This window comes from Rosa rugosa, chromosome 1 (assembly GCF_958449725.1).
Source record: "Rosa rugosa chromosome 1, drRosRugo1.1, whole genome shotgun sequence".
Lineage (NCBI taxonomy): Eukaryota > Viridiplantae > Streptophyta > Magnoliopsida > Rosales > Rosaceae > Rosa > Rosa rugosa.
Window position 1 is genome coordinate 2,212,592 of NC_084820.1, and position 59,573 is coordinate 2,272,164.

Consider the following 59,573-nt stretch of genomic DNA (forward strand, 5'->3'; position numbering starts at 1 on the left):
AGCAAATGTAGAGGGTATTGTGTACTGAACCATATGAAGATGACAAAGACCTAAAGGTGAATATATAATCCATTAATCCATATAAAGTCTAGTGGCCAAGTTTTTCTTATTATTTATTTATTTATTTATTTTTCTAATGGCCAAAATAGGGTTGAGTTAATTGTTTTGCTATAGCCTAGCTATAGTTAAAACTCATAATCCATGAAAATCACATTCTATATATATCAGATCGATCTGGTTGTTCCTCTCACTTGGGAGTTATGCATATCCTTTACCAAGCACAAGAGAGAGGGCTAGGCAACCTTAACTTCTAGAGGTTAATTTACCCTATAGTTCAACCCTAATGAACCGTGAGTTAGACTATTATAAAGCACTCATTCATTGACTTCTAAATTAAAATATAAGCTTGGATAAATATGCTTAAGAATTAGCTACCCCAACCCTAGCTACTAATTAAGGTTGAACTCTTGGCAGTTGATTGGAGGTAAGAAATAGAGACCAAATCTACATTATATGTATGTAGATTTTTCTCGTCCTTTTTGTCATTTTGACCTAGAACTTTAGGTTCATATCTTTTTGCACAACCCTTATATGTTTGTGATAAAGCTCTTAATTTTATTTGGACACATCCTCAAAATATAATCTTTAAATAAAATAAGGCCGTGGCAATTCCCATAATATGTAGTCTGGTTTTCACATATTCTATAAATCTACCTAAATTTACTAGCTACTAATCAATTTTACTGGACAGTCTAGTTTTACTACCAACAAAGAGCAAATGAACAAAACATTGTTCAATGAATACTACATTGGGCTGGTCAAGGTAGACCGTGTTTCAACTAAGAGAGGATAATTGGGCCTATAACTGCAATATTTGCATTCTTAGAAATTGGATATTTTGAACCGGGATATGAAACACATAATTTTTGTCAATAGGATTGTTACTGCAAGATCCTTGTCTACATATATACTACAAAACGTTAAGAATCTAGCATCTTGGAAGTGAGATTTTCTTGTAGGAGTCCACTCTAAACTGAAGAGTACAAGGAAGACGATGAAGATCATTCTTGATGAGTTTTGGTGTGGAGAGGTAATGACTAACCCTTTCCATTTGTCTTCTGTCAGTTACCAGCTTGATATCCAATAATGTCGGCCAAAAAGGGTAAGGATTTGCTAAGAACTGTGTAAAAAAAATATAAGTTCATCTTCATTAAGAAGCGGATTTTGGCAAGTACCCATGTTGGATGCAAGAGACTTGTACAAGATGAAAATCTTCCTATGAGAAGCAAAGTTTTGAATAGGTAGTAGAATGTGGGTGCTCTCTTTGGCTGCTGACCCGTAATACATAAGTACAAGGATGAACCATTATCACAAGTGACTAGGTGAGATAAGTTGTGTAAGTGTACATGTATCCATGTTTTTTCATTTTGCATTAAGGTGTAGTTGAGTTGAGTGAAGTTATGACATCTGTTTGTGCTGCCAAATTTGGTTTTGCTATGTGCTGATAAAATAATCTGGGGTTCACATCTAAAACCAATTGGCAATGGATAGAGTGACCCAAACCCTTATAAACCCATAGGCAAGGTCCCATTTTTCCCATGTGGGATGCACGCCCCGACACGTGTGGCGAATTTTCAAGCTATACACGTGGACAACTTTGGGTGACGTGGAGCCCGTGTGGCCATGAGGCATGCACACACTTTGACAGCATGATAAAGTAATCTGGGGTTCATATCCAAAACCAATTGACAATGAATGGAGTGGCCCAAACCCTTATAAACTCATAGGTAAGGTCTCATTTTTCCCATGTGGGATGTATATATTCTTAACATGTGCAAGGCACCTTGGAGGACATAGGCTTCCAGTATAAAATAGTATAGCACCTCACTTAAACATGGTTTTGTCTATAAGAATTACAAGAGTTACAAGAATCTTCTGTCATAGTGGCAATGACGGTGACATATGCAAGACGCCATCCAGGGGCAAAACTATTTGAGGGTCTGAAGGGGTCCAAACCCCCCTTATGATTCCAACACATACCCATTGTTTGAACCCAAAATGGTTAAGCTCATCTCCATTAGTGCTTAAGTGCTTAACCCACCATAATCCCACAAGTGCTCCATAATCCTAATAAGTGCTCCATAATCCCATAAGTGCTCCATAATCCTAATAAGTGCTCCATAATCCCATAAGTGCTTCATCATGATTTGTTTAAGGCCAACCACTATGGCTTGGTAGCCTATATATAGAGGCTACAAAGAAGTAACAAGACACACAATTCATCAACCAATCTCTACGACTACTCAAGTCTTCCCAGAGCAACCCCTCTCCTTCTGTTACCGGTGACCACACTCCAGTCCCAGAATCCTCAGGAGACGACTGTCAGTGCCACCAAACCCTCTGTCAATGTGCTTCGGTCCTAGTCTCCTCGGGAGCCGACCGTAGTACCACGACCACAACGGTTACGGAACCAGCCAAGCAAGGGTAACGCCCTCGCAAACCGGCCAAGCTAAAGTCACGCTTTAGCAAGTTCTCCCCACTTCCCAGTGATTTTCGCTCTGCTCGATCTACAACGTCGAGTATCGATTGTGTGATTTTGAAGAAGCTTAGCAAAATTCCCCACCACGAGGCACAAAGAATCCCGCGACGAGGTTGGTGCTCTCCTCGTCCACAATCGCTCAAAAGAAGTCAGGTCAAGGGACACCCCCGACGACCGCACCTGAACGGTGCTGGCACGCCTATGTATAAAAGAGACTGTTGACCAACTGCAACAAAACTGGAGCCAAACATTTTGGCACCCCCAGTGGGACTTACTGCATAGCGTTTCTTCGCGATCGCAGCCATTGGGAAGTCAAGCGCAAACCCTTATCAAAAGGTTTACGTTAACTGCCCGGAACACAAGACCTCCAGTTACAGACCGCACTCGCGTGCAGACTGTCGTGGTCTTTCTGAAGAACTGGTAATCCAGAGATTTTCCCTCAATCCGCCATCGACCGAGATGACAACCGAGCAAGGAGGAAATCGACAGCCTACTACTGAAGGCGAGAAAGTTCCCGCCGCCCAGCCTAATGAGGCTGGCGATGCGTCTAGCATCACCCAGGTAGCCGCGAGCGCGGTTACAACTATTGACTTTGTGCCTATTCGGGTTCCAGAGAATGCGACCATAGAAGAGCGGCTTAATATCCTTCAACATAATTCTGCCGCATACCATGAGAAGATGGAAAAAGCCCTTGCGGAGGAGCGCCGACGGCTTGATGAGTTCACGATCTCAGTCAAGAGGCTTGAGCTAGGGGCACAACAAACACAAGGGCAATTGGATGGCATGAACCAAAAAATGCAGAAGAACCACGAAGAGCTGTTGGCCGCAAGCAAACACATCGCCACAGACGTCGCAGCTATCAAAAATGAGGGATCCAATCTCGCGACCCAGGTTGCCATGCAAAGAGCTGACTTAGACCAGGCTAAAGAGGTTCTGAATAAAGCTCTAGGATATCCTAATGCCATCCTTGGTTCGCTTGGCCAACCCACAGGGTCAGGCAAGTACATACTGCCAAACGCTCGAGACAAAGTCATCGGTAGAGGCGCGGCAACCCACATTCCGGGCTACAACCACCACGTCGGCCAGGAATAAGGCAAATACTCTGACGATCTGTGAAAAAGTCGATAAGGCACCAACGGTCACGCAGAAAAGCGGGACTTTAAATAGCGCTAGGGGAATCGACCTTGAGCCTGTCATAGCTGCCCAATACGTCAGCGATGGATATGAGTGCGTATTCGAAGAATCTCTAGGGGTTGACCAGGCTGGAAGTTCAGCAGGTCACCGCGACCGCGAAGAGTCAAACAGCAGCATGACTTACGTTGCAGACGTCAGCCCAACCCAAGACGGCTCGTGTAGGCGGCATATCGTGGATTGGTCAAACATCACAGGCGCCACCCTTGATCCGACCAGTTGGTGAAACAATATTCCACGTCCCTCCTCCGCCCCCGGATCCCGGGTACATACGGAGAGAAGAGGTAGAGGAGATGATTAGGGCCGCAAACCAGAGGCCTAACTTGGAGGAGGCCTATCAGGGGCCTTTCCCACCGCACATTATGCACTCGCCTTATCCTAGGGGATATAAGAACATCACATTCTCTACTTTCTCGGGAGAGGAAGTCGAAAGTGCCGCGGTCCATTTGGTCAGGTTTCGAGTACAGTGTGGCCAATACCAGAACGATGACAGTCTGAAATGTAAGATCTTCGCCACTTCTTTGTAGGGGGCTGCCTTCACCTGGTACACCAGATTGCAGCCAGGGTCTATCGCAGACTGGCCGGCGATGGAGAAGCTGTCTACAGAAACTTTCGGGACCATCGAACCCGAGGTAGACCTAGCTTCGCTCACTCAGATGGCTCAGCAGCCAACTGAATCCGCCGTCGCATATCTCCAACGCTTCCAGATCCAAAAAGGGAAGCTAAACATGGTTTTGCCGGAAAGAGAGTTGGTGAAACTGGCAAACAAGGGCTTAGAACCTCGCCAGCGTAAAAAGCAACATGGCTCTATGTTCAACTCTATGGGAGAATTAATCACAGAGGTAGGAAGCTTTGAGCATCTGCTCAGGTAAATGGACGCCATGAGGAACTCCTCCAAAGGAACATACATGCCTGGGAAGCGTAGGACAGTGGCGGCGCTGAGCCAACACTCAAGTTTCTATGACTCTTACTTTAGGGGCGAGGAACCGGGCGTGGCAGAAACTGAGGAGTCAGAAGAAGATGAGGTAGCAGCGTTGGAACTCACTGGAAAGAAAGCGTCAACGCTAAAACAGCTGAAGTTGTGCAAGGAGCCGGTGAAGCTCAAGTCGGTTGTTTTCACCAAACCTGAGTTCGCGAGCTGGTGAAGACAATCAATCCGCGACAATGGCATGAGACACTTTATGAAACTCTTTGAGCCTACCGCACATCTAAGCGAAATCCCACCTCGACAACACCTTATGCTTTGATGTTTGGCCATGATGCAGTCCTGCCTTTGGAAGTCAACGTCCAATCATTACGAGTTCAAGAGCAACATCATCTTATTGGAGAAGACTACGTTCAGGCTATGTGGTAGGAACATGAAGACCTTAGCGAAAAGCGCTTGGAGGCTTTAGATAGTTTGGTCATGGAAAAGCAACGAGTCGCTCGCGCCTATGACAAGTGGACGCGAGGAAGAAGTTACAGCGAAGGAGAGTTGGTTTGGAAAGCAGTTCTCCCGCTTGGCGAAAAGTTAGATGGTCGCGGCAAATGGACTCCAAGATGGGAAGGCCCGTACATCATCTATAAAATCTTAGCGAAAGGATCTTTTCATCTCAAGGACCTGGATGGAGATGTCCATCATAACCCTATCAATGGCAGATACCTGAAGAAATACTTTCCCAATGTCTGTGACTCGGAGGAGTCGTGGACAGTTTCTTCGCATAAGACATGGGGGGAAATTCTAGTGTTCCTACACTCGCGAAGCCCATTCATGAAGGCCTGTTTTTGAGGCCCATAATCTTTTCTTCGCTACGCCTAGCAACACTAGGGGGCAACACTACAGTATACTAAGCCGAGTCAGCGGCTTCGGAAATTTTTTTGAGCTTTGTCTCTTCTCTCGCAGAGAAAACACCTTCGCGGGAAAATAGGGTCGAGGTGTGGATTTTCTCAAAACCTTCGCCGAGAGGCTCTTTTTGACGCGGAGCATATTTTAAAGTTCATATTATTTTCAAAGCTCCTGAATATACAACTATGGGGGCCTATATTTGGGGCATTGCGAGACACAATTATTGGCTCCTCACGAATATTTTAATATCAGGATAAGAAAATATTATTGTATTCATAAAGTGGCTTTGCGGCCAAAAGCAGTACATTCATTACAAAGCCAAAAGTGGCTAAAATACAAAACATGAATCTTCGGATATCTTCTGAATCTTTCTTCAAATGGAAGCAGTTGAGGAACCAAACATCGGTTTGAGCCACGCCATTATCCCAAGGAGGGGCAGACTTCAGGGAAGGAAAAAGAAGAGGAACGGAGCCCCCGCGCGCCCTTCAAATGAAGCGGCAGAGGAATCCAACGTCGGGTTGAGCCACGCCATTATCCATGAGAAGGGGAGACTCCAGTGAAAGAAAATGGAGCCTCCAAGCCCCCTTAATTGGAAGTAGCAATGGAATCCAACGTCGGGTTGAGCAGCGCCATTATCTCTGGGAGGGGCAGAAAGTGAAGGAACCGAATATCGGCTTGAGTCTCTGCACCCCCTTTAGCCTTGGTAACCACCATTAGTTGGACGTGAAGTATGGGAACAACCATTCTGTAGCTTGAACCCATTCCTTCAAAGAGTCCATTCCTTCTCATCCCTCCAAGATTCTGTCAAGAAGAGAGAGGGGGAGAAGGAGGTGAGAACCAAAGCCCCTTCCATCTGGAGGGCACAACACGGGCCGGGTCCATAAGGAAGGAAACAGAGGAGGAAAGACGAACCACAAAGTGGCCTTCCTCCCTTTCCCCGTTTCGCTCCGCGTGTGGGATTCTAACAAAGATGATCTCGCATGACTCAGAGGAAGGAGAAAGAGAAGCAAAGATTGAAAGGCCATTATTGTTTAGGATCTGAAACTCAGAGGAAGGTTTTTTGCGTGAACGTTCCCATCCCCAGAATGCACCAATTTATAGGAACAGGGCATGCAAATCTCCACCCTTGGATGGATAGTCGAAGAGTCAAACTAAGTGTCAGTAAATCTTGATTAAATTGCCCTAAATCTCATAAAAGAAAGGATTATTGGCGCGTGGGGGAACCGAACGGTTTTCGAGGAGGTAACTGTTCCATTTTCAATATTATCTTCTCACGATGGAGTTTTCAACAGTTAGTTAATGCGAAGTTAAAGACTCATTAAGAAGATAAAACCAAGAGTTTTGAGTTGGGGCCAGCAAGTGGATCCAAAAGATAAATATTAGTTAAGAAATAAAGATGTCGTCGGTACTACAAGAAGAATATATATGTATATATATATATTTTGTACTACAATTGGGCCTAAGTAAATCACTACTACAAGTCATAAGAGGCCTAAAGTGGCCGGCCCGAAAAATCAAGCTTCAAACAAAGCACCTCAACCTGGAGGCCTGCAGCAAGGGCCCCGTTTTCAATCAACAAGGCTCGTTCCTCAGCTTGGGCCAAGCGGCGAGTCAATTCTTCGGAGGCAGCCAAGGGAGCGTCCAGTTGGGCTTCCTCCCCGCTGAGCTCGTTGTTCACATGGGCCAAACGAGCTTGGAGATGTCGGATCTGGGCTTCTAAGTCTAACTTCTGGAGCCTTATCTCCCCCATGTGAGTGGCCCGATAGGTGCCGCGAAGAGTCTCCATCTGACTAGCGAGGTTATTCCGTACCACGCGGGCCGCACGAGCTCGAGCTCGAGCCTCCACGGCAGATTGACGAGCGCGGGCCACGTCAAGGTCTTTCAACAGCTTCTCTATAGTGTCGAGCTGAGTTGGATTGACCGCACGCTCTCGGCGAAGGAACACAATGGCTTCCCAGATCCTGGGGAGTTCTTCAGGCCCCAGCCGCCGTTGTCCCAAAAGGTTTCGAAGCTCTGTCCTCGCTAGTTCAGCGGCGGTAGGAGAAGTTTCCTCAAGGATTCGAGCTATCATAAGTCACCAATGCTAGAGGGTCGATTGGTTCCTCAATTCTTTCATCTTCAGCATAATTTCCCTCAACGACCCCCTGAGCTTGGTCTGACATCTCAGCCGCGGGAGACTCTGGAAATTCAATGCGAGGTTCATCAGTAGAGTGTTGGAAACGAGCAGCTCCTAAAGCAGAACCTTCAGCCTCAACGCTCGCCTCGTCTATTTCCGAAATCAAGAGACCACCACTGCTCGCCTCATCCCCCAAACCTGGGATGTACGTCCCGCCGGCCAGATCTTCGGCGTCACGGACCGCCTCCTCGGTACAAACAGAATCCTGGTCAGGTTCAGAAATGTCAGAGAGCGGGTTTGGATCTAAAGGGAAATGGAAAGCATTGGCCAACAGTGGCTTACCTCTCGAGCTGTTTGGTCGATATCTGGTACGTGGTCACCAAGAGGAAGAGGCCCCGCTTCATTCACCTCTTGGACCTCTAGTGCCGCGGGAATCTCTGTCGTCATTAGTTCCTCATAAGCGGTAGAAGCCTCAGAGTGGCTTTCCATGCTTTCATGCTCCGGGGAGTCGTCATCGGAGATCGTTATTAGAATGGTAGGACCTTGCGGATGCTCTGTAGATGTGGGAGAGGGAAGAGGCGCCACGGGGCTAGTTGATGCTTGAACTAGCAAGAGAGTTGGCTCTTCTGCGCAGCAGCTGAGGATCCAGCCTCGCTCAGGCGAGAGGGATCAGTGGTCCTCTGACAGACCTGTCAAAAGATACATAGTGAAGATCCTGCCCAGATTCTAAAATTTAAATAAGATAAGACGGGGCCGAAGTTTACCAATCACATTCCCAGAGGTTCGTCATCTTCAAAACTCTATTCGACGAATTGAACTCGATCGCGTTTGCAAGCGAAGATAGCAGTGGCCTGTACGAGAAAAGAATCACAACTCAAAAAGGGGGGAAGCACCAAATATACAAGTTTGGGATCGTTCTTAACCAAATTACCTTAACGGGATCTTCATCATGAGAAGACTCTCCCTCAGGAGTCTCCTCTGCTATTGCCTTTTGTTTCCCGGTCTGAACAAAGGCTGTCCTGCTCTGGGTAGTTCGCTGCAAAACATACTCAGAAATAAGAGCGGGAAAATCAAGACAAGGAAAAGGAATGGTGAAGAAAGACGAAAACTTACTGTTGCCCCAGGCTCGTTGATTTGTATCCCTGGACGCGATGAGCGAGAAGGTAGAATAGGTCGCGGGGGTTGTGCTGCAGGGTTGGAGAAGCGCTCAAGAATCTCGCGGTCCTCCGGACCAGGACTACTCATGCCACGAAAGATCAGGGCGAAGAGTTCGTCATATGGCGGGTCCCAACAGTTTGACATCGTTGAGGGGGTACAACGCTCTGACCCTAGGGGGAATCACTATCACTCGTATCGACACGCTCTACAACTTTCGTGAAGGAAGTTTTCGGAGAATCTCAACGTATCAAAAGTCAACCTTGAACCCCCCCTAAATCCACACTTTTCAAATAAAATTTTGTCCGAAACACTTCCGCTCCATCCACGAGCCACGAAACCGTCCAATAACCACAAATTAGATTCCGGAAAATCCTCAGAAAATAAATACGAATTTCCGGGGCATCACACTAGGTACCAATGTGATAGTTTTGAATAGTCGAGTACTGATGTTTAGAATGGGTCTAAGTTCGGATACTGTTTGTATATTTTTCTCTTGCACTTTTTAGCTCGAATTCAATGAAACTTACTGGCAACACGCCAAGAGGGCTATTCCTAGCTTGGTAAGTTAAATTTCACTCTCACTTGATTAAAAACTCCTTCTATTTTACTGTATTTATTGTTTTGTTCTCATAATTTGATGGCACAACATTTCAACAATCTTATTTGTCATGCATGTAATAGAATGCTCAATGGCAATGGCCTGTTAAGTTAACTAAACATTTTCCAACATCGTATTTATACGATCATTTTTTCAGTTTTTCTAGGTGAAACCACATAATTTCATGGAAATATTGTGGTTTTGGCACAAATTGCACAAGAGCTAATTACTTGTTTGAAGTTCGGATAAGACAATCCACCAGCTAAGGAAGTTCGTCTCGTTCATAAATGTCACGCCCCGAATTTTAAATAAATAAATGGATTAAATTCTGCTTACTACCTTGTACTTTCAAGGGTTCGTCAGTTCAGTCCTTGTACTTCTAATTTAATCAGAAAAGTCCTTGCATCCTCCAATTTCATCAAATCGATCCATTTCCTCATCATTCCGTCAATTTCCTCTGTTTAGGTGCTGACGTGTCCGGACACCGTCTGATTTGTGGGACATTCCCACATGCAAAATTCCCAAGCTACCCTTCCAATATATCTCCCTCCCCTTTCCCACCCGAGCAGCCTAATTCCCCAGAACCCCGTTTTCAATCGCTGAAGAACCCTAACATCATAATCCTAAAATTAAAACCCTAATCGAAAGCAAACCTTCTCCTTTGTGTTCTATACCTTCTGATACCTGGCACATTTTATCATTTTGCAATTTATCAGGTTCAGAAATGCAGACCAAACCCAAAAGACATAGTGATCTACAGTCAAATCTGGGATATATCAGATTTTGGTCCACCTTTGCCAGCCATGGCGGACATGGTGAAGCAAATCCTAGCAAAGCCGATCTAGCTGGAGGACCAAGTGACCAAGGCGGTAGATGAGGTCAGCTCATCGAAGCAGGACTGCGCGGAGCTGAAATCGAAGACGGAGAAGCTAGCGGGTCTGCTATGGCAGGTCGCCCGGGCCATGAAAGAACCACCTCTGACTCTTTCTTTCTAATGACCTCCATGAAAGAACCACCTCTCTCTTGTCGCAAAAAGCCTACTACCAACCACACCCAGCCCAAGAAGCTCAAGCTCGTCTGCAGCTTCAACGGCGTATTCCACCCTCGGCCACCGTTTGGGAAGCTCCGCTACGTCGGCAGCGAGACCGGAATCAACTCCATTGACCGGACCATTGCATTCTCCAAGCTCCGGTCGAAGATTTCCGATCTCACCCCCAACTCCCCGACTCCGGATTGAGCTCCTGTTCCGCCCACGCGTCAACTCTGACGTCGACGTCCGCCGCATGGTCGAGACTCGAGAGAGAGCCGAAGAGTTGAGCGATAGTCAACAATTCACTTCTCTTCGGGTAACTCCAATTCTCTTATCTTCCCTTCTCTTCAAATTCAATCAAGATCTAAATCCTTCCGCTCATTTTTCCGATCCAATTCGTTTCTCCACAGTCAACTATTCACGATCACGACTAAGATCTCGGGTGCTGGATTTGCATGTGAAAGAAATCTCCGATGGAGTGGACGACGGTGCAGCATCTCGATCTATGACACATCCGAGGAGTAAAAACCCCTACAGCCTCATGTCGTCACAGACCCGGACCCGGGTGGAGGATGGGAAGGCGGCGGTTAAAAAACACAGCGATGAATCGTTGAGGAAGATGGTGTTGAAGCAGCAATTGCTGGCCAAGCAATCGTATTTGGTCCGTGGGTTTGGTTTTATTTAGAGTGATATGGAAGTTGGTAGCAATCGTGATGAACCCTCATTTTCACTCTCATAGTATATGGGTACTTTGGGAATTTTGCATGTGGGAAGGTCCCACAAATCTGACAGATCAGACGGCGTCCGGACACGTCAGCACCTAAACAGAGGAAATTAACAGAATAATGAGGAAATGGATCGATTTGATGAAATTGGAGAGTGCGAGGACTTTTCTGATTAAATTAGAAGTGCAGGGACTGAACTGACGAACCCTTGAAAGTACAGGGTAGTAAGCAGAATTTAATCCTAAATAAATTCAAATCCGAAACGCGATAACTTAACAAGCACAAGAAAAACACATAGAAAATTTTTCATTTAAATTAAGCAACAAAACAAACTGAGCTCACAATGTCAATACCGACTCGTTCTTTAGAGTCGCATATTACATTACAGATAGTTTACAAATCAAACTGAATGACAATTCAATAAGTAAACACACCCACCACAACTCACTACACAGCGGAAGACTTAAAACTAAGAGTACCATTCGACGTCCACGCTACCCAACGTACACCTCAGCTTCGACGACGATTAATCGATATTCTAACCTGCACAAAAACCCCTACACCATAGAATAGTGCACCGGGATTGTAAACAACAAACCCGATAAGCTTTTTGAGCCCGTATGAGTAAACTCAAATAAAGTGACTCACGTCACGCATGCTTATAATTTCTCAACTCGTGAGAAGAATTAAAACAACAATATTTAATTCCACAAAATACATGCTTTCACCATCTTAGCCTAACAAAAACAATATGCAATTATCACAACAAAAACGTCAAGTTCCAATTAAACAATAACGTGCTCAATAATTTCAACCCAACTAAAAACCCACATGCTCTGTCTCTCAATTCATTTTATCTTATTTCCCACAATCTCCAATCATACAAATAACTCCCAATATTTTAAACATTTTACATCCCCACAATTTATCAGATCACCATTCATTTGCCTCAACGGTACAACCAGGAAATCATACTCATTTCCCACAACATAACGCGGTTGCCAAAATCATGTCATCCCAACTCATTTTCCAATCACTACCGATCACAACCCACAATTGTACCCACAATAAGAATTAAGCAAAATCAGTAATCCCTGTATAGAAACTTAGTTTAGGAGATCACATAAAAACAAACAAAAGAATTCATAGTAATCCCTGCATAGAAACTTAGTTAAGGAGATTACTTAAAAATCAAACAAAGAAACCATAGTAATCCCTGCATATAGTTTAGTTCAGGAGATTACATTAAAACAAACAATACAAAAGGCAGTAATCCCTGCATATAACTTAGTTCAGGAGATTACATTTAATTAAAACAATAGAATTCATAGAAATCCAAATCTCACGCAAACACTAAAGAAAGAACATCAACAACATTCTTCGAAAACTACGTACTCATGATGCAGTAACATCGTTACCACCATGACGGTACGCATACACAGACTACGCACTCATGATGCAGTAACCCCGTTACCATCATGATAGTACGCTTGCAACAGACTAGAGCTCTAACTGAATCGTAACCTGTCACCTCCATCGAGGTTCAGCCTTACGACATCTTTGCACCAACTGAATCGTAACCTGTCACCTCGGCCGAGGTTCAACCTTACGATATTATTGCACCCAGGTTACCACTGTAACCTTCGGACTTCGGACCATTCGGCCCTCAGAACAAAACCCAGGTTTACCACTGTAACCTTCGGACTTCAGACCTTTCGGCCCTCAGAACAAAACCCAGATTACCATTGTAACCTTCGGACTTCAGACCACTTGGCCCTCAGAACAAGACATTTAAGGAAATCCCACACGACTCACAAATGTCACATCACAACTTCAAATCACTCTTTCAACAATATAATCATCAAATATAAACATATCACAATGCCACACCATCCAGATACATATATTCCACGTAAATATATATATACGTAGTCATTCACGCAGGAATGACCACTAATACAAACTATAGTTTTATAAATTATACTTCTCGAAAATCATTTTATATCAAAACATTGTTTTAACCTACCCATGAACCGTTGTCGATCAAGTTCATATATTTTAAAACAAATAATTTGTTTCGAAAATGATTTAACAATTAAACAAGTAATTCCGAGTAATAATTAAATCCGTTCGTAAATGAACCACGTGAGATTTACTCACCTCCATATCCTGCTGCGTCTTCACACAAACCAAGACAAGCACAAATCGTCCAAACTCCGCTCACACAATTTTGTCAATCACCTAATCACATCAAGGTCACACTCAATACAACACAAATCACAAAACACAATTACACGACGATCCAACAGTCGGATCCTCATCCGAGACCATCCAACGTCTTCGGAACAATTCTACGATCAATAAATCAAAACTACAAGTCGATCGGACGGCCAAATCCTCACGGATCGAACATCGATCGAACCGAAAACCCTAAACTTTGAAAATTCATAACTTGCTCATACGACTTCCAAAAATTACAAACTATATATCGAAACGCTCGTATCGACGAGTAGATCGAAATCAGGAATAGAAACTGTCCCTGGGGTTGTCGGAAGCTGCCAGAAAACACCACCACAGTGGCGGCGCCGCCGCCCATCCAAAGTCAAAATTTGACAAAACTTCCTAAACAAAAGATCTTCATCTCAACTCCAATTACAACTTTCCCAACCACAACAAAGACTGAATCAAAGCCATTTGGCCGGAATTTACCTCGCAAGTTTTGAAAACCGATGAACCCTAGATTCCTAATCTTCCAAATTCGAGCTCCACAGGTTGAATGGTTGCAAGCCGCTTGGAGGGAAGCATCTACGTCCTCTGGGCTTCAAAAGCCCCCAAGAATCACCGCCTGAGGTGGCCGGAATCGGAAGTTCCGATCTGGGTTTGACGCAGCGCCGCCGCCAAACTTCCCGGTCTTGCACCGCCCTCCACAGCTCATTTCATGCTCCAATTCTTCCACAGACCTCAAGAGGAGATTGAGGCGAAGAGATCATGAGAAGAATCGCGGCCTATGGTGGCCGGATGGCGGAGAAATCTGCCGGCGAAGGGGAGAAACTGATCGGGCCCGGGGAGAGAGAAAGCTTTCCGAAAATGGAAAGTTGGAATTTCTGAAATAATTTCCTGAAAAATCCCATATATACCAAAATGGAAACTTTTTCCGAAGGCCATAACTTCTTCATACGAACTCCGATTTTTGCGTTCCACATGTCCACGAACTCGTATTGACGCACTCTACGACTTTCGTGAAAGAAGTTTTCACAAAATCAAAACGTACAAAAAGTCAACTCTTGAATCGAAACATTTCGAGCGAATAAAAGTTCGAAACACTTCCGCTCCACCCTCGAACCACGAAACCGTCCAATAACCAAAAATTAGATTTCAGAAAATCCTCGGAAAATACGAATTTCCGGCGCATCACAATAAATTTTAAATAAGTGGTCTGGCGGCGCAAATCAAATATTGATCGCAGATTGTTTGAGTTGTTCATTTTATATCATTCAATATTCTCGGAGGAAGACACCAATCTTAGGTTGTTCGACAACCTTGGCCGGTTAGGGGTAGAAGATAAAGTGGTGTCACAATGTTTGGGTTCTAATTCGACTTTTGATTCATATATCCACCGTTCAACAATTTCAAAGTGGCGATCTACGGTGATTAATGCTCCGGTTCTTACAAATGTGTATTGCTACTCTAACTACCAAAAATCTAACATTGCACTTTTTAGCTCAAATTCAATGAAACATTATTGGCAACACGCCAAGAGGGCTATTCCTAGCTGGGTAAGTTGAATTTTACTCTCACTTAATCAAAAACTCATTCTATTTTACTGTATTTATTGTAGGGCTGGGATTTTAGCCCGGAAACCCGAAACCCGACCCGGAACCGGCCCGGGACCGGCCCGAACGGTCCGGGCTTTAGAATTTATTTTATCTGTTTTGCAAGGCCCGGCCCGAAATAAATATAATACGGTCCGGGCCCGGGCCTAAGAAATCAAAAAAAAAAAAAAACCCGAAGGCCCGTTTTCTAACTTTCCCTATTAATATTTAATACTTAAGCTACTAAACCCTACTTTCTCTTCCTCTTTTCACAGCCGCACACATCTCCTTTCGTCTTCTTCCTTTTCTTCTCCTCTCCTCTCCTCTCTTATTCTGTTCATACCTTCTTTTTCTTCTCCTCTCCTGATTTTGTCACACTCTCTTCTCGTCTTTTCTTCTCTCTCTCTTCTTCTTCTTCTTCTTCTTCTTCTTCTTCTTCTTCTTCTTCTTCTTCTTCCATCTCCTCTCCTATTCTATGTTCATACCTTCTTTTTCTTCTTCTAGCTATGATTTTCGTCACACTCTTCTCCTATTTCTATTCCCCCGTACCTCAAATTTCGGTTCATGTGTTGATGTCAACAAAGTTGCAGACTTGCAGATCGGAAAGTTTAGTTTCCAGATCCATGCCATGTTGGGGAGAAGGCCAAGAGAATTAGGGGGTTCATGTCTTCAAGCCATATTTTCTTCATCTATGAAAAGAGGGTTTACTGATTTAGTGGTTAATTAGTGGACATGGGATTTTGGATTTTGATCAGTAGCCTTGTAGACTTGTATGTTTCGATTTCGACTGCAATTTGTTCAATATCTTGTGTTAATCTTCTATTTTCTTCTCTGCACTTTGTTTAATTCGTGAGAAGTAAAACTTTAAGATTTGTACTAAATATGTTGATCTGAAAGTCTGAGAAAAACCAGAGCATAAAGTATGGCGTCCCCCTCCGATATTGAGGTTGAGCATTTGTACAGATTTGGGCCCGAAAACCCGGCCCGAAAAAAACGGGCCGGTCCTAACTCGGTCCCAAAACTTGAAACCCACAATTTGAGCCCGGCCCGAAAAATTCGGTTCGGGCTCGGGCCCTATAAATTTTGCACGGGCTGGGTCCAATCCCAGCCCTAATTTATTGTTTGGGAAAAATGCACCAACAGTGTCTGGAGACTCTGAGGACTGTCAAAATGATACCTAGACTTTTAAACGTATCAATGTGATACCTGAACTTCTATTTTGTTGTCAATGTAGTACCTATGCCAACTTTCCGTCACGGTGCCGTTAATTCTGACCACGTGTGACACACGTGGGGTGCAAAATGGGGGCAAAAATGACTTTTTCACTCCATCAAATTCTGAATTAATTAATTCAAAATTAAAAATAAAAACTGAATAATTATTACATTAAAAATAAAAGTTGAATAAATTTTTTTGCTTTGTTCTATTACCCAATCCAATACACTCTGACCATGAATCAAAAACTAAAAATCAAAACTTCCCTGACCATGAAATTCAAAGAAACATATTCATGATCTTCTTCAATTTGGATTTGGATTTGGATTCTTTAGGAATATATTAGAGCTAATTCAAATTTCATTTGGATTTGGATACCCACTGAATCTCCTCCCAAAACTCCATCTCCAAATCTAGCCACGACCACTCCCACCTTAGTGACAACGATCAAGATTAAGTATTTGAACCTAGCAATTCTTCATGTTCATCCTCTTAAACCCAGCAAAAATGCCAAAAAAAAAAAATCCCAGCAATTGTTCATGTTCTTCAACCCATTCATGTTCATCTTCTTAAACCCAGCAAACCCATTTGAGCTTTCGAAAGAAGACTGATGATGGGATTGAGCTTCAATTTGGAATAAATCCATTCCAGCCATTAATCTCAAATTGAACCAACAATCAAGAGGGTGATTTTGGTGCCCTTCTCTGTGTGCAGAACGTGGCTGGGGGAGAAGAGATGAGAGAGACCAGCAGGAGGCCTCTTGAATCACTCTCACCCACCTACCTAAATTCAGATCCGGACAATTTGATCCAAACCAAGGTCGGTGAACAAGAACTATCACTCGGCCCTAAATTCGAACTCCATTCGAAATCTGACTTCAATCCCGCCGTCGCCCAACACGCCGCTTTAGCCCAATCCAACGCCAAGCCAGCAACTATGATCAGAACCCCGAGCGGTGGTCGGAGCCGCAATCCCGCTTTGAGTACCGTCAAAGTTTACAGAGAACCCAATCCATATCCAAACCCCAATCCCAATTTCAATTTCAATTTCAATTTCTTCCTCCAAAATGAAGAACAGATGATGGAGGTCAATGGAGTGCGCCGCCGATCCTTTCGTCGAGGTCAACTACGTCGGCGCCGTGTGCCTGAAATCGAGGAGTACTGAGGTGTTGTTGCTGGAGGAATCAGCGAGAGAAGTCACTCTTTTTAGAGAGTGGTTGATCGAGGGGAGAGGAAGAAGACGAGAGGTGGAGGGGTAAAAAAAATTAATTAAAAAAATTAAAGGTAAATAGATCCTTTTTATTAAAAATATTTAAAATGTTTTTATCAAAAAAAAAATATTTAAAATGTCAGTTATATGGGCAAATCAGTCTTTTTACCTTCATTTTGTACCTCACGTGCCTCACATGTGGTAAATTTAACGGAGCCGTGACGGAAACTTGACGTGGGTACAACATTGACAACAAAATAGAAGTCCAGGTATCACATTGATACATTTGAAAGTTCAGGTATCATTTTGACAGTCCTCAGAGTCTCCAGACACTGTTGGTGCATTTTTCCCTTATTGTTTTGTTCCCATAATTTGATGAAATAACTGTACATATTGTTTTGTTCTCATAATTTGATGGCACAACATTCAATAATCTTATTGTCATGCACGTAATAGAATGTTAAGTGGCAATGACTTGTTAAGTTAATTGAGCATTTTATCCACTTGTTTTTAGACGTGAAAAATTGGAATGAATGCAGTTATCTATCTTATACTTTCCACTACCCACGTCTCTCTTCCATAATTATCTCTCAATTTATTTTTTTGTTTATTTCTTTTGCTTCTTATTATAACTAGAAAAGGCAACCGCGCGATGCCGCGAGAATTGGATTTGTTAGTTGTTAATAATTTTTTATGTAGTGCTTAGTTGTTAAACAATTCTTTTTATAATTTTGATAAAAAATGTAATAGATCATAGTTACATAAGTTTGAGAAATACAATTTTAGATTGTAGCTTAAGCAGATTATGGTCGATTCATAAACAAAATGTCTATAGTGCAAGTTTTAATAAGCTGCTTGAACAGATTACACATTTGCAAGAACTACAATTACAAAAATATGATTAATGAAACTCTTCCATTTTTAAGATTAAAAAATAATAATAACTTATTTTAGGTATCATTTGTAGAAATTTACAAATACAAAACAAAATTGTTCTCCTATAAAAAAAATAAAATATTAAAAAAAAAACTGAAAAGATATGGTAAAATTGAAAAAAAAAAAAGATAGATTGTAATTTTAGTTAAAAGTTGGGGCAAAATCGTCATTCCACTGTTACATGAACAGTTGATAACAATGATCCGCTGGGAGGCAGATAGAGGGAAAAAAGACAGTGGCAGAGTTGTAAAAAAAATTCAAATGAGGGTAAAATTGTCTTTTTTCATGAATGAACAGTGATTATGGCAGCTTTGTATTTTTCCATAAATGCAAGGGCAAAATAGACTGTTCACTGTGCTTAGCACAGTGTAACAGTGCATTCATGCTTTATATATGTATAATTAGCCTTGTATTTGTTTGTTTTTATTAACCAATAGAGATAGTCCCTTGGGGGACATCCGATAAAATTGGAACTCAATAGAGATAATTAGGGTAGTTCAAAATTTAGTAAATCTTTTGAGAACTTTGCTTTATAGTAGTAGAGATAAACAGTTGCCCTAACTCTTGGCTATTACTGCGTTATCTTGTGGAGAGGTACACCAAGAGGGTCACTAGGCCTCAAGCTAGTCAACATAGATGCTTATGGATAGAGTGGTGTAGGTGTAGTTTTTAGATTTCATTTTGTTGCATTGTCCTTTAAAATATTTCCTTTCAGATTTTAGTCTTAAATAATTGAACAGTGGATGTAACTGAGTGATTTTCAGATCCCTCTAGCTTGACTTAATTATAAGGTCTTATAATTTTCATCAATGGAATATATCTTTCGTTCTCCTTAATAAATAAAAAAATAGAGATAAACAGCTTGATCCTGCTATAGCATGCATCAAGTAAGATTTCATTTTAGAGTTCAAGTATTTGGGAACAGCTAACATGTTAATCCAATCAGAGAAACAAATAAAGAGGAAGCTTAATAACACAATTTTCCCTGGTCAACCAAGATTATGATATGGTAAACTCCGGAATAGCATTAAACTATAGAGATCAACGGCTACGATCCCATATCCTATCTGCTACAGCACTCCCTAGATAATAATAATAAAATAAAAGGAAAACCCCATTACACCACAACGCTTACGTGGCCACAACACCCCTTACTTGTCCAACGCGGCGACCCCACTGCCTTGGCTACTAAGGAAAGAGAAGGTTCATATATTCCATCTCTCTCTCTCTCTCTCTCGCTCTCTCTGTGCAAATCGGAACAGCGATGCAGGAACCGGAGCTCCACGACCTCTCCGACGACGCCGATTACGCCGCGTCGCAGCAATACGTAAGCCTCTCTCTCTCTCTCTCTCTCTCTCTCTCGGATCACGCGCACTTGGAATTTCATCGTTTCTTCAACTGTTTTAATCGATTTGATTTTCAATTGCGATTGGAAATGTTAGGGCTCGGCGAGCATGATGCGAACCGATAGCGGCAAACACAGCTCTTCGAGCGAGCACGAAGGCGCCGAGGTCGTTTATACCAAGGATAATGTGACCATCCACCCCTCCATGCTCGCGTCGGAGAGGATTAGCGGACGATTGAGGCTAATCAAGCAAGGCTCTTCTCTGTTTATGGTGTGGATTGTTCGATTATGATCATTTGGCTATGAAATTGTTGTTGTTTTTGAAGAATTTTGTTTATGTATTTGGTTTTGGTGTGAATTGTAGACGTGGATTCCGTACAAGGGGCAAAACTCGAACGCTAGGGTTTCTGAGAAAGGTTCTGGAGCTTTGGACTTGGTTGATTGTTTAGTTTTTTTTACTTTTTTTTTTTTTTTTTTTTGATAATGTATTGATTTTGTTGAATTTGGTTTCTGGTTGTGGTGGTGTAGATAGAATTCTTTATACTATAAGGGGGGTGCCGTTGACAGAGGTTCGGTCCATTCGGCGCCACACTCCTGCACTTGGATGGCAGTACATTATCGTTGTTTTGGCAACTGGTAAAACAACTTGCACTTAATTTTCAATTTTGGCTACTGTTGGTTGATGGTCTGAGAATTATTTGGAATTTAAGAATTTGTACACGTATTAAAACATACCTTATAGAGGGTTAGCAGTAGTGGTTGGTATGTCCAATGTGATGAAATCTCAGACCATATTGCCAAGTTGGGAGTAGGTCTTCTAACTAGAAGAAACCAATGCATGCTCTAGCCCAAGATTCCATAGCCTTATAATTATAAATCTGTTAAACCATGAAATGAAAAGAGAAATATTAAGAGTATAGGAACCATTGTTTGTTTCTTATTCCACTTAGTTTCAGCTTCACTTTCACTAAACATACTCTATTAAGTTCATCATCAATTCAGTATTTCTCCTGGGTACCTCTGTTCTGCTAATTGATCTATTTAGGCTTCTATCTGAACCTATGTACTCTTCTATGTTTGTTTCTATTTCTGTTTATGGTCTGAAAGGAAGTTTTTTTCAGGACTTGCGTTTCCCCCTCTGTACTTCTACAATGGAGGAGTCAAGGAGTTCCTTGCTACAATAAAGCAGCATGTGTTTATAGTGAGGTTTGTTACTTTTTATTGGTATTGCTATATTTATCGTTTCTTTCCTTTTTTTTTTGGTTTCTCTGTTGCAGGTGTATTTTTGTGCTATACACGTAGTAGATCCATTTGTAGAACTACAAATTGAAGTAATTTATACCTGTGTGTGTGTGTGTGTGTGAGAGAGAGAGAGAGTGAGAGAAAGAGAGATTGAGAAAGGGTTATTTTTTTATATTATTATTTTTTTTTTTTAGCTGCTGGTATTTACTTTTTGCACTTGCGTAGTTTTCCAAATTCTATTTCGTGTAATCATTAATCGGATGAATTTTCCAGGTCAGCTGAGGATGCTAATGTATTTCTTGTGAATGATTTTCAAAATCCTCTGCAGGTATGCTTCCTACCAGCAATGTTTTCCAGCATGTACTTAGCTTGCTAACAGTTGTTACAAGGAAATTTTTTGTGTAAATTGATGCATAGTTATATCTCTGGCATATGTAAGAACGTGAGATGGAACATCTAATTTCTCTTTTATCAAGGACATAATAGTCTTAGTTAATTTAAAAGTACCAAAGTAAAACACAGGGATCTCTTACTTGGACCATATCTTGCTTTGCTGATATATTATTAACATTGTGATGTCTGACTGGCTTGCTTGCTCCCTGATCCCTTTCTCACCTATTTTTAAGCAAGAGTTTTTGGTTAACATTAACAACACGATGCTCTTAATACTGTATGGATTAAACTTAATTTTACAAACTTGATGACTGAGCCAAGCTGGAAATTGCAATCTTTTCTCATGATTTATTGGCTTTTTCAGAAAACTCTTTCATCTTTAGAGATACCAAGGGCTCTTTCTATTGGAAGTGAACCATCTACATCATTCTCAGTTGGCGAGTCCTCTGTAGATGAAAATCAGGAGAGAACAAGTGAGGATGTTCAGAATGATAATACAACAATTTCTCAATATAATGAGAGGCAAAGGCAAAAGAATTATGATCCTGCACGAGATCTCTCAATTCAAGTGTTGGAAAAATTCTCTCTGGTGACAAAATTTGCTCGAGAAACAACTTCGCAACTCTTCCGTGATGGCCATAGTAATGGATATGGTAGTATAGGAAGGAGAAGTAATAGCCTGTCTTCCCTTGATTACCCCTCTCAAAAGGCATCCGATGATTCGAACAAAGTCTCTGATAAAAGTCCGGTCCCCCAAGATCCACTGGAGGTAAACCTTCCGTTTTATTGATGTGTTGATTGAATTAGTGCATTCTGGGAAGCATCGTTGCAATTGTTGTCAATCTAATTGAACTCGAGGCAGTTTACTGTGGTTTGTCCAAAAAAAAAAAAAGGGGGGGGGGGGGGGGCAGATTTCTGTGGTGTTTCATAAAAATTCGTAGATAAAGGGTCTTAAGTCTTAACCCCCAAGGGATTCTATTTCTTTCCATTTTCTATATCCATTGTATTAACTATGTTTTCCTTTTTCTGTTTTTTTTTTTAATTGGCAGTTTGACAAGAATTCACTGGTATGGGGAAAACCACGACAGCCACCTTTGGAGTCTGCTGAGGTAAACCAACCTGTCTATTTTTCCCGCAGAGTTCCTCCTGACACTAGCTGTGAATTTTTATGCTCTAGATGGAAATGAAGGAAAGTTAGTAGTTTCAAATCTTGGAGTTAAATATTGTTATATAAGAAATAAAGACAAAAAACTATCATGACATTGGGATCCATATGTAATACCAGGCTTATCGGAAGTTTAATATTACATAGTTACTACTTATATTGATTGGAAGTAGTCTTTTGCTGTGAGCCCATTGGCTCAATTCCTTTTACCTCTGGCTACAATTTACTAATACATTTATCTTATGCACTATGGTGAACCATGTTAAGAGAAACAGTTTGAGTATAGTACTGGAGATGCTAGAAATGTGCTAATATTGTCATATTGCTTTGTGTAACTTTGATTTATTTTCTGCAGTGGTACACCTTCTTGGATTCTGAAGGGCGGATCATGGATTCAGAAGCTTTAAGAAAGAGAATATTTTATGGGGGAGTTGAGCACAAATTACGGAAGGAGGTTTGTATGTTGTTGTATTTTGGAAACTATAAGCTAAGTACTTTGTTTGATATTGCATCTTCTCAGTATTGTATTGTTAATAATGAATGTAGGTCTGGCCATTCTTGCTGGGATACCATGCATATGATTCAACATATGCAGAAAGGGAGTACCTTAAGGCAATGAAGAAGGCAGAGTTTGAGACAGTCAAGAAGCAGTGGCAGGTTTGTAAAAATATGTTGCAACCTTTCTAAGTTATCCTTCCCCACACCTCTCCTATTCCAAAATGTCTTTGCTGAGTATAAAGAAATAGCCTTCAATAAGTACTATTATGGTCCACTGTCGAAAGATTACCTCTTTTCTACACCTTCCTACCCACATTATGTAAAATATTGAATTGACACATGAATATAGATGTGTATATAGTAGAAACATATGGCTCTGTTCATGTAGCTAGGTTAGCAGATGTCAAGGCATGTAACAATTACTGCTAAATCTTGTAGGCAAGTATATCTTATGTGACATGTATAAATGTGTGTCTATACTATGTAATTTTTGTAGCGGTTCTATGTGGGATTAGATGCTCTCTCTCTCTCGCTCTCTCCACGTTCACAACTATCTTTGTTAAGCTTGATCAGGTAAGCTTAACATATGCATTTGTACTCTGCAGAGTATCTCCCCAGAGCAGGCAAGAAGGTTTACAAAATTCAGGGAGAGAAAAGGCCTTATTGACAAAGATGTGGTATGATGAAACTCACAGAACTTATTCTGAGATTTCAACTTCAAAAGATAAATACAATGCAGTTTTCAAGTCCAAAACTGTGAACTCTGTTCTATCTATTTTAGGTGAGGACCGACAGATCTATTTCCTTCTACGATGGGGATGATAATCCAAATGTGAATCTGTTGCATGACATATTGCTAACATACTCGTTTTACAACTTCGATCTTGGTTACTGTCAGGTGATGACTTCTTCTAATGACTTATTGCAGTTGGCTGCATAAAATTACTTTGTATTGATACATAAAAATGTTTTGCAGGGTATGAGTGATCTTCTGTCCCCAATATTGTTTGTACTGGGGGATGAGTCAGAATCATTTTGGTGTTTTGTTAAACTGATGGAGCGCCTTGGGCCCAATTTTAACCGTGACCAAAATGGCATGCACTCTCAACTTTTTGCCATAACTAAGGTCTCTCTCTCTCTCTCTCTCCCTCCCTCCCTCCCTCTCCATATATATATATATATATGTATCAGGACCGATCAAGGGCGGGCGTCCGCACTGTCGCTAAAGTGCGGACGTCGACGCAGCAGGCGGCGACGATGGCGCGGGGCTTGCAGGAGGGAGGCCGGAGGCGTCCCGGACCGTTCTGGGCACCATTCGAGGTCGGAGGAGGTCGGGCTTGCCCGTTTCTGGGCAGCCACCTCACCTGCAACTGCAGGTTCTGTGCAGCACCCAAAACCCGTCGCCGGCGACTCCACCCGACCGCAGACCCCTCCGCACGACCCCTGGCCTCCCTCCGGCGAGCCGCGCCGCGCCGTTGCCCGTCGATCGAGGCCGGAGCAGCGACGTCCGCACTTTTTCTGGGTTGCGGACGTCCTCTCTCGAACGGCTCCGATATATATATATATATATATATAGACACATATGTACATATATAAATACATACATATATGTGGCATGCATATCTATGCCATGCTAATGAAATAATGGATTTTGTTGTTAGTCTTTGTGGCACCATTTTTTTTTTTCCTTTTTCATTTAGGCTTACCTTAGATTGGAGGCCAGTCTGCTATTGGGTTCTTAAATGTGTGAATGAAGTTCTTGGTCGTATACATTACAACTTGCTTTGCCAGGCAGGCCGTAATTCTATGTTTTTAATCCCATATCTTTATTGTTGCAGTTGGTGGAGATGTTGGACAGCCCATTGCATAATTACTTTACGCAGCGTGACTGCTTGAATTACTTCTTTTGTTTCCGCTGGGTTCTGATACAGTTTAAAAGGTCAGGTTTTTTTATCTGCTAGTGAATTATTTTTTCTAGTGCACTCATTCATTCATGTAAGGATGCTGTGAGTTGTCTTTGCGCTCATAGGGTCAACTTTTGAGGATATTTCCAAACCACAACCTACCTTGTTGTAATTTATTTTTCTCAATCGGGAGAAAAAAAAAAAAAAAAAGAGCCTGCCTAGTTGCCATTCAGCCATTGGCCACCTTGCAGAGCCTTCTGGCTTCTGGCCTTTGGTTCAATATGTTTAGTGTTAAATGTTAAATAGTTTTGTGCAACATGGTTAGTGTTTTACAGTGTTGTTTAATTAACAGTTAATGCCAGGAGTAGCCAGTTGCTTCATGCACGTTTGACTTGTATAACAATTCATGATTAAGGTTCCTATTGACTGTTCATTGATAATATGTTTGTTCTGCTCTATGACAAACATGAATTGCATGTTAAATTGGTAATATCACTGTATTCTACTTTTTTCTTACTTTCCCTGATAAGAGTTTGATCACATATCTCTAGGGAATTTGAATTCGACAAGACATTGAGATTATGGGAGGTACTGTGGACACATTATCCATCTGAGCACCTGCACCTGTACGTGTGTGTTGCTATACTCAAACGATACCGTAGTAAGATAATTGGGGAGCAGATGGACTTCGACACTCTACTGAAGTTCATCAATGAACTGAGTGGTCAAATAAATCTTGATGCTGTTGTGAGGGATGCAGAAGCTCTGTGCATATGTGCTGGTGAGAACGGTGATGCTTGCATTCCACCTGGAACTCCACCCTCACTGCCTGTTGACGATGGTTTGCTGTACCCTCAACAAGAACTGGATGAGATATTGTAAATGTCTTTACTCAACCAATGATTTGCCCATCTTTAAACTTGATAGAAACACATTTTGCGGCATCACTAGATAATTGGTGCCTTGTCAGGACAATTAGTCTCTGTATCAGCAACTGTGGATTTTAAAACTTATGATATGTTCACGCTATGATACAATCATCTATTGGTGTCAATATATTTTCTTTCTTATATTTTCTAAATTACCGCCAAATGAGCTCGGTGTTGTGAGTTCACTGAGGTTTTGCTTAGAGAAGGTTGGAAAAGTGGATGATTGTAAGTTTATAACTGCAGAGGAAAAATATAGAGCACAAGATACCAGTGGATTCAATCTTTCTTCATCATCACTTATGGACTCAACTAGAAGTGTGGGGAATGAGGATCATTAGCAGATGATAATGGCATCATAACTGATGATTGCATTCCCTCACTAGTAGCAGTGGACGCACTGGTGCATCCAAATGCTGCTTCGAGCAAGAGAAAAGAATCCATATAGGCAATGAAAGGCTCGTCATCGAACACAAATGTCGACGACGATGTTGCATTGTTGTTTGTAATTGTAGGCAGGTAGTACTGAACCCAGCTGCTGCTTGGCGAATACTGATGGTCTATGTCTGCGTAGTCGAAATTCAAGCTCTGATCTGTGTTACTACTGTAGTCACCCATCCAGTATGGGTAACTTGTTGCTGTCATAGTGCTCATGATACTACTACTACTTTGATCGTCCTCTTTGCTGCTAATTCCATATTTCGGTTCCTCTTCACGAGTGATGCTTTCGGTCTTAGTTGTTTCAGTACTGCTGCTGATTTTGCTCCTTCTGTTACTACATTGGCAGTTGTCTTGATGGTGATGAGTATCGTCCGAGTAGTGGTCATGATCATTGGTTTTTCTTTTGCGGCCGCACCTGCCTCCAGGTGCCGGTGCGGGGCAGGAGCAGGCGGTGTTGTTCTTGTTCAAATGGGTATTCCAGTAGTTCTTCACTTCATTATCCGTTCGACCAGGAAGCCGACCAGCAATCAGTGACCAACTACACATAGTTAAATATAAACAAATTAAACCAATACTAAACTTTTAAGGTAATGAGATTTCATCAAGCACAAAACTGTTTGTATAGTCATCCACGAACCTCACAATAGTATCATTTTCGTTTGGTTTCAATTTTCGGGCGGCAATAGAAGTCTTAAAATTGCTATGACTGAATTATGAAGTAAAATAAAGTGTTCGAAGGGGATTACTGACCGGTTGCCAAGAAGCTTATGCATTCGGATAATGAGGTCTTCCTCCTCCTGGGACATGTCTCCACGTTTGATGTTGGGTCTCAAGTAGTTCTTCCATCTTAGCCTACAGCTCTTTCCACTCCGATTCAAACCTGATCGTGATAATTAGTCACTGATTATCAACTAGTACATGAAAAATGAGAAGTAATTAGCATAATGAACTAACCTGATCGCTTGGAAACAGTTGCCCAGTTTCCTTCACCATGAGTCTCCACGTACTTCTTCAAAATAAAGTCCTCCTCTGGCCTCCACAAGTTCTTCTTGTTCCAACTATTTGGTTGCTCTTGCTGCAAAGCTTTCACTCTTTTGTTTTCCATTAAAACTCTTACACACTACTACTCAATAGCTCTCTCTTTCTCTCTAAATTAAGTAATGAAGAGGAATGTGAGTGGGTGGTTCTATATATACACATAGATAATTACAGAACACCGACTGGTCTGAGGGCTAGTACTCGTGCATGGTTTTTTTTATGTATAGGACTACATTGAGCATTTGATCTGTGACTACGGGTTGGGGCCTGGTCTGGTATGAGGGGTCTGGGGTCCTATATAATTTTTGGTTCCCCCACACCCTACTTTAATTAGCTTTTGTTAACACCCCACGATTCGATCACTCAGTTCTGGAAAAGCAACCAAATGGTCCAAATCTATCTGCTCCCACTTTGAGTACGTACTTCCAATTCATTGGCTACTTAGATTTCAGAGAAAGTGAGAGGGAAATAGTTTAGCTTGATAGAAGATAACAGTAACTATGTTTGGCAATTCAGTTGAGTGCCTTCAACTATTATTTTCTTTGCAGTTTTACTTGGACTGCAGTTCAGAGGAAATGATCGATCAATATTGCATGTGAAGTTTATCAGATAAATACGGTTGATTCCTTTTGGAGACGCACGGGTGTTCCCCACTTTAAAAGCTTCATATTACCAAATCTCACGACTATGGTTTTTTTTTACTTTTTGCTTGCATCTGATTTTTCCTTTTTGTACGGTGCCAATGAATTTTATCAGTCACTGGATCTATAAGAATAAGAGATTTTAAGATCTCAAATTCTCTCCGGATGTATAAGATTGATAAATAGTGTAAAATTAAAGTTTAGCACAACGTAATTTGCAGCTTAATTTTCTGCCCAAAATTTGATAGCTAAACCCTAAATTCACGCTCTATATATATCCACATTATTTGATATAGAAATATTAGTACAACCGAACAAACAATTGATTGTAGCACTTGTATAGAAACAGGTCACCAACTCACCATCTACAGAAGCCAACCTTTGGCGTGAAAAATGTGGTGTTTCCTATGTACTAGTTTTCATTGCTTATGCAAGGTCCAAATCACACATAAAGGTAGGGATGGTATACTCATACAATGGACCCTGGCCAGTTTGGAATTGGAGGGGAAGCAGAATGACATGACGTTTGTGACTCTTGGTCTCAGCTCAGAAACCACATGCATGCACTCAAGTGTGTTCTTTCAAAACGTATCTCAATTATTTGCTCATAATCATAGCTACCTTTTCAGTTCCTTGCATTGCATTCAGCAACTTATTGGATTAATGTCTCCTTCGAGTAACAAAACAATCATGGCTGAAATCCAAGGAAGATTTTACCTTCACATGCATGTTCCTTATCTTAATCATGCAATGCTTTTACCGAATTGGCCATCCAATATTTGACCTCCTAGTCTTTTTCCCAGAAAGCCAGAAAGGTGCATAGCCATTAACTAAGCATATATGGAGTGTTCATCAACTCTTTTGGTTCAATATTTCCACCTCGAATCCTACATTGCATTCTGAAACACATCAGCTGCTCCAAACTGTTTATACCTACACTAGCAAGCTAGTTCCCTACATCACCAAGCATAATTAACACCCTCTTTGGGACACCCACAAGCCATGGAGAGACCCAACCGCTACTTGCATCTTGTAGCCCTATGTTCAAGCTACGCTACGGTATCCAGAAGTCCCAAATCCGCCGCCGGGAAGCCACCTTTCCGGCCTTGCCAAGTTGCCTCCGCAACTAGGCATTTCTAACTAGAATAGTTGTTTGCTTGTCCCACATCGAAAACCATGTAAAGGAGATGGCTTCCTTCACCTATAAAAGGAATGCCTCCTCCCACTTAAACCCAATCCAATTCATACATCCCATTACATCTCATGTAATCCCTTTGGGCCGCAAGGACCGAACACACTAGTTAAACATTCAAGTGGACGTAGTCTCCCGCTCATGCGGAAGCGAACCACTATACTTCTTGTGTCGTTCTCTCTCTTTAAAGCTAACTAGAGACCCCTCGGTCACTAACGTTAACATTGGCGCCGTCTGTGGGAAGCCGACACACAAAGGCTTCGTCACGTACCATGAACTTCGGTAAACATCAAATTAGGGCAGGTCAACGCCCAACTCAAAAGGTCAACGCTGACCTACAAAAAAAAAAAAAAAAACAAAATTATGCGCTAACTACTCTGGACACCCAGAAAACTTCTCTGGGCACCCAGGCACCAAACTGCAATCATCATCGGCGGCTCCGCTCCGCCAGCCCAGCCTAGAGCAGGCATGCCAGCACCCATTGCCAGCACGCCAGCGGCAAGTGCCAGCATCAGCGCCACCACAGCGCAGGCTCCGCACCGCCAGCAACCCCTACCGTTAGGGTTCAAATTGCAGGGTGACTCCAAACATTGGCGTTAATATCGCAAGCAGGCCTAGTGGTTCGCTCGTCACCCAGCACCTGTCGCTCATCACCCAGCGGTTCTTGAATCGCCTGTGGACTACAAACGTCAAGCATCAGTTCCAGCACCGACAGCCCAGCCCTAGCGGCTAACGCTCGCCAAGCTTGTCCAGAGGTCCAGGTCTGGCCAAGACTCCACCGGCCAAGTGCTCCGCCGAGCACCATGCTCTGCTCCGCTGGACAACCCGCTAGCTATCCTCCGCCGAACTTTGAGCCTCCGCCGAGCTCAAAGTCGGCCACCTCAGCTGAGCTCTAGGCCTCCGCCGAGCCTCCGCTAGTAGGACAAGCCTCCGCTGAGCACCGAGACAGCCCCTATGCCAAGGTCCCTCCGCCGACCGTCATCCACTCCGCTGGACAAAATCTCCACTCCGCCGTCCAAGAGCTCCGCTGGCAGACATCCGCTAACCACGCTCCGCTCCTCCAGCCTCATCACCGCAGAGCGGCACCACTGGAAGTTCACCACCGACCTTCGAACTTCATCGCCGAGCGGCACCGCTGGAAGTTCGCCACCGAACTTTGAGCTTCACCGCTGAGCTAGTTCTCCACCAAGCTTCCATATCAGCACCCAGCTCCGCTGCTCCGCCGAACTCAAAACCTCCGCTGAGCTCCGAGTTCCGCCGGCCTTCTTCCTCCGCTGACGAGTTTTCTCCGCCGGACTTCTTAGCTAGCACAGATTTCTCCTCCGCCAGACATCCTCTGCCGGACAACCTCCGCTGAACGTCCTCCGCCGGACAACCTCCGCTGGACGTCCACTGCTGGACATCCTCCGCTAGCTTCCGGTGGACAACCTCAGCTAGCCATCCACCTTCGCTGGACGTCCGCCGCTCGCTATCCACCTCCGCTAGACATCCTCTGCCGGACAACCTCCGCTGGACATTTTCTGCCGGACAACCTCCGCTGGACATTTTCCGCCGGACAACCTCCGCTGGACATCCTCTGCTAGCCAACCTCCGCTGGCCATCCACCGCTGGACATCCTCCGCTGGCCATCCATCACTGGCCACCATCCACTGGACATCCTCCGCTAGCCAACCAAAGCGATGGAGCGTCATGCTTGGACAACTCCAACATGATTTGGGTACTTACGGTGATTCCAACTCCAACTCGCTCTAAATCGGCATAAGATAAGTAACTTTATCTTATCTTTTACGCTCTTACAATTTGAGCTACCGCTGATGCCATGACTATGCATGTCTCTATAACCCTTAAGCATGCCTACAAAATGTTATTAGCAACTTTCCTACAAGTACATGCTACACACATACATGCTTAAATTCACTTTCATGTGACATTCATCTAGAACCTTGTGACACTTATAGCTCAATTAAACATGCTCGGATAAACGCTTGCGAAACGGTTACGACTCGCTTGGGTATCAAAGCATGGCCGCGACTCGCTTGGGCTACGCCCCGCACGCTCGTACAGCGCCTACACCCAACTCGCTCGAACACCTAACTCGCTCCACTTTTAACATGCTTTAGTTGCGCTCTCGGTTCACAATGCTTCATACATGTGGTCTAGCCTCCGGGCACCACACTTTTTCATGTTTTCTTACATATGATCTAGCCTCCGGGCTCCACGAGTCTATGGTCTGCGACCTACCGCCATGCGGCAGGGCGACGCCCCATTATCTCATGCACTTCATACATTAGTGCACCTCCGATGTAACTACATATACGAATTTTTGTCTTTTGTGATACAGGATAGCGAGTCCCTTCTTGCTTGCGGAGCTCGGGGACTTGTAGGGGCCGTGCGCCTCTCGGGTATTACTTATGCTTGATGACTTCATGATTTGAACTCCCCAACCAAGAAGCTACTCTTACTCGGGGACTTCGGGGACTTGTTTATACCTACACTAGCAAGCTAGTTCCCTACATCACCAAGCATAATTAACACCCTCTTTGGGACACCCACAAGCCATGGAGAGACCCAACCGCTACTTGCATCTTGTAGCCCTATGTTCAAGCTACGCTACGGTATCCAGAAATCCCAAATCCGCCGCCGAGAAGCCACTTTTCCGGCCTTGCCAAGTTGCCTCCGCAACTAGGCATTTCTAACTGGAATAGTTGTTTGCTTGTCCCACATCGAAAACCATGTAAAGGAGATGGCTTCCTTCACCTATAAAAGGAATGCCTCCTCCCACTTAAACCCAATCTAATTCATACATCCCATTACATCTCATGTAATCCCTTTGGGCCGCAAGGACCGAACACACTAGTTAAACATTCAAGTGGACGTAGTCTCCTGCTCATGCGGAGGCGAACCACTATACTTCTTGTGTCGTTCTCTCTCTTTAAAGCTAACTAGAGACCCCTCGGTCACTAACGTTAACACAAACTTATTAGTTATTCCGAAAAAGAAAAGCTCAAACCTAATTAGCAAATTGATCGAGACAGAATCGCACATTGGGTTTATTAAGAATAATAATTGCAAGGTTGTTGTTTGAAATTTCTCGCTCGTATTTGTTCAAACATAACATGCATTTACTTTGGTCCTTACTAGTAGTGCATTATTCTCTCTTCTGTAGCAATTTTTGCTTTAATTCTCAGAGTCATTATCAGCACGTAAAGTTCTCCACCATTTCTTGTCCTTAAGTTCGATTCTCCGTGCAGGAAATAAACAAATTAATCCGACGAGGGATAGAAAATGACAAGTTTGTGTGAGAGCATACAATCCATAGTTAGGGTTATTTTGCTTCAAATTGCATGGTGGATTTCCTTTATGGAGGGCCATGAAAGCTAGCTGCAATCAAATCGTTATTGTCGATTTCAGACATGTATCTCTGCTCTCTCAAAAGAATGGAATGCTTTAGGAATCAACTAGTAAAATATTCGTTTGATGTGATTCTCAAGTAAAGTTGCATGATTACAGAAGTTATATATGAAGAACTATTTTTATTTCCAAATTCAAATTCAGAAAAGAAACATGTCTGGTAGGTTTCCGAAAAATAACAGGCCGGGATTGGTGTTTCCGATAGAGTTATTATGTTATTTTCGAGCTCTGTTTTTCTTTAAATTTTGTATAAGCTTTTCGTGTGAATTATTTTTGTGCAAATGCACGAATTTCAAAATCTGCATTATGCAGCAGATAGATAGCTAGAGTCACACAGTCACACTTTTAAGCTGGCATATATGTTGGAGTTTCCGAATGCAGATTACGATTCCTTCATCACCATCGACCCCATTATTTGCACAATCATATATCACCTTTCTTCTCTTTATCGTGAATCACATAAGTTAATAACGTACTATATCCTACACGTACCAGCTGCAAAGTAAAAGCAAAGCCTTCAATATTCTAGCAAGTATATCGATCAAAACCCCACCTCCTGAGTCCTGCATGCCTCTGCAAAATGAGCTTGTTAGTGGCCAGTCCATCCCCCAAAGTTCCCGGTTACATTACCCATTACATGACAATTCAAAATCAAACTTTTTGGTTCCATGATACAAATGGAGTATCTTCCTTGGATTCTCTCTTTTCAGTATGATCAATATGTAAAAAAAAAGATAAAAAAATGCTTATTAATGTCCAAGAAAATTGATGTATATTGATATATTCTTGTCACACTTTGGGGTCATTGTCTCTGATTATTCTTGCTCAATTAGCACTCACTAGACCCTACTACTAAACCTCTTTTTGTTACAATGTGGTACACGACTGTACGCTTAAAAAAGAAGACCTTCAGTACTATAATCACTCTAGACCGAGAGTGAGCTTTGAACCGAAGGACTACCATGATCCACAAAACACTTCCTCCAGCTAAATATAGGCGGCGGATTTCCATACGCAAAAGTGTCTAGAAATATAAGGACAAGGCTGTGTTAGGGTTTTTTCGATTTTAGGCTACTCCAAAAACGTCTCCTAACTGGAGTAGAGCGAGTTCAACAACCACAGGCAATCCCTAGCTCAATAATTCAATGTATTAGGACTTTAGGAGGATAACACTCTTGCAAATGAATGAAATGATTCATTAACAAGTGTGATACACACAATTTGGACTGAAAGGTCGGAAACTTGGGCTAAAAATAATTGAATAGGTGTTATGGGCCAATTGGGTAATAGATGAAAGTAAAAGGTTTTATGGCCCATAATGGCATCTGATTTAGACACCCAACATCTGATTCATAAACTGGCATTTGCCACCTATATATATTTATGAGGGAAAATGATTTGTGGCCTCAATGAGGAGAAATTTTTAGGTGCTCCCGTCAAACCACCTTGGATTGCCAAGTGGTTTGACGCACCAATGAAAATTTGACATGTGGTTTCCACTAAAACCTAATTAACTCAGTCATTTGTTAAAAAGACCATTCAAGGCTTTTACTCTTTGCTTCGTTCTTCATGATCGTCCAGAATTCCAGATCCTGCTAATGAAAATTTTTCTCGAACTCTATATCCCATCAACACTATCATCAAGATCCTCCTCCTACACTTGCCCTATCCTTAAAAAGCCATTGGATTATACTCTTAAGATTGGAAATTCTAATTGTAATGATTTGAATTCAAATACTTGATGATTAATTATTATAAAGCAAGATCGATCAAACCTATGGATATAGCCTCGGTGAAATCCTCGGCACTGATGACCAAAGCTTTTGGCTAGAAAAATCAATTAGATTACATAGATTGACCTCTCATATCCAAAAACTCCTGAATCCAGTAAGTTTTTGAAGGATTGCAACTGTTCCAATTAAATTCCAAATACAATTCAGATTTGAAGGACCCAATTAATATTGAGGGACATATAACATATTTTAAGATTAATTGGTTCAATCTCCCAACATTGGTTATAGTTGCAGAAGACAGTTCTGCAAATTATGGATAATGATGAGGTTGGAGGATGAAGACGAAAAGATAATGAATAAAAGACCATTCAAGGAGGACCCGAAATGGTCTTTTCCCAAATAGGGAGAAAGAGTTTACATTTTTATTCAATAAATTGAAAACCACGTGTCAATGTCTGATTGATTCGTCAAACCAGGTCAAATGCCAGCATGGACTGACGGGAGCACTCAAAAAATTTCTCCTCAAGGAGGCCTAAGATTTGTGGCCTCAATCTTAGGTGTCATGCCATGTCATCTACACAAATCACTTATTTGTCAAATCATGTCATGTAATTCTTGAGAAAAAGACCATCTTATCCTTCCAAAATCTAATGACTCTAAATTATTTTGGCTTTCTTCTAAAAAAAAAAAATTGGCTTTTTTTCTTTACACTCATGCTTAGATTTAAACAACAATTTTTTTTCTTCGATAAAGAGTAGAAAAAATTTGATATAATTCAGTCAATAGATTTGCACGTACATTCGATTAATAGATTTGTATAATACATGTATATGAATTCAACCTTTGTTGGGTTCCTGCAAATTTTGAAAATATAATGTGAAAAATACATATTCATATGATTGTATTTATTCTTTTGTTCATTGTTTTCTCTTTATGTAGCTATGGTTTAAACGTTAGATCTGAATTTATTATTTTTTGTTTGTCTTTTCCTTATATTTAGATTGTAGATGTTAATTAATGGCTGCTAACGTGTAATTTTTTCTTACCTCTTAATTTAGACATAAGTATTTCCCAAATTCAATTGGGATATTGACCATTTACACAATTTAACATCTATTTCTTGACACATAATTCAATATATTAATGCCATTTGGGAAGAAAAATTAAATGAAAGAATTTAATTAAATGAAGAAAAATATTGATCAAAGAATTTGTAAACATATCTCTTAAATTAATATATAATTAATAGTTGATATTTTTTTGTCACCTAATTAAATTCATTAATGTAATTGATTCACCCCCTAACATCTGAAAGGAAATGTAAAAGGGTAAAGTTGGTGTTGAAATAGTATGATGTGGTAAAATATATTATATGAAATTGAAAATAAATTTTTATTTACTTACATGACATGACACCTAGGATTTGAGACCACAAATCTTATGCCTCATTGAGGCTCCATATCATTGCCCATTTATGAGATACCAGCAATAATGCAATATATTAACTACACAACAAGAAATCCAGCCTTGTTGGTATGATCACCTTGGCTGGAATTCAAGTCATACTGACAGATACTATCTGCATTTAGTTTCTGGTCTATTTCCCACCAACAGACCATGACAAGCACAGAAAAGAAATGAAGGAGCAGTAAGAAAATGATTATTTCCTCGCTTTTTCGTTGCTAATAGTAATTAGTGAGGAACTTTGCTTAGAAGAAAACTCACTCTCACTTGATTGCTTATCATCCTAAACCCGACAATGAGGATTCAAAGTCTTACCAAGAAACCAACAAATTCATACGGAGGAAGAAATTATAAGATGGCATCTTTCTTTTTGAAGCTGTGGACTGCAGAGTGCAGCAAAAGTAAATGTCTTGTTGAAGTTGGACCTAGTTGCCTTACCAAAACTAAACCAGACATGATAATTAACTGGGTTGAAAAGCTTATTAAACAATCTGCTTCTTTTTTCTTGACATATGATGCCTATTTTTGACTTTCTGCAGCAATATTTGTTCGCTTTACAAGCAAAAGATCGATCGAAACTTCTTTTTCTTAATAATTTGACCAAATCTGTATTTGTAAAATCCAATTGTTCATACTTTTTGCAACTTAAGACGTATTATATATAGTAGCTAGTATGATGAGTAAATTGCACTCACATTATGAGAGTCGTTTAAAAATGTTCAAGATGATAGAAAACTAGTTTTTTTTTTTTTTTTACTTTGTTAAAGGAAATCCAAAGGCTTCCTAGACCCAAGATAAACCCCTTCGGCGCATGTGAAATGCTCCAATTGTGCATTGCAGCACAGTGCTTGACCACTTTGAGTCTTTGACAGCTTCGGGGTTCAAACCTAGGTTGGGGAGCACACCCAACTAGACAAGAACCACTAGGCCACTTGCAGTGGTTAGAAAACTAGTCGTTTGAGTGGCCCTAAAGTTGACACAATTTGATGCATGAGAGCAACACCATTCCATTGATTTTGATCCAACAATTACTACTTGAACATATTCCCACGTGAATTGAAGTCTAAAAGAATAATAAAGAACTAGATCTTCTGGAGGATTTATGGCCAACAGGAAAGGGTGGAGAACAAAAAATCCGGATAGAGATGAATCTTTTCAATCTTGATTTACTTGTCCTCGAATTCAAAGTCGTGATCATAAGACAAAGCAATATCTGACTATTGTTCCATAAATATATAGTTTGTCCCCCCAGCTTCCCAACCCCCCCCCCCCCCCCTACTATATAGTATTTTGAACAAGCTTCTTGCCTAGATATAGATACTTTTCAAAATTGATTTGAATTAGATTTTCGATCACTTTCATTCTTTATCTATTCGCCAAATTCCAATTTGACGCCTGAAAATTGTGCTTAAATTAAAGAATGCCTTTTATTAAACACGTGTTTTGCATGTGCATTATAGAGCTTTTTCCTCCTATGGTTATTCAAGGAAGGAAATTTTTCCGATGAAGAATTTTTCATCATAATAATAGTCCACAAATTAAAGAAAAAAAAACATTTTCAAGTCTTATGATCACGACTGTGAAGTCAAGGACTGTTAATCAAAATTTGCAAATATGGTTCATACGATAAGTATTTCATTATCACTACTTTGAAGTCAAGGACAAGTAAAAAATATTACAAGTGAGTAATCTTTATAAATGTGATTCACACGGTAAGTATTTCGTGACAAGCAGTGCCAGATCAACTGAATGGTCAATAATAGTGATGGCACCCTTCAAATTTAAATAGATGGTCGATATAATTGATGGAACTCGTAATTTATTTTATTTTATATTCTTATACTTTATATGTCGATTCTATAATTTTAATTTTTTGTCTTACCTCCGAACAGCTAATACTATTTAAAAATCATGATGTTTGTTTTTTCTTAATTAGCTAAACCAGACACTCACACATGAGTTTTCTCTTTAACGACATTCAATTTATGAGGTGATGTGAGCAAATCACACATACATCACATTCATGTTCAGTTCATACCCGTGAAATGTGTCCAGGGAGAGCGAGATAAGAAAGGATTGGATCGGATCGTATGATTTCACACTTCCAAAGAAGGGGACCTCTTTCACAGACAAAGTCTTCAATACTCCCTTTCCAACCCCATTGATCGTCTAAAGTTTGGCCTTTGCCATATAAACCCTAGCGATCAAATCAAATCAGTGGTCACACACACGTACACGTACTCTTAATCCTCGTGGTTTGGACCATCAGACACATGGTCTAGCTTAGCTGTTTGAACCCTTAAATGGTTCCATGCATGCATTAGAATATATAACTAAGATCGATATCATACTAAACTAAGCTGCCGGCCAGGGCAGTCCAAGTTCTTAGATAATGACGTCTGATAGGGGGTTAATTGTTCGAATGTGGGCGGCACCTTCTCAGTCTCGTCGCCTCGTGCGGCTGTCTTGGTCCAGCCTCACATGTCCTTGCCGGCGAGTCACGTGACATCCCCGACGACTGACCCTAGTTTTGCTTCTATGCTTCTTCAATCATATGGAGGCTGAGAGCAATGGCGGAGATATGATTTTAAAATAGAGTAAGTTAAAAAAAAATTAATAAAAATTTACTAATGCTTAATTAAATTTTTTTTTTCCTAAGTTTTACTAGTAACATGTTTTATTCTTTCCTTAAATTAAACCACATCATATATTAATTACATATTAAATAATCAAATAGCTAACTGATCTAAAAAATCAACATTATAACATTTGATAGAAATTCAATAACAAAAGTCTAAGACAAAAGAACATATCTACTCAAATTTTATCTTGTGCTCTTGAATAAAACCAAAAATTTTTAATTATTAAATTTTATCATAATTCTCAGCCAACTCTTATTATGACCTAATTTACCTAAAAAGAGCAAGCTTTTTATACGAATATGTCTATCAAAAGCATAATAGAAACTAAAACACAATCAAATACTTCAAGCAAAGAAATAACATAGATATGACCCAAAAAAATTAACATATGGGCTAACTTTAGAAATTTAAGGTGGGCTATTTTTTAATATTTGATTTTTTTAAACTAAAATTAAGTTATAAATTAATAGGACTGGGCATAAACCGGTTTTTCTAACCGCACCGACCGAACCGAACCGATTTTTCCAGTTCGGTAACCGAATTGTGATCAAAACGACGTCGTTTTGGAAGAGAACCGCACCGAACCGCTTCACTGCGGTGCGGTTTCGGTTCATGGCTGCGAACCGCCCGCATTGAACCGCACCGGACCGAATTATTATTATTATATATATATAATTATTTTTAATGATTTATATATATATATATATATATAATATCATTAAGTTACCCTAGCTTAGCAGATCGCCGTTTCCTTCATTTTTCATTTTTTCCCTCATCTTTCGATCTCTCCATCATCGCTCACAGTGTGAGCCTCACACAACTACCACCACCGCCGGTTTTTCAATCGAAACTGACCCATCGAGAAGGCCTGAAGATCCGGCGATCGAGAAGGCACGACAGTTACCTAATCGAAAAGAGGACACGACAGTTACCTAATCGAGAAGGCCTGAAGATCCGGCGATCGTGAGCGGCGGAGTTACGGTGGTCTACGGGCCTGCGGTGGCGGTGGTCTCGCATGACTCAGCTTCTCTCGGCGCCTCTCTCTCGAGTATCTCAGCTTCTCTCATGGCTAGAACCCCATCGCCGGTAAGGATCGAGTTCCCTTCTCTTCTCAGTTCTCTCACTTCTCTGTCTCTCTCGATTTTTTTCTTTTTCTAGTTCTTGTGTTCAAAACCAGTTGATACTTTGATGAGATTATGACTTATGAGAGTGTGATGACTGATGTGACTAGTTTGTGTGATAGTTCAACGATGAGTCAGTTCTCTCACTTCTCTGTCTCTCTCGAATTTTTTTCTTTTTCCAATTCTTGTGTCAAAACCAGTTGACACCAGAGTATATAGTAACAGAGAGATAGAATGATAGGTTTACTATCAAGTAATTTGATAGCTATACCCAGCTAAGTGACCGTTGGAAAATAGTTATGGAACTATGGAAGATAAGTGTGAAGTCTTGTTTTGGATTTGCTGCAGAGTTGATTGAAACAAATTGTTTTTCATGGCTACTTGCAGATAATGGAAGGGATTTCCTCAACTCCGACATTTTCACCAGCTGGAACTGTAGACTCTAGCATCGGGACGACCCCCGCACCGAGTCCAAGTGCTGCAGTTGTTCAAAGTGATGCTCCAGTACCACCACGTCCACCACTTCCCCCACAAGGTGAACAACAAGACGGAACAAGCAAGCGGAAGAATAGCTCAATTGTGTGGCAGCATTTCGAGAAATGCAAGAATCCAAATGGGAGTTTCATGAAGCCAGGGTGTTCAAAGTGCAAGTACTGCCCCCAAACCTATGCAAGCGACTCCAGAAGCAATGGCACAACAGCAATGAGGACACACGTGATGTTCCAGTGCAGGAAATCACCAATTTATGCCCCGAATAAGAGGCAGAAGTACTTGACATTTGATTCGGCAGATTCTGGAGGTAAATTAATTTTTGTTGCATATGATAAGACAACTTCTAAGCTAGCTTGTGCGAAAATGGTGGTTCGTGATGAATTGCCATTTTCTTTTGTTGAGAATGAAGGTTTTAGAGAATTCATGAAGGTGACTCAGCCTCAATTTAAACCACTTTCTAGGAGAACAATAGCTAGAGACATTTGGAAGCTTTACGAGGCTGAGAGGGAGAGAATTAGGGGGTTTTTAGCTTCTAGTCAGCAAAGGGTTTCACTCACAACGGATACTTGGACAAGTATCCAAAACATTAACTACATGGTGTTGACCGCTCACTTCATAGACTCTAGTTGGAACCTACACAAGAGGATTTTAAACTTTTGTGTGATTCCAAATCACAAGGGTAAAACAATAGGCAAGCTGGTTGAATCTTGTTTGATTAAGTGGGGGATCGATAAGGTTTTTAGCATTGTTGTAGATAATGCAAGTCCAAATCAGGTGGCCCTAGATTACATGAAGGAGAAGATAGGAAATTGGAATCAGTTGGTGTTGGGAGGCAGCTTTTTGCATTTGAGATGCTGCTGCCACATTCTGAACCTCATTGTGAGGGATGGAATGGAGGAGCTAGACTCCTCCATTGATGGCATTCGGAATTCTGTCAAGTACATTAGATCATCACCTGCAAGATTAGAGAAGTTTAGGAAGTGCGCATCTCAAGAAAAGGTTGAGCACAAGGGAGGAATTGTACCTTTAGATGTTTGCACACGATGGAATTCAACATACTTCATGTTGGATCTTGCATGCAAGTATAAGAAAGCTTTTATGAGGCTTGGGGATGAAGATCAGCAATTTGAGAATTACTTTCAGGAGAGAGTGGGTGCAATCAAGAGACAAGGGCCTCCTAGAGCTGCAGATTGGGAAAAGGCAGCAAGGCTCGTTAAATTTCTCAAGATCTTCTATGAAGCAACCTTGAAGTATAGTACCACTAAGCGTGTAACTGCTAATGAGCCTCTTCTTTGGATGTGCACAATTGTTGGTGAGCTTGATAAATGCATAGCTAGTGAGGATCCTCTTCTTGTTAGCATTGGCACCTCGATGAAAAAAAAGTTTGACAAGTATTGGCTGCAGCTTGAAGATCTTAACAAAATTTTGCTCGTTAAATTTTGCTCGTTAAATTTCTCAAGATCTTCTATGAAGCAACCTTGAAGTTTAGTACCACTAAGCGTGTAACTGCTAATGAGCCTCTTCTTTGGATGTGCACAATTGTTGGTGAGCTTGATAAATGCATAGCTAGTGAGGATCCTCTTCTTGTTAGCATTGGCACCTCGATGAAAAAAAAGTTTGACAAGTATTGGCTGCAGCTTGAAGATCTTAACAAAATTTTGCTTATTGCTGTGGTTTTAGATCCAAGATACAAACTATTGTATCTTGAATTCTTCTTCCCAAAGCTGCAAGCAGACCAAGGATGTGTGGAAGTGATGATCGATGAAGTGAAGACAACCTTGAGCTTGCTGTTTGATTTTTATGCAGGTTACTCTTTATTTGTTTTTTCTGTTCTCACATTTTTGATTTTGATAGTTTACAAAATATAGATACACTAATTTCTCAACTTTTCCTTCAATTGCAGACGAATATCCAGCTGCTGCAGCAGCTTCAAGGAACGTGACAATGCCAAGGATCGAGTCTATGCATCAGCAAGTTGATGAGGATAGTCATGCAGCAAATCTGCATCAATTCAACCTTTTGCGACAAGAGAAGGACGTTGTGGTGATCAAGAATGAGTTGGACAAGTATCTATTGGAAGCTTCAGAAGACCCTTCGAACCCCAAGTTTGAAATTTTGGCTTGGTGGAAGGAGAATGCTCAAAGATATCCCATTCTGTCCCAAATCGCCAAAGATGTGTTTGCTGTACCTGCTTCAACCGTGGCGTCCGAAGCTGCATTCAGCCTTGGAAAAAGGGTCGTGGACCCTTTTAGAGCTTCCCTTACCCCTAAGATGGTTGAGGGATTAGTTTGCTTGAGTGATTGGCTAAGGGGAGCGGGATTTGATGTGTATAAGGAACCAACCAAAGATGAGCTGCAGATGTATGAGGAGTTGGAAAAGCTGGAAATTGGTAAGGGTTTCACCGTTTTAATTTTTTGTTTTTGAACTTCCTGATTTGTAAAATAGCTGTGTTTTGCATTGTTAATTCTGCGATCATTTATAAGGATATGAATCTGTAGTTTCTTTGGATTTGTAAGATAGCTTTCTGATTTGGATGGGTTTATTTGTTTTTCTGCTTTGCACTTGTTGGGAATTTGATGGACAGATGGAGGGGAATCTGCTGTTAGTGACATTGAGGAATGAAGTGAAGGAGTTGGATTGCTTGGAGGAAGCTTGAAGTCGGCACTCGGCAACTCTGAGTTTGGCACTTTGGCATTTGTTTGCTTGTTGGACTACCATTTTATTTTGGTCTGTAATTTGGCACCATTATGAACTCCCATTCTCAGTTTCCCCACTTTCTGCATTTGGTTAATTTGAAGTTTTGAACTTTAACAAATGCTTTGTATTAGTGTAATTCACTAATTTGAATCTATTCAGACCGATTGTATCAGTAGTTCTGTAGTTGGTTTGTAGAAGTTTCAGTTTTTAGTTGATTTTTCTATTATTTTCAAGTCTGCAGGTTTTCAAATTTCCAGGTTTTGGTTGCATGTTTTAGTATGCGGTTTGGGTGCAAACCGCACCGCACCGCACCGATAAAACGGTGCAACCGAAAATGCAGTCCAAACCATTTTAAAGCGGTTGCGGTTTGTAAAATAGGCCTACCGAATAATGCGGTGTGGTTGCGGTTTCAGGTCCAAACCGACCCGAACCGCACCGCGCCCAGCCCTATAAATTAATGTTTTTTCAAAATTTGGGGTGGGCTGTAGTCCAGCGAAGCCCGTGTGTAGCTACGCATTTAGCTGAGAGTACGACTAGACTGAAATGAGGCAATTCTTTTATGGTGGTTTGTTGAGGATTTGTAAGCCATATGTCAAGCTCCTAAAACGACCATACAAAAACTCAGATTAATTGTATTTCTATTAATCTTTTTTCTTGGTTCATATTCATCCCCCAAACATAAACCAAAACTAAGCACATAGGGAACATATATGTGTACGTTTTGTCAATTTTTGTTACCCTTTAGGTCTATGATTATCTCTTTGGGATGAACATCGATCACAAACAGGAACATATTTGTTGTTCGTTGCATGCATCGTTTGTGTATTATTATATGATATGAAATGGCAAAAAAGAAGCCATGTATGTATTATTAATCTTCATGTTTTGGGAATGGACTTATATTAATGTTGAAGCTCCCAAAGATACGGTCTCTTTTAAGCGGTTGATTTTGTAAGAAGCTGTCTGCATATATGCCGTACATCAAATTTTTTAAATCAAACTTCAATTCGTGTCTAATCATAGGCATTAGCATTAGTCGAGCTAGTGTTTGGTGAGGGACAAATCATAATAAATTCAAATGAATAGTTTAGTACATAAAAGTATACATTGATTAGACACGTCCCTAGTTTTAAAAAGCAAAACGTAAGCATGACACACCTATGACCCTTTTGTTTTATTTTTCCCGTTAAGTGAACAATAGTAAGATGAATCACAATAAAATCTATAGAGCAATCATGTCCATTTCATTTTTGATGGAAGGGTTACATTAACATGGTACATCGAGGAAGATACTTTCAATGTATCGTGGTATTATCATAATAAGTTCTAAATTTTAAATTTTAATTTGTTGAAATGTAATCAGTGTGTTAGACGCGTCATGTAAAAATAATCTGTATTATATACTTTCTCATTAACTCGCTCAATTACTGAATTCACTAATTTAAAAGTGAATAAACCACCGACATTATATACTTTCTCATTAACTCATCCAACTACTAAATTTGACTACTTTGAAAGTACCTAATCCACATATATTGTAAACTTTTTCATTAACTCGCCTAACTACTATTACTATATCTGACTGATTTAAAAGTGCGACATCTATATTTATTGAACCTTCCGACTAAACTAGTCACTAGATCACTGTTCTTTGTTAAAAAAATATTAATAATCATAGTGACGAATATATTGAGTTTCATGGAGTTTGGAATCTTGGCTCGATGTTGTTAATAAAAACTCCTTGTCTACGACACGACTCTACTCCAAGAAGAACAGATTAAAAGTGATGTTGCTCGTGAGTTACGTGAATAGCTGCTGCAATTGCTGTATATAGTAAATAGCTTTGTGTTGGGTTGGTTCAGAAAACAATGAAGTTAACAGCGGGGCAACTGGGTCGGCCAAAAGTATAACAATGACACGGACACCTTGGTCCCATGTCCCCAGCCACCTCCTTCCTCCTCTCTCCCTACCTCTCCTTCTGTTTCCGTGTCCCACTGTCCCATGTCCCTCGGCCTCTTCTTCTTCTTCCTCTCTCTCACCGCCTCTCTGTCTATATTAAAACCCTAGTCTCAACAAACCCAGATCCCTTAAACCCCAAACTCTCTCTCTCTCTCTCTCTCTCTCTCTCTCTCAAAGTCGCACTGTAGCTTCCATATTTTATTGAGCAATCTTTGTTTTGTTCTTGTTGGAGTTTTACTAGCTAGCTATGGAGCTTCAGCTGGGTCTCGCTCTTCCAACCAATAACAATTTTCCAGTCAAAGGCGGCCTCGACTTGAACATTAACGACTTTCTCTGCCACCCTACTATTAGTGACGGCAGCAGCAACAAGAACAAGAAGCGTAGTTTCACCCAAGCTTTTGAGCCCAGCAATGCCTCAGCAGCCGTGCCTCGAACGCTGCCTTGGTTGCTTTGGAACAACCAACCAAACGACGACGACGAAGATGACACCAAACATAGTTCTCGTTACACCATTATGATCAAGTACGTAATACTAGACACTCCTCGTTCTTTTACTTGCCTATTACGACTCTCATTGCATCCGACATGAATAGTCGTATAAAAAACTAATGTTATTTGGTTTTATTATTAATAGAAATGAGGAAGATGGACTGGTGGGTTGGCCGCCCATTAAGTCATGGAAGAAGGAGACTAGCTTTCACATCCACGGCGACGGCGGTGGCCGTCGTTATCGGACAGTTGGGATTAATGGCGGAAACTCTACATTTGTGAAGGTGAAAATGGAGGGAGTTGGAATAGCAAGAAAGATTAACTTGAGCCAACATCAAAATTTCCAAACACTCCTAAGAACCTTGATGCACATGTTTGACAAATGTGAGATAGATTCAGACAATTATAAACTCACTTATCAAGACAGGGAAGGAGACTGGCTTCTTGCTCATGATCAAGATGTACCTTGGAGGTATAAAAAAAATACCCTCTAATATTATTATTAATTATCTATCTAATTGATTAATTTTATGACTTATACACTATCAGATTTTGTATTTATGTCGTAGTATAGTAGAAATTTTGATTGATTAGTACTCATCTTTACAATTTTGATTATGCAGAACTTTCGTGCGGTCTGTGCAACGACTCAAATTGCTTAAGAGGGGAGACTAGTGGAGGATTAGAGGACTATTTTGGGGGTCATCAAAATGGACTATTTTGGTCTAGCAGTAGCTAGCTAGGTAGTACCTGGATTGGAGGGACTGATGTATAATATAGTTTATGTAGAGCATTATCCTAGCTAATTAATCATCGGTTGTGTAACATGTGGATCAACCTTAGCCCACAATAGGAACATGTTTATATATTTATCTAAATTTGCTTTCCTTGTTATTTATGTGTTTGTCAAGTACTTTTTTTTATAGTAAAAATGTGCCAAAGTTACCAAAGTCTAAAGAATTGTAATCGAGGACTTTTATTCGATGAATCAGAAAGCATACAATCGAGGAGGAACTTAGAATTAATCTATTTTGATTAACAAATGTGTACTCCTAGGATGGCAACACAAATCCAAAAGAGGTACATCTCTCTTTTGTGCTGTGGACACGGTTGGGCCTTTTCTGGATCAATTTGTTGGGCATCTTTTACCCAATTACTTATTGGGCTTACGAATGGGTTCTCAAATGCCTTTGTGGGCTACTGTTTTGAGAGCAACTATGTCACTTTTAAAGTTTAAATTGCCATGTTCAAATCCCATTATTTATAAAATACAGCTGTTTACTATCAGTTTACGTTTAAATTTTATAGAAAATTCTTCAATGCATCGACAGTTAAAGTATAGATAGATAGCAACTAGCATGCAGTATAATGTTTCGGTTTCGGCTGAGCTCACACAATGGGCAAATAGGTCACCTTTGCTGGATAGAGCGAAATGTCCAAATCCGACTACACTCCAAACACACAGCCACGTCCCAGCGGTGACAACAAAGCCCACGTAGCCGATTCCGTGTGATCCAAAGGCTCCTAGGTGCCGCTTCTTCACTGGATTGTCCGCACGTGATCAGCTCCATAAGCATGTGATCGTCGTTCCCCCACCCCACACTCTATTGTCTCCGAGCTTCTCTCCCTCTCCCTCTCCCTCTCTGGGTTTCCCTAAAATCTCTCTCTCCCTCTTGGAGGCAGGCAATGCGTCCATAGCCCACTTCTACATCAACAAGGCCAAGCTAGCTTTTTTATATGGTAAAGTATTCAAACTTTCTTTCTGGGTCTATTCTGGTTTGAATTCTAGTCTAGTCTTTTTGGAAATTATAGCTATATTTATGATCTTGTGTAAATAAGTCAAAACTGGGTTGACAGCTTGGAATTAAACCCGATTAATTCGGAACCATAAGTTTTTGTTTGTAATTTGGTTTAGTGGATGGAGATGAACAATGGGTAAAGACAGTCAATTTATGGAAACCTTACTTGCTTTGGTGGTTTTGGTTACCCCAGCTGGGTCTAGTACTCTAGTTCTTTCGATTCGATGCTATTTATTACGAGTGATTGGTCAAAGGTTAAAATGATGATCAGATTAAGGTTTCAGATTGACTTGCAGTTGAAAAGCTTTGTGGATGGGGAAGTTGTTTCGAAAGCAGTTGATGAGATGGAAGTGAAGTCCTTTTTTTTTGTAGAAAAATGTGTGAAGGGATTCTGGCCTGAGGGAAAGTAATGCAGCAGTTGATCTGTTTTGATGGGGTAGCTTATCTATGGGTCGGTTTAACTGAGAGAGGTTATGCTTTGACTGTGTTTTATTATATATATATATATATATATATATATATATATATATATATATATATATATATATATATATATATGTGTGTGTGTGTGTGTGTGTGTGTCTTCTAAAAGCTTCTCAAAGTGACTTTGATTCCAGAAATCAAAGGCCACAAATGATGTGTGTACGTTAGATACCAGACTAGATGACCAAAATTATGTTTTCTTGATTCCAACTTTGTGTAGAATCCTACCCAGGTATCATGAATCGTGACAATTTTTTCCCATGTATCTGGAGACGTGCAATTGTTGATTTGCTTGTTCTTTGAGTAAGAATATGTTCCTTCCTTTTTGGGGTATTCTCCACTGCTGGATATTCTAGTATTTCTCATTTGACACTCAAATTTACACATTATTTATCATGATTTTCGTTTACTTTGTCCCAGGTGATCAAGGTTGTTAGAGCTATGATTGTGTTTGTAGTTGAGTTGGGGCAAACATGTTAAACACTAAACCTCTCGTAATCGTCCTTCAAGGCATGGCACCACGAACTCTTCCTCTTCGTCCTACTTCCAGACGGACTCCACGCAAGTTCTTTTGTCTGTTACTGTTGATATTTGTGCCTGCATGTATATTTGGACTCTATACTGATCACCGGAAAGTTACATATTTCTTCCGGCCACTTTGGGATAAGCCTCCAGCTCCGTTCATACAGCTGCCACACTACTATGCAGAAAATGTAAGTATGGACCATCTTTGCCGCCTTCATGGCTGGTCTCTGCGTGCCACCCCACGCCGTATTTTTGATGCCATCATCTTCAGCAATGAATTAGACTTGCTTGATATCAGGTGGCATGAACTTTATCCATATGTCACAAAATTTGTAATCATCGAGTCAAATAGTACTTTCACTGGAATCCCAAAACCTCTCTACTTTGCTTCAAATCGGAACAGGTTTGCCTTTGCTGAGGAAAAAATCATCCACTATGCCTTTCCTGGAAGAACTCTACGCCGAGGTTCACATGCAAACCCCTTCAAACTTGAGAGAAAGCAACGTGTAGCTATGAATGCTTTACTTCAGCATGCAGGGATTTCCTATGGCGATGTCGTGATAATGTCAGATACTGATGAGATCCCTAGCTCGCAGACTTTGAAACTATTGCAATGGTGTGATGGGATCCCTTCTAAAATGCATCTTGAGCTGAAGCACTACATGTACTCATTTGAGTTCCCGGTGGACTTTAGCAGCTGGCGGGCTACAGCTCAGATCTACAACCCGAATACCAAATACCAGCATACCCGGCAAACTGATGACATGCTCTCTGATGCGGGATGGCATTGTAGTTTTTGCTTTCGGCACATTGATGACTTTGTGTTCAAAATGACTGCTTATAGCCACGCAGACCGTGTGAGGCGGAGAGATTTTCTGGATTATAGAAGAATACAGAGGCTCATTTGTCAAGGAGACGATCTTTTCGATATGTTGCCTGAAGAGTACACATTCAAGGACTTGATTAAGAAGATGGGATCGATTCCCAAATCAGCTTCTGCAGTTCATCTTCCTGCTTATTTGATAAAGAATGCAGACAAGTTTAGGTTTCTTCTCCCTGGAGGCTGTATCAGATAAAAGGACTGGTAGCCCTTCTAACTATTCTAATGAAAGTAGTTATTCTGATCTAGTTATTTTTTTAGGAAACTCAGATAGTCTACAGTGCCAAGTTGGTGAGATTACGACGTTTATGACTTGTGAGAGAATCAAATTCACCTACGGACAATCGAATATTTTCTTTTATCTCAGACATGATTTGCTTTCTCATACTCAAAGTGACTGAAAGTGAGATTCTTGAAGAACCACCATGTTTTTCTGATAAAGGGGGATTGAAATAGTCCTTTACCAGGAATTTTCCAACCACCACCGAATTTTTAAGGTTTCAAATAGAACAACTTCTAACCGCCTTTTCTACTTTCAAGTTGCAAATTCAGTGAATTGAACGATTCTTGTTCCATTTCCTGTAATAATGCCTGAAGTTAATGTAGCCTCTAGCGTTTAAGAAAGAGGGTAGGAAATCCAACTACAATCTTTTTTGCCATAGTGAACTTGAAAGTGAGAATTGCGGTCCAACTACATAGACCAACATTACGTTTTCTTGATTCTGTGTATTCAAACTTTGTCCAGAATCCTAGCCAGGAATCATGAATCATCACAATTATTTTCCACCTATCTGGAGACGTGCAATTGTTGATTTGCTTGTGCTTTGAGTAAGAATATGTTCCTTCCTTTCTGGGATATTCTCCAAAGTTGGATTCTAGTATTTCTCATTTAACATTTATGCAAAAGTTAGGGCTGTCAATTCCGACACGATCCGATAACACGACTCGAAACCCGCAAGAAATAAAGCGGGTTGAACCCGCACGATTAAAAAGCGGGTCAGCCGTGGGTCAACCCGCCATGACCCATTTAATAAATGGGTCGGCCACGGGTCAACCCGCCAACACGAAGTGAACCCGTATAACCCGATTATGCTATACTTCTTCTTGAAATTTTGGATGTTGGAAGTATTTGATTATAGGATTAGACAATTTGAAATATTTTGGTTTATAATTATTGGATTTAATTATTTATAAATATATATAATTACTTATATTCTTCGTCTTGTGGAGTTTTTAGTGAATTTAATCAATTTATGCATTTTTTTAATTAAATGGGTCGCATATTGGGTCATTTTATCTAACACAACACGATATATTTGTTAAATGGGTTAAGCGGGTTGGAAACGGGTAACCCGTTTAATAAATAGGTTGGGTTTGGGTTTAAATTTTTGACACGATTATTAAATGGGTTGGGTTTGAGTTTGTATTTTGCGACACGACAAATACCTTGACCCGACACGAACCCAACCCGACACGACCCATTGACAGCCCTAGCAAAAGTGAGTTACATTATTATTTATCATGATTTTCGTTTACTTCATGCAGGTGATCAAGACGGTTAGAGCCAAGGACGGAGGATCACTATGGGGAACCTAGCCTGTAGCCCATGTGATTTTTTATTTGATCTTAATCCTAAGCTTAATTAGCCTAAACTAACTCATTGTTGTAGAGAAACTGAAATTGAGAGGAATTTACTGTGTATTCTCATTGATAATAGGGGCCTCTTTATATAGAGGATTACAATGCATAGAATCTCAATCGTACAAGGAAAGTAATCGTACATTGAATAGGAATCTAGATCCTTCTAATTTAACCCTATTACCACTAGGTCAAGTAACCTAGAGTTTGGGCCAAACACAAATAGAGATATCCTTAAACACTCCCCCTTGTGTTGTCCAAACGCGGTGCTTCTCTCGTTGCCTCATTAAAAACCTTGCCGAGTAACAAAAACCCAGTGGGACAAAAATAACCTCGGTCGAAGGGGAAAAAGAGCACAACACACCCTTCACGTTTCGAGGTGAACATGTAGACATCTCCCCCTGATGTCTGCGCCTCCCCCTGATGACTACGATCATGGGAGTTCAGATAATTTCTGCAAGCCAATTCTTGCCACATGTTTCTCGAACGTGGATTTGGGCAATGACTTAGTAAACAAGTCTGCCTCATTGTCCTCAGATCGAACCTGGTTCACTTTGATCTTGAGGAGTTTCTGTTGTTGCTGATTGTAGAAGAATTTGGGCGATATATGCTTGGTGTTGTCGCCTTTGATGTATCCTTGCTTCATTTGTTCAATGCAAGCAGCATTATCCTCATAAATACTCGTTGGCTCATCTGTGGTAGACTTCAAACCACAATTGCTTCGAATATGCGTAACTATGGATCGAAGCCATATACATTCACGAACTGCTTCGTGAAGAGCAATAATCTCTGCATGATTCGAAGAAGTAGCGACTAAGGTCTGTTTTGTAGACCTCCAAGATATCGCGGTTTTTCCCATGGTGAAAACATAACCAGTTTGGGAGCGACCTTTGTGTGGGTCAGAGAGGTACCCAGCATCAGCAAAACCTTCCAAAACACTTATATCGTTTTGGGATGGGGATAGGGGACGCAGTCCACCATGTGTGGCGTCCCTGGCACTTGATGGGTCCGAATCCATCTTCTCTCTATAGGGATAGAACAAGCCCATATCGATCGTACCACTTAGGTATTGAAAGATATCTTTAACACCAGTCCAATGGCGTCGTGTAGGCGCAGAGCTATATCTAGCTAGCAAGTTCACAGCGAATGAGATATCCGGTCTTGTGCATTGAGCTAAGTACAATAATGCGCCTATTGCACTTAGGTAGGGCACCTCTGCCTCTAGCACTTCTTCATCGTCATCTTTTGGACGAAATTGATCCTTCTTTGGATCAAGACTACGGACGACCATTGGGGTGCTTGAAGGCTTAATCTTATCAGTGTTGAAACGCCTAAGCATCTTTTGGGTATAAACTGATTGATGAATCAGGATACCATCTCTACGGTGCTCAAGTTCTAAACCGAGGCAAAACCGTGTTTTCCCAAGATCTTTCATCTCAAACTCGGATTTCAAGTGTTCAGCGGTTTCCCTTAACTCTTTAAGGGTGCCAATTATGTTCATGTCATCGACATAAACCGCTACTATTGCAAATCCGGAACTTGTCCTTTGTATGAACACACATGGGCATAGTTCATTGTTGACATATCCCTTTCCAATCAAGTAGTCACTTAGACGGTTATACCACATCCGTCCAGATTGTTTCAATCCATATAGTGAGCGTTTCAATCTAATCGCAAACGCGCTCCGTGGTTTAGAGCCACTTGATTTGGGTAACTGAATTCCGTCTGGAATCTTCATGTATATTTCCGTATCTAGATCCCCATATAGATACGCAGTAACCACATCCATAAGCTGCATGTTCAGTTTTTCGGAAACTACCAAACTGACAAGGTAGCGGAACGTTATGACGTCCATTACGGGAGAATAGGTCTATTCGTAGTCGATTCCAGGGCGTTGTGAGAAACCTTGCGCCACAAGGCGAGCTTTGTACCTTACAATCTCGTTTTTCTCATTACGCTTTCTAACGAATACCCATTTGTGACCAACTGGTTTGGTGTTGGGCGGTATTGGCACAACCGGTCCGAATACCTTTCTTTTCGCTAGAGAATCAAGTTCTGCCTGGATCGCATCTTTCCACTTTGGCCAATCAGCTCTACGTTGGCATTCATCAACGGAGCGTGGTTCGATGTCATCGGTCTCAATAATCTCACCCGCCACTGAATACGCGAATACATCATCAATGATGATGGAGTTTCTTTCCCATGTCCCATGTACACTAGTGTAATTAACAGAGATCTCTACGTTCTCAGGGATAGGTTCTGACATTGAGGCGTCCCCCAATGATGTCTCTTGGACATAACCATAATCCGGAACATTCTCATGGGACGGATTTTGAGTATCGATGATCAAAGGATTTGTTTGTGCCTCATTCGCTCTCTTTCTAGGGCGAGTATCCTTCGAACCAATCGGTCTACCGCGCTTTCTTGCGGGACCTGCGGCCATAGATGCCACATCATTGCCCTGTTGGGCAATGGCGCCATCTCCTGGTGTCACAGGAGAGGCGTGATGTCCAGTATTTGGGACATCGATCCTTGCAGGCACGTTTGCAGCAGGTATGTGTGATCTCGTCACTTTGGCAACATCAGAAAACGCATCAGGCAGAGTGTCTGCTACGTTCTGGAGCTCGATTATTCTTCGCACTTCAAGTTCGGACTGTGCGGTACGGGGATCGAGATGAGACATAGTGGGGACAGACCACGACAATTCCTGTCGTTCCTGTTGAACAGATGTGTTCTTATCTCCCCCTAACGAGGGGAAGACTGTCTCATCAAAGTGACAATCCGCAAATCTAGCGGTAAAGAGATCGCCTGTCAAGGGTTCAAGGTAGCGGACGATCGTTGGAGATTCATATCCAACATAAATTCCCATTCGTCGTTGTGGACCCATCTTAGTACGCTGTGGCGGCGTAATAGGCACATAAATGGCACACCCAAAAATGCGTAAGTGCGAGATATCGGGCTCGTACCCAGTCACTAGCTGTAACGCAGAGTAAGATTGGGTGGCAGTGGGTCGTAGACGAATTAGCGTCGCTGCATGCAATATTGCATATCCCCAAGCAGAAACAGGGAGATTGGTGCGCATAACCAATGTCTGTGCTATCATCTGTAGTCGTTTGATAGCGGCTTCTGCGAGACCATTTTGGGTATGAACATGGGGAACTGGATGCTCTACATCAATCCCCAGTGACATGCAATAGTCATCGAATGTTTTCGATGTAAACTCCCCAGCATTATCAAGTCGAATTGACTTAATAGGATGGTCAGGGTAGTGAGCCCGTAGACGGATAATCTGGGCGAGGAGTTTAGCATAAGCAGCATTTCGAGTGGACAGTAGCGCGACATGTGACCAGCGTGTCGTCGCATCAACCAAAACCATAAAGTATTTAAAAGGTCCGCATGGTGGTTGAATGGGTCCACAGATATCCCCTTGGATTCTCTGTAAGAACGGAATGAGTATTTTGGGATCCTTTGCGTAGGACGGTCTCGGTCCTAATTTCCCGAAGGAACAGGTTTTGCAGAAAGAGCGAGCGCTATTAGAAACAAAGTGTGTGACTACATCTCCCATTATGGCGTTAGAGCCATGGAAATTGGTGTGTGTGGCGTCATGGCCACTAGGAGGAACAACCATGGCGTCATGCTCATGGTTGGCGCCAATAATGGCGTCATCACATGGGACTTGGGCGGCCCTATGGCGCCCCAAGACGGCTGCAGCTCCAGATGCTGCAATTGTTGCGGTCTTGCTAAGTCCTGGAATCAATTTTCGATTCTTGCTTCTTCTCACTCTGAAGAATGGATGTCCGTGTGAAGTCTTTAGTATACGGAGCATCATATCACGACCAGGATGTCCTAGTCGGTCATGCCAAAGCCAATATGTGTCTGAATCCAAGAGATCTTCTCTTATGACATTGTGGGATTCAATTGGTCGAATTGTAGTGACATAAAGTCCACTAGATTGACACATAAGCTGCTCTAAGATGCGCTTTCTTCCGCAATCATTAGAGGTAATGCAAAGGAATTCTATCCCGTTCTCACTATGAGTTTCCGCATGGAATCCGTTGACTCTAATATCTTTAAAGCTCAATAAGGTTCTATTTGCCTTAGGAGCGTAGAGAGCTTCAGTGACGTTAATCAAGGTGCCATTAGGCAAAAGGAATTGGGCCATTCCATGTCCTTGAACTAAACCTGATGGCCCAGCCATCGTAGTCACAGATGAATATGTAGGCAACATCTCCAAGAATAATTGCCTATGTCGTAGAATGGTGTGCGTAGTCGCACTATCCGCAAGACATTGAAGTTCATCCATTCCTAAAAGAAAAGCTCGTAATTAAAAAAAGGAGTCATAAAGAAAAGAACTCAACTTTTATTAATAAGCCAAACGGAATTACATCATCGTTTCTTTAACTAAAGAAAATCTAATCCAATAAACTAGTTAATGCAAAACAATGGTAGTCGTCTAACTCCTTTCGGTAATTCCAATGTAAATGTGACCAGGTGAGTAGAGAGATGTCGGTGGAGCGAGGCTCACTTAAGTACCACTTATCTCAAAACCTTCCTAGACATCACACTCACATTGAGTACGCCTACTTTGAAGAAAGATTAATAGCATTGGCATCTACTATAAAAATAATATGGCAATTGCCTACATCTCTTGGAAATAAAAAGACTTAATCAAAATCGCGAGTTTCTGGGTCTTGATCCTTGTAGTCTTCCACCCTTAGATCGAGATCTCCATCTTGATCTTCTTGTTCCATGTAATTTGCCTCCCTTGCTTCACGATACATCTTGTATGCGTTTGCAACGTTCTGGGATGCAGTACACTTCTTTGCCCAATGTCCACTTGATCCACATCTGAGACAAGCATCATTATGGTCAGGTTCCCTTGATCGAGGCGCTCTGGGAGCGTTTTGTTGACGGTTATTGCCTTTGGTGGCGTTACCACCATAACCGGAGGCTTGGCCTCTCTCTCTCTTCACACGTTTACCTCCACGGTTCCGTGCACGCCTATCTTAGCGATTTCCTTCCTCTTTAGGGCGAGAATATGGACCAGAACGTCCAGAATTATCCCTACTCTTAGGGTTTCGCTCCTTGCGTCCTCCCTTGGAGGCGCGACTATAATTAGACTCTGGAATTGACTTGGTTCCCACGGGTCTGGAGTTATAGTTCTTCACAAGTATGTTGTCGTGCTTTTCAGCTACGTTCAAGGCACCAATTAGCTCATGAAATCTTGTGATGCGTCTGGCATTGACATCAATCCGATAGTTTTTGGCTATCATCAATGCAGAGACGGGGAAGGTGGAGAGAGTTTTCTCGATCAACATCGTATCAGTGATGTTCTGTCCACATAATTCCATCATAGACTTGATACGAAGTGCTTCTGAATTGTAGTCAAGTACAGACTTGAAATCACAGAAGCGGAGGCTAGACCATCTCACTTCTAAGTCTGGAAGCAGGGAATCACGGACGTTGCCAAAACGGTGCTCGAGTTCTACCCATAGTCTTCTTGGGTCTTCCTCATTGAGGTACTCATTTTGGAGCGCGTCATTCATGTGCCTTGTCATGAGAATGATGGCTTTGGCTTCATTCGTCTCTCTCGTAGCTCTATTTGCTTCAAAAGCAGTAGCTTGTTGAGGAGTACGCACGTCCTGACTGGGCTCTTGGATCGTACTCAGGATCTCATCAGCCTTAAGATGCTGGCGCACATCACGGACCCACTTGTGGTATCCAGCGCCTGTTGTCTCTAGTGGAGCGAAGCTCAACTTGTTCAGGTTACTCATCCTGAAAAACAACAAGAAAATAGGGTTAGTTTAGGAGCGAAGAAGGCTACCACGAAAAACTATAAAATTTCTGAGCGTAGTCGCTTCCAAGAAATTAGGGATTTTCTGAGCGTAGTCGCTTTCAAGAAAATCCGATTCCAAGAGGGGTTTTGGAATAGATCGAAACGACGATGTATGTGGTCGATCGTTTTCTTCTCAACAAACTCTAAGTTTGGAGGACTCTACAAGCTCCAAGCTTGGAGTGAGCACGAACTCCCACAGTTCGGCTATTGGTCTCCCCTATGAAGAAGAAAGGGGGGTAGAAGAAGGGATGTTGGAAGTCCCCGAGAAAAAGAAGAAGAAATTGAAAAACTTCAAAAACGGGAACTTTTAGAAAAGTTTACCTTGAAAAGATGCCGGAATTCTTGACCGGAAAAGATGTTGGTTGGGCTGTGCAGTGATACTGCAGGGTCGCTGCGAGGATGTCGCGAGGACGCTACGGAGATGTCGCGAGGACTGTTGCGGGGCCACTGCGGGGATGTCGCGAGGACAGTTGCGGGGCCGCTACGGGGATGTCGCGAGGCCGCGAGGACAGTTGCGGGGATGCTGTGGGGATGCGACTGTTGCGGGGATGTCGCGAGGCCGCAAGGATAGTTGCGGGATAGTTGCGGGGATGGTGTGGAGATGCCGCGAGGCCGCTAGTGAGTCGCGGTCGCGAGAACAGGCGAGCGCGCGCGAAGGTAGAAGGCAAGCAGTGCTTGCGGGCGCTACAGGGCCAGCGAGGCTAACCTGGTAGGGTTAGCGATGAGTTGCGACGCGGGGGCTGCGGGGGCAGTAGTAGCGTAGGCAAGGTAAATCTGGTGGAGCTTGATCAATTTCTGGGGTTTTGGTTTCTAAAGCTGGGGTTAGGGCTCGTGCTGATAACGTGTTGTAGAGAAACTGAAATTGAGAGGAATTTACTGTGTATTCTCATTGATAATAGGGGCCTCTTTATATAGAGGATTACAATGTATAGAATCTCAATCGTACAAGGAAAGTAATCGTACATTGAATAGGAATCTAGATCCTTCTAATTTAACCCTATTACCACTAGGTCAAGTAACCTAGAGTTTGGGCCAAACACAAATAGAGATATCCTTAAACAGGTTTATAATTATTGGATTTAATTATTTATAAATATATATAATTACTTATATTCTTCGTCTTGTGGAGTTTTTAGTGAATTTAATCAATTTATGCATTTTTTTAATTAAATGGGTCGCATATTGGGTCATTTTATTTAACACAACACGATATATTTGTTAAATGGGTTAAGCGGGTTGGAAACGGGTAACCCGTTTAATAAATAGGTTGGGTTTGGGTTTAAATTTTTGACACGATTATTAAATGGGTTGGGTTTGAGTTTGTATTTTGCGACACGACAAATACCTTGACCCGACACGAACCCAACCCGACACGACCCATTGACAGCCCTAGCAAAAGTGAGTTACATTATTATTTATCATGATTTTCGTTTACTTCATGCAGGTGATCAAGACGGTTAGAGCCAAGGACGGAGGATCACTATGGGGAACCTAGCGTAGCCCATGTGATTTTTTATTTGATCTTAATCCTAAGCTTAATTAGCCTAAACTAACTCATATCATATGAATCATAACCCACCCACTTTTGAAGCGAAGTGAAGTCAAATTCTAATGAAATAAATTGCCTGATCAACAAATCCAGCGTTTTCTTAGTAAAAAAGAAAAAAGAATTAGGTGGACTAATAAATACAAGTTCGGCTTTTACCCACTTAAATTGTTTTATTTATTTAAATTTTTTTTTTTTTGGCTCCTCTCTTTCGCACTTTAAGGCATCTCCAACCATTTAGTCAAAAGTCATAGTCATTTCATGAATTTGGCACTGTTATTGCTATTTATTCAGATTTTGCATCTCCAACCCCCTTTAGTCAAAAATCATAGCATAATCTCAATGGACCATGGAGCTCACCTTCTCTCTCTTCTTCTTCATTTTGGCTTCTATTCTACAAAATTTAGTCAAAATGACTAAGTTTTTGACTCCATGGTCATTTTGACTCTCTTTTCTATTGGGTTGGAGATGTTTGACTTAAATTGGGAAAGCCAGAATGGCTTTTCACACGGGTTGGAAATGCCTTTAGGCCATCTCCAACCCATGTGGCTAAAGGGCTAAAGGGTTAAATTTTGACCCTATTCATGTCCAACCCAATTTGTTAAAGGCTAAAGGGTTAAAATAGAGGGCTAAAGTGCACACCAAAAGACTAAAATTAACCCTTCATATAGCCCTTTAACCCTTTAAAAAATTGGATCAGAAAGTGAGGAGGCCCACATATGGGGCAGCTGCTGTGCATGCATGACGTCAACAAATAGTTATGCTGATGTCATCTAGCCGTTGATTTTTTTTTTTTTTTTTTTTTACATATAGCCGTTGGTTTTTATTTATTTATTTTTTTCACATATGATTGTTGTCATATAATTTTAGTTATTAAATTTTCCTTGTAACTTTAATTTATTATGAAATAAGTGTTTGATAAAAGCAGTAAATCATGTGTCATATTTTCAATATTTGTTTTATTCATTACAAAAACATTTAAAAAGGAACAAAAGAAAGTAATAAAATGAAAACACTATGCCACATATATAAAATCGTATAAGAAATCTACAACATTGTTTGTGAAGCAACATATGGAATTTGAAAAGTACAACCGGAAAAATATTTTTTATCATAAAAATGATTTCAATTACTATAAGTAAGAATCTGATAAAAAATAAGAACATATATATATATATATAACATATTCAAATTTTTAAAAATATATTTTAGGGCTATAATTTAGCCTTAACCGGTTGGAGACGGTTGATGTCAGATCGATGAATAATAAAGAAATCAAGGCTAAAATTTAGCCCCAAGGCTATTTTTAGCCCTTTCGTTTGGAGAATGCCTTAGCAATCTTGTCTTTCTCAATTAATTCAATCTCAAGCTAATTTATCACACTTCAATAAATGTTTTTCCCAGAGGTCTTTCCCCCTCTTTAGTTCTTGCCATCTAAATTTTAAATTATATTTTCTAGGAATTTTAATGGGAATATCTTTTAAATGTAGGGACTAGGGATCTAGTCAAAAACTTTAAAAATAAGAAACAAAAAATAATAATTTGAAATTTTACGTAAGAATGTTTAGGTTAGCCAAGTTTAAAGTCCTACCTCTAACCTTGTATTGGTAGTTGCGTTGGGGCAAACATGTCAAAAACTAAGGGTCTTTCTAAATGTACCCAGCAAATATCTAAGTTACCCAGCAAATTTTTTACTCCTAACTAAATCATAGAATCTCT

The 59,573-nt window shown here is 41.2% G+C and overlaps 4 protein-coding genes across 12 annotated transcripts; 3 read left to right on the top strand and 1 right to left on the bottom strand.

Moving 5' to 3' along the window:
- The first annotated feature begins 19,527 nt into the window (after positions 1–19,527).
- On the top strand, positions 19,528–25,973 carry LOC133709864 (uncharacterized). The gene is made up of 15 exons (XM_062135800.1): positions 19,528–19,681; positions 19,797–19,970; positions 20,064–20,115; positions 20,228–20,335; positions 20,821–20,905; positions 21,215–21,269; positions 21,699–22,103; positions 22,384–22,443; positions 22,855–22,953; positions 23,046–23,156; positions 23,603–23,674; positions 23,779–23,895; positions 23,974–24,123; positions 24,836–24,936; positions 25,453–25,973. The coding sequence occupies exons 1-15, from the start codon at positions 19,619–19,621 to the stop codon at positions 25,781–25,783; spliced, it is 1,983 nt and encodes a 660-aa protein (XP_061991784.1). The 5' UTR covers positions 19,528–19,618; the 3' UTR covers positions 25,784–25,973.
- A 138-nt stretch (positions 25,974–26,111) lies between these two features.
- LOC133709874 (transcription factor MYB57-like) lies at positions 26,112–27,599 on the bottom strand. The gene is made up of 3 exons (XM_062135812.1): positions 27,223–27,599; positions 27,019–27,148; positions 26,112–26,806 (listed from the first exon to the last, which is right to left on the bottom strand). Exons 1-3 carry the CDS (start codon positions 27,371–27,373, stop codon positions 26,140–26,142), a joined length of 948 nt encoding a protein of 315 aa, XP_061991796.1. The 5' UTR covers positions 27,374–27,599; the 3' UTR covers positions 26,112–26,139.
- Positions 27,600–44,745: 17,146 nt separating this feature from the next.
- Positions 44,746–46,041, top strand: LOC133709934 (auxin-responsive protein IAA29-like). The gene is made up of 3 exons (XM_062135898.1): positions 44,746–45,180; positions 45,293–45,619; positions 45,771–46,041. The coding sequence occupies exons 1-3, from the start codon at positions 44,906–44,908 to the stop codon at positions 45,820–45,822; spliced, it is 654 nt and encodes a 217-aa protein (XP_061991882.1). The 5' UTR covers positions 44,746–44,905; the 3' UTR covers positions 45,823–46,041.
- A 590-nt stretch (positions 46,042–46,631) lies between these two features.
- Positions 46,632–49,202, top strand: LOC133709881 (uncharacterized). Of its 9 annotated transcripts, none has more exons than XM_062135839.1 (4): positions 46,632–46,887; positions 47,231–47,416; positions 47,650–47,732; positions 47,850–49,202. In XM_062135839.1, exon 4 carries the CDS (start codon positions 47,903–47,905, stop codon positions 49,028–49,030), a length of 1,128 nt encoding a protein of 375 aa, XP_061991823.1. In that variant the 5' UTR covers positions 46,632–46,887; positions 47,231–47,416; positions 47,650–47,732; positions 47,850–47,902; the 3' UTR covers positions 49,031–49,202. The 9 variants fall into 9 exon arrangements, with proteins under 9 accessions (XP_061991823.1, XP_061991839.1, XP_061991815.1 ...); XM_062135855.1 differs by having other exon boundaries at positions 47,662–47,759; XM_062135831.1 differs by having other exon boundaries at positions 47,662–47,732.
- Positions 49,203–59,573: the final 10,371 nt, after the last annotated feature.

Bases quoted from the DNA above. Each gene is read 5' to 3' on its own strand.
- LOC133709864 (XM_062135800.1), top strand. From the start codon at position 19,619: ATGCAGGAACCGGAGCTCCACGACCTCTCCGACGACGCCGATTACGCC. The intron at 19,682-19,796 runs GTAAGCCTCTCT...TGGAAATGTTAG, and splicing joins ACGCCGCGTCGCAGCAATAC to GGCTCGGCGAGCATGATGCG. The intron at 24,124-24,835 runs GTCTCTCTCTCT...TTATTGTTGCAG, and splicing joins AACTTTTTGCCATAACTAAG to TTGGTGGAGATGTTGGACAG.
- LOC133709881 (XM_062135839.1), top strand. From the start codon at position 47,903: ATGTTAAACACTAAACCTCTCGTAATCGTCCTTCAAGGCATGGCACCA.
- LOC133709874 (XM_062135812.1), bottom strand. From the start codon at position 27,373: ATGGAAAACAAAAGAGTGAAAGCTTTGCAGCAAGAGCAACCAAATAGT. The intron at 27,149-27,222 runs GTTAGTTCATTA...TATCACGATCAG, and splicing joins AACTGTTTCCAAGCGATCAG to GTTTGAATCGGAGTGGAAAG. The intron at 26,807-27,018 runs GTCAGTAATCCC...AACTATGTGTAG, and splicing joins CATAAGCTTCTTGGCAACCG to TTGGTCACTGATTGCTGGTC.
- LOC133709934 (XM_062135898.1), top strand. From the start codon at position 44,906: ATGGAGCTTCAGCTGGGTCTCGCTCTTCCAACCAATAACAATTTTCCA. The intron at 45,181-45,292 runs GTACGTAATACT...TATTATTAATAG, and splicing joins CGTTACACCATTATGATCAA to AAATGAGGAAGATGGACTGG. The intron at 45,620-45,770 runs GTATAAAAAAAA...TTGATTATGCAG, and splicing joins GATCAAGATGTACCTTGGAG to AACTTTCGTGCGGTCTGTGC.